The sequence below is a fragment of the Schistocerca serialis genome, chromosome 5 (genome assembly GCF_023864345.2).
Source record: "Schistocerca serialis cubense isolate TAMUIC-IGC-003099 chromosome 5, iqSchSeri2.2, whole genome shotgun sequence".
Lineage (NCBI taxonomy): Eukaryota > Metazoa > Arthropoda > Insecta > Orthoptera > Acrididae > Schistocerca > Schistocerca serialis.
In genome coordinates, this window is record NC_064642.1 from 433,763,690 (window position 1) to 433,835,778 (window position 72,089).

The window sequence follows — 72,089 nt, forward strand, 5'->3', positions numbered from 1 at the left end:
GTATAGCGTTATTCAACACTCCAAATCACTCATTTCCAGTCACACGCTGTCCAGTTGCGTCATCGTTTATACCACCTCAAGCGTGGCTTAGTATAATAGACTATAGTAATGTGTGTCTCGTATGTTGTTCGAACATCGTACCCCTTTCTTTTTAATCCCCTAAGCTCAGTCATTGTGGTAGATCCACTGCTGGAATCACTTTGGAACTAACGAGTGACTCTTTTCGCTGATGTCACGCAATTTTGTACAACCAATGCTCTGCAATGCTCGATTGTGCTTGACCATCAGTCTGCCTGATTAGATCCAGAAAAAGGCCACTGGAACCATGGCCTAAACACTGCTTTCTCCAGTGCAGAATTTTACATTAAGACACAATACCGTACTCAGGAAACCTTATTGTTAACTAATCCTGGTGGCGGAAGCCTATGAAATGATGTCTAGTTGCCAATACCGCATTATTTGTACGGATTCTTTTCATTTGATAGAGTACACGCTAAGATTCAAGTGCGAAGCCTGCGAAACCCATCCATTAGAAATTCCTGGACCCTGATTGGCCGAAAACGTGGCTTTGATTTTCACTAATAATTAACATACTTGTAAACAAAATACTGGAGTCACGAAACATTCAGTATTTTAGCGTAGTCTTATTTGCGTTTTCGGCGAGAGAAGTTGACGTCACGTTTCCTGAACAGCCCCTGTGCAGAAAGTACCGGTCACCTGACCCAAATAGTTTTCTGTTTCATGCCTGTGCCTCAAATAGATTTATATTTCAAATATACCGACTGCTTCAGAGTATTTCTGTTTGAACAATTACTTCGGCTCTTGAAGTCGGAAATACTACTAGGAGCGTGATGAAAGTTGGAAAGATAATACTTTATTATTGCATATACAGGAAACTCAGATAGTGTGATTTGTGTTTTATATTTATTTATCCATCCGAGTCACAAAAACACCAAAACTGTAGTGTCTTTGATGGTGTGAGATTCAGCGGCTGTGGTTGCCCTTAACGTTGCCCAGGGTACTCCCGATCTTTTTGCAGTCTTCGAGGAGGTATCTTCCTTCAACTCCATGAACTGCATTGTAACCCATACAGAGCTATACCCATAGCAAGAACCGTATAGATAGGATGTCATTCAGCATGCTGTTAGTCTTTTTGTTTAAGGCATTTACGTATAGATGATTACAGACACTGACTCATCACTCTGCATGAGGTGCTGGTCGATGAGCGAGCCATCTATTTGATTCCGCAGCAAGTGCTGCATAGAAATGGTCATCTGATAAGTAATATCAGCTACACTGCACGAACATCTCTCTTAGACATTTGAATATAGTACTTTATCAATCTTCAGTGACTGTAGCTGTATTTGTTGAAACAATCAGTAACCAGTAGCACAAAATAAGTTTTATTCGTTTATCGGTTTCAGACATCTTCAGAAGATTAGTGGAGAGCGACCCAAGTAAGATGGTATATCAAGCAAATTACTGTAGTCGTACACTGATCAGCCAGAACATTATGACCACTGACTCACTATCTACATAAACCCGTCCAGGCAATAGCAGCGTCACGTGGCGAGGAATAACTGCATTTAGCATCAGTGAGCGTGCTGTCCGTGTGTAGGACAGGGTAGGCGAGTGACATAGCTGAGTTTCACTCAGGACAGTTTGTGATGTCTCAGAGGCTCATTTCGGAAAGCGATTGAATCGTCGGATGTTCTAAGACTGCTGTGGTGAGTGTCCTCAACAAGGCATGAAACCAAGGTGAAACCACGTCCATATGTCCTGTGTAGGGCCCTACTCCTCCTGCCCCCTCCCCCCCCCCCCCCCCCCCCCGCACTTTCTCGGAATTACAGACGTCGGACGTCGTAGGCTGGGCAGACTGCTAAAACAAGACAGATGGCAAACTGTGCCGGAACTGACATCACACTTTACTGCTGGGCAGAGTAAAAGTATGCCACAACGGACACTCCCAACGATGGGACTCCATAGGCGACGACCCATGCATGGACGGGCCAATCCCACGACATGGACAACAACGACTGAAATGGACACGTGGCCATCGGCAATGGACGTTGGCACAGTGGCAGACCGTTGCATGTACGGATGAATCCCGATACCATGTTCATCGTGCCGATGGGAGGATGCGAATGCGTCGTCGTCCAGGGGAATAGCTCCTTGACACCTGAGCAACAGGTGGAGACAAGCTGGACGCGCCTCCATTACGCTCTGGAGAAGGTTCTCGTGGGCATCCATGGGTCCAGTGGAGCTCGTGTAAGGCAGCATGACGGCCTAGGAGTATCGTACACTGGTTGTAGACCACGTACGCCCCTTCATGATGACCATAGTTCCCATTGGCAGTGGCAGTTTTTAAAAAGGTAATGCGCAATGTCACAAGGCCACGAGTGTGATCGAGTGGTTCGAGGAACACAGTGGCGAGTTCCAATTGATGTGCTGGCCGCCCACCTCGCCAGATCTGAACCCGATCGGACACTTTGGTCGAACGTGCTGTCAGAGCTCGTCTCCCGCCTACCCGGAATTCACGGGATTTAGTTGACTTGCGTGTTCAGACGTTGTGCCAACTCACTCCAGCAATCTACGAAGGCCTCATTGCGTACATGCCACGAGGAGTCACCGCTATTATACTAGCGAAAGGTGGACATAACGGCTATTAGGTGGTTATAATGTCCTGTCTGTACGGATCATAGAGCATATACAAGTATGTTCTATGATGCATGTACAATTATATACATGCACTACAATCCATATGACTACAGTAATATGCTGCATACGACAGCAAAAATTGGACGCTCGCTAGTAATGTGAGAATCTCAATCTCCTTAAAAAGGGCACTAGGTGCCTGAAACTGGTAACGGATTAAAGTTTCTTTTGCTCAACTGGTTGCTCACTTTTTTTCAACAAATGTACTTGAGTATTTATTGTATGGTACGTTACCCTTTATTGGCAATAAGATGTAACTAACAGCTCGGATGTTTGTAGAGTCATGGTGTGCTGCCATATGTTGATCTTAAATAAGGCCTAAAAGCAGTGCAAATGAAGGACACGGTTGCTGCCCGAACGCTCTCGCAGCCCTCATCGAGTTCGTAATTCGTGAGCTGCAGGTACCAGCCTACCCGGTTCCAGCAGCAACGAATTACGGGGGCACAGCGACGTTTGACGCAGTACGAACTCCATCGAACCCTGTTTATGTACCGAGAGAGGAAACTCCGTCAAAGAGCAGCGGCAACGACCGCAGGCTGCAATTCGCTTTGACGCTCCTCACACTTGCCGCTATTTAGCATTTCAAAGAGTGGCCCGTTACGTTCTTGCGGCGGGTTTGATCTCGGTAGCGAATTTGTTCAGCTCTCCACGAAACATGTGACACTTCATGTGAAAAAGGAAAATGAAGAGCGGAATGAGTTCGACAGTATGCATTATGCAAACAACCACTTGGGGCATAACGAACTGTTAACGAGTGGAAATCTAAATTGCGCAAGCATGTCACCAGCGTATCGCTTTCGGCTTCGACAGATATCGTCGAACAGTTTTTGCGATAAAGCAACTCTAGAACTTAATTCAAAATAGTCAAATTTGATAGTCAGTAAAACACAGTTTTCCAGAAGATTAGTACACATAGTTATATTTTATTTGAAGAAGAATCACAGGACCTGCTTGAAGAATAACAAGTACACTACCGTCGAATAAGAGAGAATTCCAGGTCAAAACATGTCTACAGCATGAAACACAGGCCTCAATTTGAGGAAGAAATTTCTGAGAATGTACTTCTGAAATACAGCATTGCATTGTATGGTAGTGAATCATAGATTGTGGGAAAAAGCCGTAAGGGAAGAGAATCGAAGCGTTTTAGATGTAGTGCTATAGAACGATACTGAAAATTATGTGGACCGGTAATGAATGAAGAGGTTCTCCGCCAAAACGGGGAACAAAGGAACATAACACAAAAAACAATGACAAGAAGAAAGAACAGAATGATAAGACATTTATTACACTTGAAAGACCTGTAGAGAATAAAAGCTGTAGAGGAGAACAGATATTGAAATACATCGAACAAATAATTGAGAACATAGGTTTTAAGTTCTGTTTTGAGATGAAGACATCGGTATAGGAGAATAATTCGTTATAGGCCGCCACAAACAATTTATAATTAGTTGTATGATACAAAAAAACTTGTAGCTTTAGAAACATACTGTCTATGTTGTGTAATGGAACTCGGTCTCGTCATCAGCCCAGCTGCCGAACTGCAGCTTATCCAGTTTGTTATTCCAACAGCCTAGTCTGGTAGAGTCGTCTCTGTTACGAGCTTACCTCTTTACCAGAATAATACTAAGGCGCAGTAATACCACAAACGAGCTGCTGTGGAAGCCTTCTGTCAGACTATGTTTAGCGTTCATTATCACACAATCATTTTTTCGTAAAACCGGATATCCAGAAACACTCACAACTTACTGCAATACAGCGCTATGATCGTAAAAAATAGATTTAAACTAGTAAAAAATTTCAGAGGAAAGATAGTCATAAGGCATGAATGTCGAATGTCTTGTATCAACACATGTCGACTTCATATGTACTTATGTACATGCATGCTTCATAGGGTATATCCAATGTTCCGCTGAAATAAATAATGAATTTAATTATACACATCGAAAAAAGGTTTGCATCACCTCGGTTCTGAGAGTTCCGGAAAATGCAGAGAAAATTGGAATGGAGATCAACATAAGCATCATTTCCGCCCTTTTCATTGCTCAGGAAACCACACATTGCATGTTATACCACCATACAGCGAGACCTTCGGAGGTGGTGGTCCAGATTTCTGTACACACTGTTACCTCTAATACCCAGTAGAACGTCCTCTTGCATTGATGCACGCCTGTATTCGACGTGGCATACTATCCACAAGTTCATCAAGACACTGTTGGTCCAGATTGTCCCACTCCTCGACGGCGATTCGGCGTTGATGCCTCAGAGTGGCTGGTGGGGCACTTCGTCCATAAACAGCCCTTTTCAATCTATTACAGGCTTGTTCGATAGGTTTCATGTCTGGAGAACATGCTGGCTACTCTATTCGAGAGATGTCGTTATCCTGAAGGAAGTCATTCACAAGATGTGGACGATGGGGGCGCGAATCGTCGTCCATGAAGACGAATGCCTTGCCAACATTTTGCCGGTATGGTTGCACTGTCCGTCATAGGATGGCATTCACGTATCGTACAGCCGTTACGACGCCTTCCATGACCACCAGTGGCGTACGTCGGCCCCGCATAATGCCGCCCCAAAACATCAGGAAATCTCCACCTTGCTGTACTCACTGGACAGTGTGTCTAAGGCTTGCAGCCTGACCGGGTTGCCTCCAAACACATCTAGGACGATTGTCTGGTTGAAGGTATGTGCGACACTCATCGGTGGAGAGAATGTGATGCTAGTCCTCAGTGGTCCATTCGGCATATTGTTGGGCCCCTCTGTACCGCACTGCATGGTGTGGCTGCAAAGATGGACATCGCCATGGACGTCTGGAGTGAAGTTGCGCATCATGCAGCCTGTAGTACACAGTTTGAGTCGTAACACGACGTCCTGTACGAAAAGTATTATTCAACGTGGTGGCGTTGCTGTCAGGGTTCCTCCAAACCATAATCCGTAGATAGCGGTCATCTACTGCAGTAGCAGCCCTTTATCGGCCTGAGTGAGGCACGTCATCGACAGTTCCTGTCTCTCGCTGTATCTCCTCCATGTCAAGAACATTGCTTTCGTTCACTCCGAGGCGCCTGGACACTCCCCTTGTTGAGAGCCCTTCCTGGCACAAAGTAACAATGCGGACGCGATCGAAATGCGGTATTGACCGTCTAGGCGTGGTTGAACTACAGACGAGGCGTGTAATGCTTTCCTGGTGGAATGACTGGAACTGATCGGCTGTCGGACCCCCTTCGGCTAATAGGCGCTGCTCATGCAGGGTTGTTTACATCTTTGGGCAGGTTTAGTGACATCTCTGAATCGTGAAAGGGAATGTGTCTGTGATACAGTAACCACAGCCATGTCTATCTTGTGGAGGTCTGGGAACCGGGGTGATGCAAAACTTTTTTTGATGTATGTACAGTTGTAAGAAGTAAGCATATGAGTATAGAATGGAATTGTGACTTGGAGTAAATAAAAACCCTATCACACATAATTAAATGAGAATTATATTGTTTATTTTCTCATTTGTTAAAAGTTATTGATCTCTTAGGAAAAAAATATTTATATGTTAAGATCGGAAAAATTATTTACTATCATTGGTGACTAGTATCAGCTAAAACAGTTAGCCCTCTCAGATCATATAAGATAAACGTTGCTGTGTCTAATCACCAGGAACCTAAAGCCATGTGAACAGTGAGTATACAAAGTGAATAATTGGTCTTAACATAAGCAGAATCATTGGAGATATTTGTACCAAAGAACAGGAGTAGCCAATTTAGCCAACTTTTATTCAATGTTTTGCAAACAACCTCATGGTCAACTTTTGACTGTATACTTACTTAATTGTCCAACACATTATTTCAGTTTCAGTCGTGTAGCCATTAGCAGGTGAAAATAATCGTGATTTACCACTGGTCAACATCAAACCTCAGTCCTTATGTAGCTTATGAAGTATATTAAACTTTTATCGATTTGCAGCTCCGGGGCTGAGCTAAACTCGCCGTCCTAATACTTTACATTTTCCTTCCGTACAGCACTTATCAGTTTCTGAATGTTCCGTGGAGATGGCAGCACCTGCTTGAAGATTATTGCCTATTAAGGAGTTACGTTGTCTTCGAGACATAAAAATTATTTTTGTTTGGTTTTAGTGATTTTGGACTAGAATGTGTTTAAAATACACTAATGTACCTTATTTCATCACAAAAATACAGCTGTATTTATTTTGATGCAGCGCAGCATTTGTCAACGACCTATATTTCTACATTCAAGAGACGTTAGTTTCATAATTATTAGGTTTATTTTTGAGTTTTCTGCTGCTGCATGTATTTCAGTTGTTTCCTAACTTGAATAGTATTTCCTTTTGAACTTAGTATAATTTTGATGACTCGCAGTCATTCTTAAAATTTAGTTATCATATTTTGTCGCAGAGCATCACACTGATCACCAATACAAGTATTTAATTCATAGAATCTAAGCTCAGGTTTGAGGACCGTATGTATGCAAGTGTCATATTTATGTTAAATGATTCTTAGGTTTTGACATCTGCTAATGAACAATTATTTCTACATGACAATGGCCACTTGTTCGTATTTGCAAAAGCGGGTTATAACAAAAAACTAATTTCACGGTCAAATGGAGGCCACGATCTTATTTACAAATTTTTCGATGACTTGAATCCCAACTGCGGAAAGTGCCTGTAATTGGCTGGTCTGTTTTGCGCTATATTAAAATCATTCACAGAAAGATAGACGCTGGTACTTTGACTATCGCAGCCACTTGCCGAGAACATGGACATGAAAGTAGTGACTGTTTTGATTACCCATCAAACCGTTCTACTACTTTCCATTTAATTCTCTTCGATTACTACGTAAATGCGTCTAACCGACTATCCATTTCAGGTCACTATTTATCGAGTTTTTCTTACAAATGGTTTGTGTACTGAAGTAAATCATTACAGTGTTTAAAATTTTGTGATACTGTTTTAGTATACAAACACATAATTACTATAATAACGGTTTAAAATGATTTTCATATGTTTGGAATGTCATATTTCCTGTGGAGGTCACTAATGGTCCTTCATACAGTGACATCTATTAACTGTAAGTTATAAATAAAATTATCTTTACAATAACTGTATTAGTACAATGTAATCGTTTGAAAATAAGAAATTATGGATGTTGTTAACATACAAATACACCATCTCTCTTTGAACAAAAACGTAATGCCGCAAGGAAATTCTGCATTACAAATGTAACTTAATTTCGAGCATCCACTGACAGTGAACATTATTATTATTTTACGTTATTTATTTGCATATGTAAGTTTCAGCAGTCATCACGACATAAACAAATACCTTTATAATTTGATGCTGCATTATTTCATCTGGAAGCTTTCTGCACACAGCGGAAAAGGTAACAGTGATGGGAATGGTAATTACAGTAGTCTGAATGATTATTAAAAACGTTATAGACATGTTGCTACATGCACACACATTAATAATACCCGTGCGAGAGGAATTCATACTTAACCAAATATGTGCTTTAATTACCTGGCAATACAATTCACAGTTGCCAGTTGCTGCTGCAGTTAATTTAATTTTAATGCGTAGAGGACTGGCGTTTGATGTACCAGGACATGTAAATTAAACAAGAGTAATATTGTGGGGCAGGAAGAGGGTTGCTGAAACAAAAATGTTTATATTTTAATTTTCTTGTCGACCAACACAAGAAACATTTTTCGTTAGTTATTCGATAATATTCTCTCGTGTTTCTATGTACAATGAAAACGGGTCGTTGTACAAGGAAGATTTTAAGTAAAAGGCTTTTGTATTTTGTTTTAAAAAATGATGGTATTCATTTTATAACACGGAACAGTTTAAATTATTATTCAGGTTTGTAGGAAGTAAGGATTATTGGGTGAGGTTAGGGAAGGTGTTTGTGTACGGTGGTAATCGGCAGAAGCTTTAAAATGTAGAATCAAAAATGAAATGAAATTAGCATTGTTGAGAAAGTAACTCGATTTGAATTTAGTATCCAATTTTTTGATCCACAAAATCGACCTTCAGTGTGAAGTCTTTTATTCCTAGTTTCTTTATGTTTTTCTTCCAGACAAAAAAACTTCGTAACATTTTAATATTCCGGTCGTTCTTGACGAAAACATCTCGGAGAAGGGCAGGCACAATGCATTTTATTATGTGAAAGGTAATAGATATCATGCTGCGTTATACTCATGATGATTTTTCATACATAATCGATTTCTCTACACACTTTCCATCATGAGATGTATCTGGGAAACCAGTCACATCTGTATCAACTCACGAAATACTTTCATGCATGGATATCTGATAAACAGTAATATGAAGCCACACTTTATCACGCAGGACGAACCCTAACACTTGAGGTACTGTTAAACGTTAAGAAATGGGCCCTCATCATAAAATCTGTTTCCAGTATGGCCAGTCTGAACTTTGTTCTCTTTACCAAGAATCATTTATTTTGCTGCTCATTTAGCAGAACTAGTCTACTAATTTCAGGGTGTCGTTTCCTAATATGTTAAAAAAATCATCGTCACCTGAAATATTCCGACCGATCTCTATTATCCTTATTTTAGTTTTGTTGGTGTTCATCTTATGAATTCGTTTCAAGACACCATCCGTTCGAGTCAGATGACCTTTCAAGTCTTACTTCCATCTGCTAAAGAATTAAAGTGTCGCCGTCAGATCTCGACGACTGTAATTCCTTCTACTAGTTTTTATGTAGTGATTCCTGTCCATACAAATTAAATAACATGGAAGATACGCTACAACCCAGTATCACCCTCTTTTCAACTAGTATGTTCTTTTCATGGCCTTCGAATCTTGTAACTGCAGCTATAGAGCTTCGATATCTATATTTTATACTCGATCAAAATCTGTCATTGCTGCCAAAAGCTGTTCATGCAACTACAAATACTATAAACGTAAATATGTCGTGCTTCAGTCTATCCTCTAAGTTAGGTCGCAGGATAATTACTAACTCACGTGCTTCTATATTTTTTCGGAACTCAGACCGACTTCCCCCACCTTGACGTATGTCTGTCGTTCCATTATGCTATAGATAATTCGTGTTAATATTTTGCAACCATTACGTATAAAAGTGATGGCTCGCTAATAATGACATCTGCATCTTTATTGGAATTATTACATTCTTCTTGAGAGTGAGAGTATTTCCCGTGTCTCGTATATGCTACAAACCAGCAGCAACAGCTTTATCCTGGCGGGAGCTCCTAAGGATCTTAATAATTCTGAGATAAAGTCGTGTACCTCGTCTTGTTTCGACTGTACCTTCAAGTGCTGTATCAAATTCTTCTCATAGAATCACATCCTCCTTCTCGTATTAATCCACTTACTATGACGTTTCCATAAGCTGTCGTCAAGTTTCTGTCCTCTATGCAGCTGTTTTACAGTGATCTGCAGGCTTTACCCTTCCGACTAAAATTGTGACTGACGGTTCAACGAGTCGAGTGGTAGCAGCCAGGCGTCATCCAACAGTAGCTGTTTCTCGAGCTCCACGTGCTACCACTGTTGCCTTTTCTGTACGTACGTGAAACGCAGTCGACTGCAAACAGATAGCGCTGTATCCCACCAACACAGTCTGCTGCTCACAAAGTAACTTTAATCGGAGTACTGCGGCCGTTGTCTTTAAGGATTCGGCCTTTATTCCTCTTCAAACTCCTTCACTGCTCAGCGTATCGAACACCCTGCTTGTATCTTCTCCAAGATTCCACTGATGTCTCAAGATGCCTTAACACGAGTTAAACCGTGAAGAATATTCCCGCAGGGTGATCGACACGTGGAGCAGTGAAGAAGTTTGAAGAGGAATATGACGCTGCTCAAAGACTCGTAAAATCTTATTATAAACATTCTACGTATTGTTTATTTCTTTCAACTTTTTCTGCTTTGCTTAGTTCTGGCTTGGCGTCAGAGGTCTTCATGTTCATACACTTGCCTCTCATTTCTTTAATTTAGCTAAAAACGGTATCCATTTTTCCTAAACTCATGTGGGATTCTACAGCTCTACGTTTTTCCCACTCCATTCCGGTCTGCCAATTTGCAATTTCTGAAAGCGTCATTTTTAAGATGATTGTATTTTCTTTTGCGGTCAGTTTGGCCCAATGTAACTGAAACGGGATATTATCCGCCGTCGAATACTTCCTAGAATTCCAGACTGCAATTTCCCACAGCTGTCCAAAAGGCTAACTACCATAGGACTGTATGTTTGTAGCCAAATGAAGGTCGGTGAACGTATGTTGTTTTACGTTTATTCACTGAAATTCTGAACATTATAATACTTAACTAGTGACATACTGAGCGGACATGAGGCCATGTTCATATGTGTGCTAAAGCTGTATCAAACATCCGAATAGCTTGTATAAATTAATCACTGTTCTGTCCATGACAATAGAAATCTAAATTCGGAAGATATACGATGTCATGAGATTTTGGTCACATAAGCCACTAAAATTCCAACTTAAATAGCAATAATTTAAGAATTTCAGCTCCCTTCCTCTCCACTACAGACATGTACTCTTATGACAAATTCTGCTTATTACGCTTTTAAAATAGGAGAAATAGAGGAAAATAGAGAAGGTAGTATATTAAAATTTCATCGCATTTGTCCTTGAAGTATTCTGAAACCTGATGAAGAGCGCGTGAAGTACTATCCGAAACACTGGTTCTTCATTTGACAAATTTTTTTTTATGGAAACTGACTCCAGTTTTGTAAGCAAATGTGCATATTTCGACTGTTCTTTTGTCCAATAACCTGTCCCTTGTCAGCCCTTCATGTAATTTACATCGAGCGTGAAAGTTTTAAAATACACTGCAGGCCATTAAAATTTGCAAATTTCGACAACGGCATGCAACAAACGCGAACTGTGATGAGATCTAAAGTGTGGTAGGATATTTCAGTCATAAGCATTTCAGCTCATCGGCTCGAAGTATATAGGAGCAACGCTAACTATATTCTGTTTATAAGGAATGATTATGTAGCGAGTTTCTCATCTCAGGAATAGCATCTGAGTGTTTGTACTTTGAGAGAGGATCGTGTCATGCTTTGTATACGAAAGTCAAACTTACACCACTTTTTGTCGCATGTCAATAGCTGCAGGTTTTCCGCCTATCGGGACTATATCGTTTACGCGATACTGGTGCTCGCCTTCGTCGGGATCTCATGAGTTTCAAGCGAATATGGACCGCTGGGTTCAGAAGCGCCACGCTCAACGACATACTGGACCTAAAAGACCCCACTCGACTAGCGTCAGAGAGGTCAGAACATTATGACCACCGACTTGCTATCGATATAAACCCATCCACTCGATAGCAGAGTCACCTGGCGAGGAATAGCTGCTACTCAGACACACGTACGTATTATCAGAGAGTGCGCTGTCCGTGTGTAGAATGGAGAAGGCACGTGATCTATCTGTCCCAGGGCAGATTCTGATGGCCAGGAGATTCGGCAGGAGCATTTCGGAGTTCGAGGAGTGCTGTGGTGAGTGTCTTCAGCATGTGGCGAGACCAAGGTGAAATCACTTCCGGATGTCGTGGGGTAGGGTGACCACCCCGGATTACAGATGTCAGACGTCGCAGGCTGGTCATACTGTCAAAACAGGACGCACAAGGAACAGTAGTGGAACTATCATCAGAGCTTAATTCTGGGCAGAGTACAAGTGTCTCTCAACACTCAATGCACCGATGGGACTTCGCAGAGGAGTTCATGCAAGGCACCAAGACGGTCAGGGAGTATCGTCCACTGCTTGCAGACCACCTACATCCCTTCATGAGGACCATGTTTTTCTGACTGCAGTGGAATTTTTCAACAAGATATTGCGCTACGTCACAAGGCAAGTAGAGTGATGGAGTGGTTCGAGGAACAGAGTGGCGAGTTAAATTTATGTGTCGGCCTTCCATCTCGCCAGATCTGAATCTGATCGAACACATCTGGGATGTACTTGAAAGTGGCGTCAGAGCTCATTGCCCCCTCCTCAGAATTTACGGGTTCAAAAATGGTTCAAATGGCTCTAAGCACTATGGGACTTAACATCTGAGGTATCAGTCCCCTAGACGTAGAACTACTTAAACCTAACCAACCTAAGGACATCACACTCATCCATGCCCGAGGCAGGATTCGAACCTGCGAACGTAGCGGTCGCGCGGTTCCAGACTGAAGCACCTAGAACCGCTCGGCCACACCGGCCGGCAGAATTTACGGGAATTAAGTGACGTGTGTGTGCATATGTATTGCCAACTCCCTGTAACGATTTACCAAGGCTCAGTCATCCCATGCCCCGTCGCGTCGGCGCTGTTATCCGTGCCAAAGTTGGACATACCGGCTATTAGGTAGGCGGTTAGCGTAGATTGCTCGGCTGTGCGGGATCACACACGTTGTGTCAGCAAATGAGCTTGTTTGTAATAAGACAAGCAATTGTTGGACAGTGCGACGAGCACCAGAGATTGTCGACAGAGCGACTATCGTTTCGGTTCCCATTGAGTGGAAACAGAGAGAGGTTCGCCGACAGTGGTGCCCCCGACAGTGCTGGAGATAGGAGTGGCACCACCACGTCTTTTCAGATGTGTCTACCGACGTCGGAAGATTGTTAAGGAGACTAACTCCAGTAACGAAAGCCTGTTTCGTCTGGTTGACCGTTCCTAGCCAACTCTTCATGCAATGGCGGCTGTGTTAAGCACACTGCAGATCTTTAAAGCTTTATCATTGCAACGGAGCGTGCACCAAATGTGACTGTCTTGAAGTATAAAGTATCTGCAGCATACAGTGCATTACGACGTATGTAGGGTCGGAGGAGAAAGACGATATTCGTCGTTGTCGCTTGGGGCTAGCACTAGGCATAAAGATACTGGGTGCCAGAGGTGGAAACGAACCCCATGTGCTGCTCACATAGCTGGTATTTTGGGCAACAAGCAATGACATTACTGACGTGCAATTGCTGTGTCCTGTCTTCCGTCCTTGCTTGATGTTATCGTTTGACTGTATAATCCGAGACCTCATGTTGCCTGCGCTGTACTGACCTACCTTGACACAGAGGGTGTTTGTTTCCACAGACAGCTCGTCCGTTAGCTCTCTTATACATCTATGACAGGCATGGGAAACATTTGGTAACCTGCGCTGCTGATTCACATATTTACTGAAGCTCACGGACCGAATCGTCACGTGACGCGACAGCAGCGTTCCTAGGCATGTCAAAGCTATATCATCCATAACGTTAATGTTTAAGGAATAACCGTTATGAACGGCGCCTCTTTCCCTCCACCCCACGCCAGCAAATTATGCCTCGAAGCTCGAGGTTTTGAGAGTACATTTATGTTCACCCCGGCTGCAGATGTGTACATTTATTTACGTCTTGTGAACAACTTTTTTTTTTTTACTTACGACGTTGTGCAGTAGCTGTCTTAAGAACGTGCAATGCAAAGTTCTACAACGTCGTCAGTAAACATACATTGTTCACGATAGTTAAGAAAATCTAAACATCTGACGATGCGGTGCCAAGCATCTCGAAATATCATAATGGGTAGATAGACATTTATAAAAAGAAATGTTTGCAGCTAATTAATTATCAGTTAGCTAGATTTTCGACAATTCCAGTGTTCTAATACATCCACAATGGGGAACAGTTATTCACTAACATCAGTACGACAAGGAATAGAAAAACAAGAAGCGGCAACGACGCAGACAATCACAGCTGACCATCAGGACCAACTTTGAGATTTTTGGCCATAGGCAGGTCACTGGAGATTTAGAAGATCAGTGTGTTAACATCCACAAACAATATTAGCAAGCGTTTTTTAAATATATGTCCAAAAGTACTGTTGATGATTGATCGTGTAGGTATTGGTTGTTTTTGTAACAATAAATAAATTGAGCCATAATATTTTTGTTCGTTTTAAAAAACTAGGAGCCCAAATAGCTTGAACTTAACATACGTATACCTTGACTTGAAGTAAGCACATTGTCTACCACGAATGCCTTATATAAATTTTTGTCTTTCCAAACTGACCCGTTTCAGCAATATTACGCTAAGGGAGAACATGAAGGTAATAAGGGGAGGAATGAACTATAATTGATCTCACATATTACACACATGAATAAAAGTTTTGCATCACCTCGGTTCTCAGATTTCCAGAAGACAGATGTTGACTGTATCACAGACACAGTCCCTTTGACTGTTCAGAGATGTCACTAAACCCGCCCAAAGATGTAAAGGACCTTGAATGAGCAGCGCCTATTGGACGGAGGGGGTCCGACAGCCGATCAGTTACAGTCATTCCATCAGGAAGGAGGAGGAGGAGATTAGTGTTTAACGTCCCGTCGACAACGAGGTCATTAGAGACGGAGCGCAAGCTCGGGTGAGGGAAAGATGGTGAAGGAAATCGGCCGTGCCCTTTCAAAGGAACCATCTCGGCATTTGCCTCAATCGATTTAGGGAAATCACAGAAAACCTAAATCAGGATGGCCAGAGACGGGATTGAATGCGAGTCCAAAGTGCTTACCACTGCGCCACCTCGCTCGGTACCAGGAAGGAGATACACAGCACGTGTTGCCTGTAATTCAACCATGCCTAGACGGTCAATAATGCGGTTCGATCGCGTTCGCATTGAGGAACCCTGATAGCAACGCCATCAGGTTGAATAATGCTGAGTTTCGCATGTGGCTTCAACCACACAATCGTCGGAGACGTGTTTGAAGGTAACCCGGTCAGGCAGACACACTGTCCAGCGAGTGAAGCAAGGTGGAGGTTCCCTGATGTTTTGGGACGGCATTATGTGGGGCCGACGTACATTGCTGGTGGTCATGGAAGGCGCCGTAACGGCTGTACGATAAACCCATAGTGCAACCATATCGGCAGCATATTGGCGAGGCATTCGTCTTCATCGACGACAATGCGCGCCCCAAAAAATGGTTCAAATGGCTCTGAGCACTATGGGACTCAACTGCTGAGGTCATTAGTCCCCTAGAGCTTAGAACTAGTTAAACCTAACTAACCTAAGGACATCACAAACATCCATGCCCGAGGCAGGATTCGAACCTGCGACCGTAGCGGTCTTGCGGTTCCAGACTGCAGCGCCTTTAACCGCACGGCCACTTCGGCCGGCTGCGCGCCCCCATCGTGCACATCTTGTGAATGAATTCCTTCAGGATAGCCACATCGCTCGAATAGAGTAGCCAGCATGTTCTCCAGACATGAAACCTTTCGAACTTGCGAGGGATAGGCTGAAAACAGCTGTTAATGGACGACGTCACCCACCAACAACTCTGAGGGATCTACGCTGAATCGGCGTTGAGAACTGGGGCAATCTGGACCAACAGTATCATCATGAACTTAATGATAGTATTCCACTACGAGTAGAGGCATGCATCAATGCAGGAGGACGTGCTACTGGGTATCAGAGGTACCGGTGTGTACAACAATCTGGACCACATGCTCTGCAGGTCTCGCTGTATGGTGCTACAACATGCAATGTGTGGTATTCATGAGCAATAAAAAGGGCGGAAATGATGTTTCTGCTGATCCGTATTCCAATTTTCTGTACAGATTCCGGAACTCTTGGAACCGAGGTGATGCAAAACTTTTTTCATGTGTGTATATAAAATACAAAATTTCACGGAACTCATTTTAAGGTGCCATGTTATATTCCATGAAGTAAAAGCACAGTAAACACCCCACACACATACATATCTTGATAAAAAAACACACGGTTACTAAGAGGCAGACAGCTGATAACATTCTCGAACCTTCCACGCATCGGCGTGGAACGCGAACCTTCCAACCTTGCCACACAGTATAACGCTACAGTATAACGCTACTGACAGAATGTTAACATAAAGGTGGCTGATCCGTTACAAAGTTATCAATCTAACCCTTGGATGGAGTAATTGTACATGCTAAATGGTCACATGCGTACATGCTAAATGATCACATGCTGTGATTGCAAGCAATAAAGAGCGATGCTGCAGAAATAAAGGTGGATTTTCGAAAATGACAAATACAAGAATTACGAAAACTAACTGACCATACATCTAAAATTAAAAGAAGGCTTATATCTAAATTTTATAACTCTAAGTTCAGCCCGACGTGATTTTTGCGTATGCTAACCTTTTTCATGCGTTATGTTGTGCAGGGCGCCTCCAGACCTGGCCGGCTTAATATTCCCGATCACACCACTGCAATTTTTTGTTTACGTCATGTAGCTTTGTTACTCACAGATATAGGTATTTTTTTTAGTTTTGACTGTTACTGTAATTTCCTCACTGCACAATAAGCAAAAGGTTTGTATGGCTATATTTTTATATGGAACATAAGCCCACGATAATTTTAAATGTATGGTCAGTTGCCCTTCCTAATTGTTATACCGGACATTTTGGATAATCCATCTTTATTTCTGAGGCTGCACTATACATTATTTGTAAGCACAGCATTTGGCTATTTAGCGTGTACTACTTATACCAGCCGCCACGAGATAGGTAACTTTGTAGCGGACCTGCTGTCCTTATGTTAACACTCTGCTGTAGTGTAGTGCTATGCGGGGAGCTTGGGTTATTTTCCACGCTGATACTTGGATGATCCGAGGATGTCATCAACTGTATGTTTTTTTACCAAGATATGTATACATGGCACTTCTATAAACAATTCCGTAAGCTACGTGAAATTTTGTTCTTATATAATAGGTGAAATTAATTGCAGCCCTTCCTCCGTCCCCTTATTATCTTCATGTTCTCCTCTTACATCAGGTGACGTAGCATAGGACTATTGAAATCGGTAGACTGGGAACAATTAAAGTTTCAGTACAGTGATAGCGGCGAACGACGTGCGTGCTTCATTTCCAACCTTGCACTTCGACCGACGGTACAACATGTGTACCTTACAAAATTAACATATATCGGCTGTTACACAGAACCGAAACTGGAAAATTATGGGTACCAGAATGGAGAATATCCTAAAATGCGCCACGAACGAAGTACACTGCACGTACGTCGCTCTGCCACGAATTTCTTCCATATACTCGATTGAAGCTAATCATGGGTCGGTTCCAGCCCACTAGCTGCCTGTTGCCCACAGATTATTTAGGACGTCTGGTCCTGGTGTACCGAGAATCTGGCATGCCACCAGTCGCCAAGCACTAACTTGGATATGGAATTCAAGTAGTATAGAATGATAGAATGACGTACCCATACACTTTGTGATCAAAAGTATCCGAACACCCCAAAAACATACGTTTTTATTATTAGGTACATTATACTGCCACCTACTGCCAGGTATTCCATTTCAGCGACCTCAGTAGTCATTAGATATCGTGAGAGAGCAGAATGGGGCACTCCGCGGAACTGAGTCTTCGAATGTGATCAAGTGATCGGGTATCACTTGTGTCATACGTCTGTACGCGAGATTTCCAAACTCCTAAACACCACTAGGTCCACTGTTTCCAATGTGATAGTGAATCGGAAACGGGAAGGGACACGTACAGCACAAAAGCGGAGAGATTGACCCCATGTGTTGACTGACAGAGGCCGCCGACAGTTGAAGAGGATCGTAATGTGTAAGAGGCAGACATCTATTCAGACCACCACACAGGAATTCCAAACTGTATCAGGATCCACTGCAAGTATTATGACAGGCAGGCGGGAGGTGAGAAAACCTGGGTTTCATGGTCGAGCGGCTGCTCATAAGCCACATATCAAACCGGTAAATGCAAAACGACGCCTCGCTTGGTGCAATGATCGTGAACATTGGACTATTTAATGGTGGGAAAACGTTTTGTGGAGTGACGAATCACGGTACACAATGTGGCGATCCGATGGCACGATGTGGGTATTGCAAATGCCCGGTGAACGTCATCTGCCAGCGTGTGTAGTGCCAATAGCGAATTTCGGAGGCGGTGTTGTCGTGGTGTGGTCGTGTTTTTCATGGAGGGGGCTTGCGCCCCTTGTTGTTTTGTGTGGCACTATCACAGCACAGGCCTACATTGGTGTTTTAAGCACCTTGTTGCTTCCTACTGTTGAAGAGCAATTCGGGAATGGTGACTGCATCTTTCAAAGCGATCGAGCACCTGTTCATGACGCACAGCCTGTGGCGTAATGGTTACACGACAATAACATCCCAGTAATGGACTGGACTTCACAGAGTCCTGACCTGAATCCTACAGAACGCTTTTGCGATGTTTTTGAACGCCGACTTCGTGGCAGGCCTCACCGACCGACATCGATACCGCTCCTTAGTGCAGCATTCCGAGAAGAATGTACTGCCATTCCCCAAGAAACCTTCCAGTACCTGATTGAACATATGCCTGCGAGAGTGGAAGCTATCATCAAAGCTAAGGGTGTGCGAACACCATATTGAAATCCTGCATTACCGATGGAGGGCGCCACGAACTTGTAAGTCATTTTCAGCCAGGTGTCCGGATACTTTTGATCACGTAGTATATCTGTCATTCAAGCTCATTTCCACTCGATGCCCGGCTCTGCTAATATCATTGTTAAAGCCAAAGGTACGAAATTTTTCACCTCTATACTTTAAAATCACCACCAAATTAAACAGTGTTCTAGTTGTGAATAAGCGAAACTACTTACGTCTAGCCATAACTAACGGTTCTTTGATTGCTTTGGGAAAGGACTCAGAAAACTAAAACACATAAAATATTAGTTCAGTTTTCTTTATAAATGAATTAAATATTTATTTAACTTTGATACTCCTCTTTGACACAGGAGCACTGGAAAATATGCAGCTGTCATGCACTAACAAAGCATCAATTGAAGAATTATTTAACAAATTGTTGTCTTAATTTACAATGTTCAACATTAACAACAGCACAAATTCATCTGAAACTTTAATGAATCAGCGGTCCTATATTATTATGCTGATTGCTGTAACTGAGGTCTCGAACTGGGGCAGAGCACTTGCTTACACGACCCTACATTGACCTCAGTGTGAGGGCGCTGATAGCGCTGAGAGGGAAGTGGTGTCTTCTGGAGCGCGTCCCCTACGGCATTGAAGATTGCAGCGAGACATCGCTAATACCAGTGGTATCGATTCACGTCGCCAACTTTGATTTGACTCCTCGATCTCTGGCCGATACCACACTAATTTACTACGCATCCGCTATAAATAAAATATCCCTTCCTGGCGTTGCAGTTTTGATGACCGGCAGTGTAGTATCAGTCATCATTGGCGTGGTTAAGCTATCCTTTGTTGGCGCACATTTACCGCCTGAGCAGAAACCGATCGCTGGCTTGGGATATCGCGGCGCACGCGGAATGGCTTCGCGCCGGCTCAGCTCTGCCCTGCCTTGCCCTCGGGGCGATGCCTAACAAGTGCGACCCGCCGTGAGGACGACCGCGGATCCGGCGGCCGGTCGCGCCCTAATGAGGGCGCCGTTAAAACCCCACCTCTGGCGGGCGGCGCATTCACGGCTCTGAAAAGCCGCCGGATTGGTCTCAGTTTCGTTCATTAAGGTGGCGTGCCGGCGCTCTTGGGCCACATCTTCACACGCAGACTTCGCCGTCCCGTGTGAAATACAGGAGTGACTCTCCTCGGAGCTGAAATGTCTTCGGCCTACTCACTACGCGTAATCCTCTCCATGGATGCCAAGTTGCCGTATCGTCTGGCGTGACAGTGTCTACACTGCGTTTTTCCGACGTTGCTTCACTGCCTACTTGAATAGTTGATAGACCTTATCTTTATTGACTCTCTATGATCTGTTAAGACACCCATGCATACTATAATAATAAAGACGTATGTATAATGCGATTGCATGTCTATGTACACTACTGGCCATTAAAATAACAACACCACGAAGATGACGTGCTACAGACGCGAAATTTAACCGACAGGAAGAAGATGGTGTGATATGCAAATGATTAGCTTTTCAGAATATTCACACAAGGTTGGCGCCGGTGGCGACACCTACAACGTGCTGACATGAGGAAACTTTCTAACCGATTTCTCATACACAAAAAGCAGTTGGCCGGCGTTGCATGGTGAAACGTTGTTGTGATGCCTTGTGCAAGGATGAGAAATGCGTACCATCACGTTCTGATAACGGTCGGATTGTAGCCTATCGCGATTGCGATTTATCGTATCGCGACATTGCTGCTCGCGTTGGTCGAGATCCAATGACTGTTAGCAGAATATGGAATCGGTGAGTTCAGGAGGGTAATACGGAACGCGGTGCCGGATCCCAACGGCCTCGTATCACTAGCAGTCGAGATGACAGGCACCTTATCCGCATGGTTGTAACATCGTGCAGCCACGTCTCGATCCCTGAGTCAACAGATGGGGACGTTTGCAAAACAACAACCATCTGCACTAACAGTTCGACGACGTTTGCAAGAGCATCGACAATCAGCTCGGAGACCATGGCTGCGGTTACCCTTACGCTGCATCACAGACAGGAGCGCCCGCGATGGTGTAATCAACGAGGAACCTGGGTGCACGAATGGCAAAAAGTAATTTTTTTCGCATGAACCCAGGTTCTGTCTACAGCATCATGATGGTCGCATCCCTGTTTGGCGACATCGCGGTGAACGCACATTGGAAGCGTGTATTCGTCATCGCCATACCGTCGTATCACCCGGCGTGGTGGTATGGGGTGCCACTGGTTACACGTCTCAGTCACCTCTTGTTCGCGTTGACGGCACTTTGAACAGTGGACGTTACATTTCAGATGGATAATGAACGACCGCATGTTGCAGGTCCTGTACGGGCCTTTCTGGATACAGAGAATGTTCGACTGCTGCACTGGCCAGCACATTCTCCAGATCTCTCACGGATTTAAAACGTCTGGTCAATGGTGGCCGAGCAACTGGCTCGTCACAATACGCCAGTCACTACTGTTGATGAACTGTGGTATCGTGTTGAAGCTGCATGGGCAGCTGTACCTGTACACGCCATCCAAGCTCTGTTTGACTAAATGCCGAGGCGTATCAAGGCCGTTATTACGGCCAGAGGTGGTTGTTCTGGGTACTGATTTCTCAGGATCTATGCACCCAAACTGCGTGAAAATTTAATCAAATGGTTCAAATGGCTCTGAGCACTATGGGACTTAACATCTGTGGTCATCAGTCCCCTAGAACTTAGAACTACTTAAACCTAACTAACCTAAGGACATCACACACAACCGTGCCCGAGGCAGGATTCGATCCTGCGACCGTAGCAGTCGCGCGGCTCCGGACTGAGCGCCTAGGACCGCTAGACCACCGTGGCCGGCGAAAATGTAATCACATGTCACTTCTAGTATAATATATCTGTCCAATAAGTACTCGTTTATCATCTACATTTCTTCTTGGTGCAGCAGTTTTAATGGCCATTAGTGTATAATAAAGACGTATGTATAATGGGATTGCATGTGTATGTATGTATGTATATTCCACATATCCTCCTAAACCATACGACAGAAACTTGGCACTCATGTACCTTACTGTTAGGTGGAGATCAATGTGGGGGGTAACAACCACTTATTTATGAAAGGGTTGTGCATGGGGGTGAAAATTAAGCGTTCTCCGTGACACGTGAATCGTAATCACATACCTTTACGAAATTTTTTTTCACTAAAATCCCCTGAAAAATGACGAAAGGAAAAATCTTTATCGGTTACTACTTTTCCGCTGTTCGCGCAGTTAAAGCAGCACATGAAGCATGTCTTTCGGAGAAGCAGGTGAGCTTCACAAGCGATGTGCGGTACTGAATGAAAATGCAAAATTACGTACATCTTGCACGACACATAATTCAGGGAATATGGCGTCATAAAGAATGAGATGTGTGAAAAATGGCCGCATCAAGCGTGACCTTTGAATTTATTACTTCTCTGGTACTAACTCTATTCGCAATAAATTTCGCAGCCAGTATCCACATATACCACTGAATGTGCCTACAGTATTATGTCATCCTAGGACAGGACAGGGCATATGACAACCTGAACAGTGAGATGCGTGAAAAACTGCCTCATCGTGCATGACCTTTAAATTTATTACGTAGTTTCTACTAATTCCATTTGCAAAACATTTTTCAGACTGTATCCACATACGCAGCTAACTGAACTACAAAACCATATCACTGTACGAGACGTGGTTCGTGAGATATGACGTCGTAAATACTAAGTACACTGGCAGACGCTGTGTCGTACAGGCATGGACGCATAACTATAAATAAATACCAGGGCATCGTCTAGTTTCTACGCTAGTAAATTAATAACATTAAAAATGCTATACTGTCTCACTAAAGGATCGTATTAAATATATTTTTATGAGGGATACGTATAATCCATGTTTAAATAATAACATTTTGTAGCGTCAGACCTTTTTTACAGTAGAAAGTTAAGGATAAGAATGAATTGTATGTTGCTTTGTGATTAATTACAGATGTACTTTTCAAACGCGGAAATGTACAGGGTGTTTCTAAAATCCTTTTACAAACTTTGTGTACAGTTTTTTTTTTTTACACCAAACAAGGAAAGAATGCCTCGTAAAGATGAGCTACAAAATGCATACCTTAGGAGCCACGAGCGCTTGTTCATCTTCGTCACTGTGAAACATAAGTTTTATATCGAAAAAGTGCTCTTAGCTGTTAAGGTATGCGTTTCAGAGCCCATGTTTACTGGACATTTTGCTGCTGTTTTGGTCCGTACTAACTCCTACCAAAATATGGAAAGCAAAGACCTTGCCGTAAAAGAGGTATGTTTCACAGTATCGAAGATGAGAAATTGCTCACAGCACTTAAGGTACTGTACAGCTCGTATTTACTAGAATTTTTTTCCTGTTTTGGTGTAAGGAACCTTTATCAAAGTTTATAAAATTATTTTTGAAACACCGTGTATAAAGAAATTGATACTTCAGACCTGTACGTTTCTCATTTTTTTTTCACAAGGTCCAGAAAACAGTTCCTCTATTCTTGACGCGCAAATTAACATCTTTGTTTCCATAGAAAATTGATGGATTTCCTTTGCGGCGGCCCTTCTGGCCGAGCGGTTCTAATCGCTTCAGTCCGGAACTGCACTGCTGCTACGGCCGCAGGTTCGAATCCTGCCTCGGGCATGGATGTGCGTGATGTCCTTAGGTTAGTTAGGTTTAAGTAGTTCTAAGTCTAGGGGACTGATGACCTCAGATGTTAGTGCTTAGAGCCATTTGAATTTGAACTTCCTTTGCGATTCACCTCTGCGCCTCTGCCTCTGATACAACTGTCTAGTGTCCTACATTTTTCTGGTAAACAACTAGACTCTGAATGTAGCAGAAAAAGGGGAAATAAATCTGCAGTAGGAATATAGATAAAAGATCAAACATTTCCATTTTAAGATATGCCTGATTCTGCAAATCTATTTGTTGGTGTCATCATCATATCATCAGTAATACTGGAGGAGGCACCGGGCAATTGTAATCCCTCTCTCGATCAGCTCCTCTTGTCAAACGAGCGAATAAAGTGCTCTAATTTCCATATAATGTTGCATAATTCATTTGGTATCAAAGCAACAGTTTTCTTGCGGTTGCCTGAATTGAAAGAAAATTGTGACGTTTAAAAAAATTGCTCACAATTCTTTGCAATACAGGGTGTTTATAAATTATATACACGAAAGTAGCCTTTAATAGTGAAAATGTTTACTAACTTACAGAAATATGTGATAAAGTATTGAATGCTGTGTATCTTCAAGCTTTATTCCCGCCTAACACTGTCAGTTTACAACGTTTTCGATAGGTGACAAGCGCGGAAAAGTTACTTCAACACTCACCTTGGAGTCGTAAAACGGTGCAGAAGGTGCACAATGTTGTTTATGGTTTTATGAATCCAGATCAGCTACTACAGTTGAGAGACAGTTTAGGACTAAAATATCGCAAGGCACTTCGTCGAAGGCAAACTGTTATTAATTGGTACGATCGTTTCACGGAAACTGGATGTGTATCACACAGGACACAGGGTGAGGATTGGCCGGCAGTCCATGGCGCAGCAAATTAACAAGTCCGGCAGTCTTACAGCCGTAGCGCGGACTTCTGTGTATGGGATTACGGGAACCGTCGACGAGATGCGACAACGGTTAACAAAAGCACTGGCCACTGTACAACATAACTTGCTTCGTAGTATTTGGCAGGAAATTCATTACAGGTGGGACATTTGTCGTGCTACAAAAGGTAGTCACTTGAAGATATACAGCATTTTGTGCTGTGTCAAACATTTGTGTAAGTTATTTATCATTTTCACAATTTGTATAACTAATTTGTAAACACCTTGTAATGTCAAAACAAACAATTTTTTATACAGATATACCTCAGCATTCTATGTATGATACAATATATTTGAAACATTCTTGACTTAGCCGTTCCAAGACCAGTAACAATAAATATGAACAGCTGTAACAAATGCATCCAAGCCCTACAGAATTTCCGAGAGGCAAATGCTCAAATACTTCACTCAGTTATCACAGTCGGGCGTCACTTCTGTACTTGTAATCGGGACTGTTTAACACCTGCAACGTGTGGAAATTGCGAGGAAATGCTTCTAGATGTACAGATACGGCAATGTTCTGGAAACATTATGAACCGGTGCAGCTCGCATTTTGCGAAAAAAATAGTTCAAATGGCTCTGAGCACTATGGGACTTAACTTCTGAGGTCATCAATCCCCTAGAACTTAGAACTGGTGAAACCTAACTAAACTAAGAACATCACACACGTCTATGCCCGAGGCAGGATTCGAACCTGCGACCGTAGCGGTCGCGCGGTTCCGGACTGTAGCGCCTAGAGCAGCTCGGCCATCCCGGCCGGCTCGCATGTTGCGGTCGATTCTTATTTTGATATCTTTGGTTTTGTTATATCTTCACGGTCTTGCCTCCATGGCCGGTTTTGGTTTTCAGATCGGCGAGGAATTGAGTGAGGGGCGAGCGCTTGGACGGTGGGCAGTGAGCGTGTCTGTGACAGAGACTGTGTAAAGAGTATACTGTACCAAGTTGGCGGCAGCCGAGCGTCGCACATGGAAGCTTGCTGGCTTTCCGGACCGACTTCCGACTGTTTGGCGTTAATTGGCCGCCTTTTGCTGGAGGACGAGCAGTTGTGCACGATTCGGCAGGGCTGATAAATCAATATAAAGTGGTCGTCTGCTGTTACCAACGGCGGACGTAAAGCTGTAGCGCTGGATGCTGACTGTTTTCGACCACAACAACTCGCTGGTATTGTATTGCTGCTGGCGGCCGTTTGTGGCAGTTCTGACAGTTTGAGATATATTAGAAATCAAGCTCGATAGTTATCGTTTTGCGTTAGGCTTGTCGCTTTGGTGATCCGACACTGGTTCAACCTCTCAATGTTTACGCTGAGTCACTTTTGTAAAATTTGAGTTCCAAGATGTTATCGTTTATCAAACCGTTGTCTGTACCCTGTCTTACTTCAGGGGCATATGTTGTGTTACAGACTAGTCTACTTTAAGTTGAGATGTGATCGAAAATTTGTTTTCATCACTGAGTTGTATGGTTGTTTTTCCTAACTTGTTCCAAAGAGCTTTACATTGTCTCTACTGTTTGAAAGTTATTTGTGCTTATTTATTGTATTCTCGCTGATAGTTTTAGAATAAGTGTAAGCAGGTTATCATTTACTTGTAAGCACAGCAGTTCAAAATAGTTTTCGCCTTATTTGCGGAGACCAATATTTAGACATACGTATATATTTGTAGGTTGCGTTATTACTAGTAAATTCTTGTATGCTACCCCACATGTGTATGCAGGTTCTGGTGTGAAACTTGGTTGTCCTTTCATCCGTGCGGTGAATCATCATTATTACCATCCGTATGGAAACTATCTGGTGATGTGTGTATGCGGTAGAGTTCAACTGTAGTTTGGTTTGTAGCTGCTCTGGCTCGGCATTTGTGTGGATCGTAGTTGAGCTGCCCTTTGTCCCACGCCGGCAGGACCGTTGCGTGGGTGTGGTCTCCAGTGGTAGTTCTGGACGCTGCGGTCCTCTTCCACGCAGGATTGCCGCTGAATGAACCTAGTGGACGCACAGTTAAATGCAGCCTTATTAATTATGTTATTCATTTGTATTGCTTTCTTTTTATAGTCTAAGGTTTTGCTTGAGTATTAACTGCTGTAGCTACCGTAATTTTGTTGTTTTGATGTTCGGCAGGGGCCCGATTTTATGTTTTCAATATGATCTATGGTCTTATCCTGATGGTAAAGATGGCTCCTATCAACAGGAAACGGTTTCCAGTTCCTGGTCCTTGTAAGGATTTGTTTACTGTTTTAATTCAAACTATTGCCTGATTGTTTTTTCCCTTCAATACTTGCCATTGTTAAAACAAGAACTGAACTGCACTTGCATCTTCACTATAGTTACATCATCTTACAATAACTGTGTTCATAAAATGTCATGGTAAATGATATTCACTTAAACCATCTTGTGATTTGATCCATTATAAATGGTTTTTGAAAGCCTGCGACTGTAGATACAATAGGTTTGTTTATAAATAAATAAATCTTCTGCTACCAGTCACGATTTTCTTTATTTTACTATTTGCACGACGCGTTTCGAGAAATAATTCCCATTTTCAAGTGCGTTTTTATGATGTGTGTTAAGCCATTTCTTTTGATGTTGTCAGTGTGTGTGAGTCTGCTTCACTTTGTTGACTTTTACTGTAATACATAAGAAACGCGATTTTTAGTTGGGTGTCAATATTTTCTGTGAGGTTAGTGGTTAAAGTTTGAGAACAATTTGTACTTACAATTTTCTAATGGTCCATTTGTGTAGAGAGTCACACACACTTAACATCACACACAACTTGTACATTTTACACATCGAAAATATCTGATATAAACAAAACAGTTACAAAGATCTTCTGATAGGTAGTTCACAGAGATAACATTATAGGTCTTCCACAGATTATGATATGCTTTTGTACAGAGGTTAATTTATCTTTACAATTTGGCTCATGAATTACTTATACTGATTTTACATTTGTGCTTATTTCTATGTTTTACTATTTTTATTTAAGTATATTATCAAAACATCTGAAGAAATTCACTGATTCATTTTCAAGTTTTTCATTTAATATTTTATCTTCATATTTTCTATAATGTGAATATATCTCCAGTTCTTCAAGCAAATCCATTTTATGTCCTTTATCTAGTCGGTGGAGTACTTTGACATTTTGCTCTATTTTTCCAAATGGGTGTCCTGTATTATGTATGTGTGTTGCTATTGCTGATGTAGTGTGTTTGTTGTGGGTGTATGCTCTAATGTGCTCTGTGTACCTGGTGTTGATATTTCGGCCTGTTTGTCCTATGTGGAACTTGGAGCATTCCTGGCATGTTACCTTGTATATTCCAGAGTCTGAATATGGATCATGATTACACTTTATATTATGTATTAGTTTTTGGTGTAGTTTATTGGATGTAGAAAACCCAATTTTTACTCTGTGATTTTTGAAAATATTTGCAATCTTCTGTGATACATTGCCTATGTATGGAATGCTAGATATATATTTGTTTTTCTCTTTTTCTTCTGTGGTGCAGTTTGTACCTGGGTTTCTCTTCATTTTGTCTAAGATTGTGTCAACCATGGAAGCATCGTAACCATTGGCAACTGCAATCTTCTTCACTGTGTTTATTTCTTGTTGCATATTTTCTTGGTACAATGGTATTTTTGTTGCCCTATGCAGCATTGACCTGTAAGCTGCCTGTTTATGAATATTTGGGTGACATGAGGTTGCAGGGATTGTGGTGTCAGTCATTGTGTTTTTCCTATAAATTTTGAATGTGCATGTGTTGTTGTGTCTTGTAATATTTAGGTCCAGCAAGTTGATACTTTTACTTTGCTCATGTTCCACTGTAAATTTGATTTACTCATTTAGATTATTGAAATGATTAAGAATGTCTGTGATGTCTTTGGTATCTCCTTTCACTAACAGTAGTGTGTCATCTACATATCTCCTATAAAATTCTATTTTCTTTAGGCAGGGTTCTTGGCTGTCAAATAATTTTTGTTCTAAGTGATTTAAGTATATGTCAGCTATGGTACCGGATATACATGATCCCATTGCTAGGCCATCTGGTTGCTTATAAATGTTGTCATTAAAGGTAAAGTAGTTGTAACTTAGGGTTAGCTGAAGGAGTTCCATAAATTCTACAATCTCTGTGTATGAAAGTTTCTTGTGTTGCATAAGGTTCTTTTGTATTACTGTTAGAGCTTCTTGTATGGGTATGTTTGAATAAAGGTTGGTGATGTCAAGTGATATAAACTGTGCATCTTGGGGGAGCTTTCTGGTTCTTAGTTCTTTGGCTAGAATCATGCTGTTTTTTATGGCATATGTTGTTTCATATGTATAATTTTTCACCAGTATGTTATTCAGTTTTTGAGACAGTTTGTATGCTGGGCTGTTTATAGAGTTGACCACAGGACGTATCGGGTATCCATTTTTGTGTATTTTTGGTTGTGCTCTTAGGCGTGGTGCTTTTGGATTCATACATGTAAGGTATTTCTTTTCATTTTCTGTCAACAGGAAATGTGTGTTCTTTAATTGTTCCTTAATTTTACTTTGGAATTGTTTGGTTGGGTCTTTTTCAATGTGCTGAATGTTATTAGCAGCAAAAAATTCATTTGTTTTGTCTATGTATTCTTTTTCTTTCATCACAACTAATGTATTACTTTTGTCTGACTTTACAACTATGGATTGGTTGTTTTCCAGTTTATTGTTTATAGATTTTAAAGCTTTTGTATCATTTATTGTATATTTAGATCTAAACTTATCTTTATTCATTTCTTTCTCAAGAAGCTTGCTTACTTTGTGTCCTATTGCTGCTTTTGTATTTGAATTTAATTTTGCAGCATCTGCTGCACTTTTAGTTGCAGCTATAACCTGTTTCAGTGTATGGTTGTTGAGGTTAGGTTCTACGTTGTATTTTAGTCCTTTTTGGAGTAGATCGTTTTCTCTTTGGTTGAACTTTATGTCAGTGTTGTTTACCACTCTACTGTAAAATGTGTGTTTGTTTTTGTCAGTTATCTCAAGGTTGGATCTCTTGTCTTGTTTGGATGTCAAGGTCTGTAGTTTCTTGTTATGTGTGTTGCAAATCGTCAAGTACTCTTTGTCGACTACTTCCTGGATATGCCTGCAAATTCTGTCATAAACTGTAGGTTCCATGTTGTTTGCTGCTTCTATCTGCATGTTGAGTAGCTTTCTGTTTAGTAAGTCCTTTTTCTTATGTAACTGCCTTATTTCGGTTTTCAGCCAGAGTTTTTCTGCTTTATGTTTTATAAGTTTTGCTATGCTGCTGCTAGAACATATTTTCACTTTTATATATTTCGGAATTATGCCTAGTTGTTGACAGTGCTTGTTGAATCTTATGTGTGCAACTGTTTTTAGTACTTTCATTTTGAGGTTTTTGTATTTATATATAGCTTTCATTGCCTGGCTTGGCACTAATAATCTGATTTGATCCATTATAAATGGTTTTTGAAAGCCTGCGACTGTAGATACAATAGGTTTGTTTATAAATAAATAAATCTTCTGCTACCAGTCACGATTTTCTTTATTTTACTATTTGCACGACGCGTTTCGAGAAATAATTCCCATTTTCAAGTGCATTTTTATGATGTGTGTTAAGCCATTTCTTTTGATGTTGTCAGTGTGTGTGAGTCTGCTTCACTTTGTTGACTTTTACTGTAATACATAAGAAACGCGATTTTTAGTTGGGTGTCAATATTTTCTGTGAGGTTAGTGGTTAAAGTTTGAGAACAATTTGTACTTACAATTTTCTAATGGTCCATTTGTGTAGAGAGTCACACACACTTAACATCACACACAACTTGTACATTTTACACATCGAAAATATCTGATATAAACAAAACAGTTACAAAGATCTTCTGATAGGTAGTTCACAGAGATAACATTATAGGTCTTCCACAGATTATGATATGCTTTTGTACAGAGGTTAATTTATCTTTACAATTTGGCTCATGAATTACTTATACTGATTTTACATTTGTGCTTATTTCTATGTTTTACTATTTTTATTTAAGTATATTATCAAAACATCTGAAGAAATTCACTGATTCATTTTCAAGTTTTTCATTTAATATTTTATCTTCATATTTTCTATAATGTGAATATATCTCCAGTTCTTCAAGCAAATCCATTTTATGTCCTTTATCTAGTCGGTGGAGTACTTTGACATTTTGCTCTATTTTTCCAAATGGGTGTCCTGTATTATGTATGTGTGTTGCTATTGCTGATGTAGTGTGTTTGTTGTGGGTGTATGCTCTAATGTGCTCTGTGTACCTGGTGTTGATATTTCGGCCTGTTTGTCCTATGTAGAACTTGGAGCATTCCTGGCATGTTACCTTGTATATTCCAGAGTCTGAATATGGATCATGATTACACTTTATATTATGTATTAGTTTTTGGTGTAGTTTATTGGATGTAGAAAACCCAATTTTTACTCTGTGATTTTTGAAAATATTTGCAATCTTCTGTGATACATTGCCTATGTATGGAATGCTAGATATATATTTGTTTTTCTCTTTTTCTTCTGTGGTGCAGTTTGTACCTGGGTTTCTCTTCATTTTGTCTAAGATTGTGTCAACCATGGAAGCATTGTAACCATTGGCAACTGCAATCTTCTTCACTGTGTTTATTTCTTGTTGCATATTTTCTTGGTTCAATGGTATTTTTGTTGCCCTATGCAGCATTGACCTGTAAGCTGCCTGTTTATGAATATTTGGGTGACATGAGGTTGCAGGGATTGTGGTGTCAGTCATTGTGTTTTTCCTATAAATTTTGAATGTGCATGTGTTGTTGTGTCTTGTAATATTTGGGTCCAGAAAGTTGATACTTTTATTTTGCTCATGTTTGACTGTAAATTTGATTTTCTCATTTAGATTATTGAAATGATTAAGAATGTCTGTGATGTCTTTGGTATCTCCTTTCACTAACAGTAGTGTGTCATCTACATATCTCCTATAAAATTCTATTTTCTTTAGGCAGGGTTCTTGGCTGTCAAATAATTTTTGTTCTAAGTGATTTAAGTATATGTCAGCTATGGTACCGGATATACATGATCCCATTGCTAGGCCATCTGGTTGCTTATAAATGTTGTCATTAAAGGTAAAGTAGTTGTAACTTAGGGTTAGCTGAAGGAGTTCCATAAATTCTACAATCTCTGTGTATGAAAGTTTCTTGTGTTGCATAAGGTTCTTTTGTATTACTGTTAGAGCTTCTTGTATGGGTATGTTTGAATAAAGGTTGGTGATGTCAAGTGATATAAACTGTGCATCTTGGGGGAGCTTTCTGGTTCTTAGTTCTTTGGCTAGAATCATGCTGTTTTTTATGGCATATGTTGTTTCATATGTATAATTTTTCACCAGTATGTTATTCAGTTTTTGAGACAGTTTGTATGCTGGGCTGTTTATAGAGTTGACCACAGGACGTAACGGGTATCCATTTTTGTGTATTTTTGGTTGTGCTCTTAGGCGTGGTGCTTTTGGATTCATACATGTAAGGTATTTCTTTTCATTTTCTGTCAACAGGAAATGTGTGTTCTTTAATTGTTCCTTAATTTTACTTTGGAATTGTTTGGTTGGGTCTTTTTCAATGTGCTGAATGTTATTAGCAGCAAAAAATTCATTTGTTTTGTCTATGTATTCTTTTTCTTTCATCACAACTAATGTATTACTTTTGTCTGACTTTACAACTATGGATTGGTTGTTTTCCAGTTTATTGTTTATAGATTTTAAAGCTTTTGTATCATTTATTGTATATTTAGATCTAAACTTATCTTTATTCATTTCTTTCTCAAGAAGCTTGCTTACTTTGTGTCCTATTGCTGCTTTTGTATTTGAATTTAATTTTGCAGCATCTGCTGCACTTTTAGTTGCAGCTATAACCTGTTTCAGTGTATGGTTGTTGAGGTTAGGTTCTACGTTGTATTTTAGTCCTTTTTGGAGTAGATCGTTTTCTCTTTGGTTGAACTTTATGTCAGTGTTGTTTACCACTCTACTGTAAAATGTGTGTTTGTTTTTGTCAGTTATCTCAAGGTTGGATCTCTTGTCTTGTTTGGATGTCAAGGTCTGTAGTTTCTTGTTATGTGTGTTGCAAATCGTCAAGTACTCTTTGTCGACTACTTCCTGGATATGCCTGCAAATTCTGTCATAAACTGTAGGTTCCATGTTGTTTGCTGCTTCTATCTGCATGTTGAGTAGCTTTCTGTTTAGTAAGTCCTTTTTCTTATGTAACTGCCTTATTTCGGTTTTCAGCCAGAGTTTTTCTGCTTTATGTTTTATAAGTTTTGCTATGTTGCTGCTAGAACATATTTTCACTTTTATATATTTCGGAATTATGCCTAGTTGTTGACAGTGCTTGTTGAATCTTATGTGTGCAACTGTTTTTAGTACTTTCATTTTGAGGTTTTTGTATTTATATATAGCTTTCATTGCCTGGCTTGGCACTAATAATCTGATTTGATCCATTATAAATGGTTTTTGAAAGCCTGCGACTGTAGATACAATAGGTTTGTTTATAAATAAATAAATCTTCTGCTACCAGTCACGATTTTCTTTATTTTACTATTTGCACGACGCGTTTCGAGAAATAATTCCCATTTTCAAGTGCATTTTTATGATGTGTGTTAAGCCATTTCTTTTGATGTTGTCAGTGTGTGTGAGTCTGCTTCACTTTGTTGACTTTTACTGTAATACATAAGAAACGCGATTTTTAGTTGGGTGTCAATATTTTCTGTGAGGTTAGTGGTTAAAGTTTGAGAACAATTTGTACTTACAATTTTCTAGTGGTCCATTTGTGTAGAGAGTCACACACACTTAACATCACACACAACTTGTACATTTTACACATCGAAAATATCTGATATAAACAAAACAGTTACAAAGATCTTCTGATAGGTAGTTCACAGAGATAACATTATAGGTCTTCCACAGATTATGATATGCTTTTGTACAGAGGTTAATTTATCTTTACAATTTGGCTCATGAATTACTTATACTGATTTTACATTTGTGCTTATTTCTATGTTTTACTATTTTTATTTAAGTATATTATCAAAACATCTGAAGAAATTCACTGATTCATTTTCAAGTTTTTCATTTAATATTTTATCTTCATATTTTCTATAATGTGAATATATCTCCAGTTCTTCAAGCAAATCCATTTTATGTCCTTTATCTAGTCGGTGGAGTACTTTGACATTTTGCTCTATTTTTCCAAATGGGTGTCCTGTATTATGTATGTGTGTTGCTATTGCTGATGTAGTGTGTTTGTTGTGGGTGTATGCTCTAATGTGCTCTGTGTACCTGGTGTTGATATTTCGGCCTGTTTGTCCTATGTAGAACTTGGAGCATTCCTGGCATGTTACCTTGTATATTCCAGAGTCTGAATATGGATCATGATTACACTTTATATTATGTATTAGTTTTTGGTGTAGTTTATTGGATGTAGAAAACCCAATTTTTACTCTGTGATTTTTGAAAATATTTGCAATCTTCTGTGATACATTGCCTATGTATGGAATGCTAGATATATATTTGTTTTTCTCTTTTTCTTCTGTGGTGCAGTTTGTACCTGGGTTTCTCTTCATTTTGTCTAAGATTGTGTCAACCATGGAAGCATTGTAACCATTGGCAACTGCAATCTTCTTCACTGTGTTTATTTCTTGTTGCATATTTTCTTGGTTCAATGGTATTTTTGTTGCCCTATGCAGCATTGACCTGTAAGCTGCCTGTTTATGAATATTTGGGTGACATGAGGTTGCAGGGATTGTGGTGTCAGTCATTGTGTTTTTCCTATAAATTTTGAATGTGCATGTGTTGTTGTGTCTTGTAATATTTAGGTCCAGAAAGTTGATACTTTTATTTTGCTCATGTTCCACTGTAAATTTGATTTTCTCATTTAGATTATTGAAATGATTAAGAATGTCTGTGATGTCTTTGGTATCTCCTTTCACTAACAGTAGTGTGTCATCTACATATCTCCTATAAAATTCTATTTTCTTTAGGCAGGGTTCTTGGCTGTCAAATAATTTTTGTTCTAAGTGATTTAAGTATATGTCAGCTATGGTACCGGATATACATGATCCCATTGCTAGGCCATCTGGTTGCTTATAAATGTTGTCATTAAAGGTAAAGTAGTTGTAACTTAGGGTTAGCTGAAGGAGTTCCATAAATTCTACAATCTCTGTGTATGAAAGTTTCTTGTGTTGCATAAGGTTCTTTTGTATTACTGTTAGAGCTTCTTGTATGGGTATGTTTGAATAAAGGTTGGTGATGTCAAGTGATATAAACTGTGCATCTTGGGGGAGCTTTCTGGTTCTTAGTTCTTTGGCTAGAATCATGCTGTTTTTTATGGCATATGTTGTTTCATATGTATAATTTTTCACCAGTATGTTATTCAGTTTTTGAGACAGTTTGTATGCTGGGCTGTTTATAGAGTTGACCACAGGACGTATCGGGTATCCATTTTTGTGTATTTTTGGTTGTGCTCTTAGGCGTGGTGCTTTTGGATTCATACATGTAAGGTATTTCTTTTCATTTTCTGTCAACAGGAAATGTGTATTCTTTAATTGTTCCTTAATTTTACTTTGGAATTGTTTGGCTGGGTCTTTTTCAATGTGCTGAATGTTATTAGCAGCAAAAAATTCATTTGTTTTGTCTATGTATTCTTTTTCTTTCATCACAACTAATGTATTACTTTTGTCTGACTTTACAACTATGGACTGGTTGTTTTCCAGTTTATTGTTTATAGATTTTAAAGCTTTTGTATCATTTATTGTATATTTAGATCTAAACTTATCTTTATTCATTTCTTTCTCAAGAAGCTTGCTTACTTTGTGTCCTATTGCTGCTTTTGTATTTGAATTTAATTTTGCAGCATCTGCTGCACTTTTAGTTGCAGCTATAACCTGTTTCAGTGTATGGTTGTTGAGGTTAGGTTCTACGTTGTATTTTAGTCCTTTTTGGAGTAGATCGTTTTCTCTTTGGTTGAACTTTATGTCAGTGTTGTTTACCACTCTACTGTAAAATGTGTGTTTGTTTTTGTCAGTTATCTCAAGGTTGGATCTCTTGTCTTGTTTGGATGTCAAGGTCTGTAGTTTCTTGTTATGTGTGTTGCAAATCGTCAAGTACTCTTTGTCGACTACTTCCTGGATATGCCTGCAAATTCTGTCATAAACTGTAGGTTCCATGTTGTTTGCTGCTTCTATCTGCATGTTGAGTAGCTTTCTGTTTAGTAAGTCCTTTTTCTTATGTAACTGCCTTATTTCGGTTTTCAGCCAGAGTTTTTCTGCTTTATGTTTTATAAGTTTTGCTATGCTGCTGCTAGAACATATTTTCACTTTTATATATTTCGGAATTATGCCTAGTTGTTGACAGTGCTTGTTGAATCTTATGTGTGCAACTGTTTTTAGTACTTTCATTTTGAGGTTTTTGTATTTATATATAGCTTTCATTGCCTGGCTTGGCACTAATAATCTGATTTGATCCATTATAAATGGTTTTTGAAAGCCTGCGACTGTAGATACAATAGGTTTGTTTATAAATAAATAAATCTTCAGCTACCAGTCACGATTTCCTTTATTTTACTATTTGCACGACGCGTTTCGAGAAATAATTCCCATTTTCAAGTGCGTTTTTATGATGTGTGTTAAGCCATTTCTTTTGATGTTGTCAGTGTGTGTGAGTCTGCTTCACTTTGTTGACTTTTACTGTAATACATAAGAAACGCGATTTTTAGTTGGGTGTCAATATTTTCTGTGAGGTTAGTGGTTAAAGTTTGAGAACAATTTGTACTTACAATTTTCTAATGGTCCATTTGTGTAGAGAGTCACACACACTTAACATCACACACAACTTGTACATTTTACACATCGAAAATATCTGATATAAACAAAACAGTTACAAAGATCTTCTGATAGGTAGTTCACAGAGATAACATTATAGGTCTTCCACAGATTATGATATGCTTTTGTACAGAGGTTAATTTATCTTTACAATTTGGCTCATGAATTACTTATACTGATTTTACATTTGTGCTTATTTCTATGTTTTACTATTTTTATTTAAGTATATTATCAAAACATCTGAAGAAATTCACTGATTCATTTTCAAGTTTTTCATTTAATATTTTATCTTCATATTTTCTATAATGTGAATATATCTCCAGTTCTTCAAGCAAATCCATTTTATGTCCTTTATCTAGTCGGTGGAGTACTTTGACATTTTGCTCTATTTTTCCAAATGGGTGTCCTGTATTATGTATGTGTGTTGCTATTGCTGATGTAGTGTGTTTGTTGTGGGTGTATGCTCTAATGTGCTCTGTGTACCTGGTGTTGATATTTCGGCCTGTTTGTCCTATGTAGAACTTGGAGCATTCCTGGCATGTTACCTTGTATATTCCAGAGTCTGAATATGGATCATGATTACACTTTATATTATGTATTAGTTTTTGGTGTAGTTTATTGGATGTAGAAAACCCAATTTTTACTCTGTGATTTTTGAAAATATTTGCAATCTTCTGTGATACATTGCCTATGTATGGAATGCTAGATATATATTTGTTTTTCTCTTTTTCTTCTGTGGTGCAGTTTGTACCTGGGTTTCTCTTCATTTTGTCTAAGATTGTGTCAACCATGGAAGCATTGTAACCATTGGCAACTGCAATCTTCTTCACTGTGTTTATTTCTTGTTGCATATTTTCTTGGTTCAATGGTATTTTTGTTGCCCTATGCAGCATTGACCTGTAAGCTGCCTGTTTATGAATATTTGGGTGACATGAGGTTGCAGGGATTGTGGTGTCAGTCATTGTGTTTTTCCTATAAATTTTGAATGTGCATGTGTTGTTGTGTCTTGTAATATTTAGGTCCAGAAAGTTGATACTTTTATTTTGCTCATGTTCCACTGTAAATTTGATTTTCTCATTTAGATTATTGAAATGATTAAGAATGTCTGTGATGTCTTTGGTATCTCCTTTCACTAACAGTAGTGTGTCATCTACATATCTCCTATAAAATTCTATTTTCTTTAGGCAGGGTTCTTGGCTGTCAAATAATTTTTGTTCTAAGTGATTTAAGTATATGTCAGCTATGGTACCGGATATACATGATCCCATTGCTAGGCCATCTGGTTGCTTATAAATGTTGTCATTAAAGGTAAAGTAGTTGTAACTTAGGGTTAGCTGAAGGAGTTCCATAAATTCTACAATCTCTGTGTATGAAAGTTTCTTGTGTTGCATAAGGTTCTTTTGTATTACTGTTAGAGCTTCTTGTATGGGTATGTTTGAATAAAGGTTGGTGATGTCAAGTGATATAAACTGTGCATCTTGGGGGAGCTTTCTGGTTCTTAGTTCTTTGGCTAGAATCATGCTGTTTTTTATGGCATATGTTGTTTCATATGTATAATTTTTCACCAGTATGTTATTCAGTTTTTGAGACAGTTTGTATGCTGGGCTGTTTATAGAGTTGACCACAGGACGTATCGGGTATCCATTTTTGTGTATTTTTGGTTGTGCTCTTAGGCGTGGTGCTTTTGGATTCATACATGTAAGGTATTTCTTTTCATTTTCTGTCAACAGGAAATGTGTGTTCTTTAATTGTTCCTTAATTTTACTTTGGAATTGTTTGGCTGGGTCTTTTTCAATGTGCTGAATGTTATTAGCAGCAAAAAATTCATTTGTTTTGTCTATGTATTCTTTTTCTTTCATCACAACTAATGTATTACTTTTGTCTGACTTTACAACTATGGATTGGTTGTTTTCCAGTTTATTGTTTATAGATTTTAAAGCTTTTGTATCATTTATTGTATATTTAGATCTAAACTTATCTTTATTCATTTCTTTCTCAAGAAGCTTGCTTACTTTGTGTCCTATTGCTGCTTTTGTATTTGAATTTAATTTTGCAGCATCTGCTGCACTTTTAGTTGCAGCTATAACCTGTTTCAGTGTATGGTTGTTGAGGTTAGGTTCTACGTTGTATTTTAGTCCTTTTTGGAGTAGATCGTTTTCTCTTTGGTTGAACTTTATGTCAGTGTTGTTTACCACTCTACTGTAAAATGTGTGTTTGTTTTTGTCAGTTATCTCAAGGTTGGATCTCTTGTCTTGTTTGGATGTCAAGGTCTGTAGTTTCTTGTTATGTGTGTTGCAAATCGTCAAGTACTCTTTGTCGACTACTTCCTGGATATGCCTGCAAATTCTGTCATAAACTGTAGGTTCCATGTTGTTTGCTGCTTCTATCTGCATGTTGAGTAGCTTTCTGTTTAGTAAGTCCTTTTTCTTATGTAACTGCCTTATTTCGGTTTTCAGCCAGAGTTTTTCTGCTTTATGTTTTATAAGTTTTGCTATGTTGCTGCTAGAACATATTTTCACTTTTATATATTTCGGAATTATGCCTAGTTGTTGACAGTGCTTGTTGAATCTTATGTGTGCAACTGTTTTTAGTACTTTCATTTTGAGGTTTTTGTATTTATATATAGCTTTCATTGCCTGGCTTGGCACTAATAATCTGATTTGATCCATTATAAATGGTTTTTGAAAGCCTGCGACTGTAGATACAATAGGTTTGTTTATAAATAAATAAATCTTCAGCTACCAGTCACGATTTTCTTTATTTTACTATTTGCACGACGCGTTTCGAGAAATAATTCCCATTTTCAAGTGCGTTTTTATGATGTGTGTTAAGCCATTTCTTTTGATGTTGTCAGTGTGTGTGAGTCTGCTTCACTTTGTTGACTTTTACTGTAATACATAAGAAACGCGATTTTTAGTTGGGTGTCAATATTTTCTGTGAGGTTAGTGGTTAAAGTTTGAGAACAATTTGTACTTACAATTTTCTAATGGTCCATTTGTGTAGAGAGTCACACACACTTAACATCACACACAACTTGTACATTTTACACATCGAAAATATCTGATATAAACAAAACAGTTACAAAGATCTTCTGATAGGTAGTTCACAGAGATAACATTATAGGTCTTCCACAGATTATGATATGCTTTTGTACAGAGGTTAATTTATCTTTACAATTTGGCTCATGAATTACTTATACTGATTTTACATTTGTGCTTATTTCTATGTTTTACTATTTTTATTTAAGTATATTAACAAAACATCTGAAGAAATTCACTGATTCATTTTCAAGTTTTTCATTTAATATTTTATCTTCATATTTTCTATAATGTGAATATATCTCCAGTTCTTCAAGCAAATCCATTTTATGTCCTTTATCTAGTCGGTGGAGTACTTTGACATTTTGCTCTATTTTTCCAAATGGGTGTCCTGTATTATGTATGTGTGTTGCTATTGCTGATGTAGTGTGTTTGTTGTGGGTGTATGCTCTAATGTGCTCTGTGTACCTGGTGTTGATATTTCGGCCTGTTTGTCCTATGTAGAACTTGGAGCATTCCTGGCATGTTACCTTGTATATTCCAGAGTCTGAATATGGATCATGATTACACTTTATATTATGTATTAGTTTTTGGTGTAGTTTATTGGATGTAGAAAACCCAATTTTTACTCTGTGATTTTTGAAAATATTTGCAATCTTCTGTGATACATTGCCTATGTATGGAATGCTAGATATATATTTGTTTTTCTCTTTTTCTTCTGTGGTGCAGTTTGTACCTGGGTTTCTCTTCATTTTGTCTAAGATTGTGTCAACCATGGAAGCATTGTAACCATTGGCAACTGCAATCTTCTTCACTGTGTTTATTTCTTGTTGCATATTTTCTTGGTTCAATGGTATTTTTGTTGCCCTATGCAGCATTGACCTGTAAGCTGCCTGTTTATGAATATTTGGGTGACATGAGGTTGCAGGGATTGTGGTGTCAGTCATTGTGTTTTTCCTATAAATTTTGAATGTGCATGTGTTGTTGTGTCTTGTAATATTTAGGTCCAGCAAGTGGATACTTTTATTTTGCTCATGTTCCACTGTAAATTTGATTTACTCATTTAGATTATTGAAATGATTAAGAATGTCTGTGATGTCTTTGGTATCTCCTTTCACTAACAGTAGTGTGTCATCTACATATCTCCTATAAAATTCTATTTTCTTTAGGCAGGGTTCTTGGCTGTCAAATAATTTTTGTTCTAAGTGATTTAAGTATATGTCAGCTATGGTACCGGATATACATGATCCCATTGCTAGGCCATCTGCTTGCTTATAAATGTTGTCATTAAAGGTAAAGTAGTTGTAACTTAGGGTTAGCTGAAGGAGTTCCATAAATTCTACAATCTCTGTGTATGAAAGTTTCTTGTGTTGCATAAGGTTCTTTTGTATTACTGTTAGAGCTTCTTGTATGGGTATGTTTGAATAAAGGTTGGTGATGTCAAGTGATATAAACTGTGCATCTTGGGGGAGCTTTCTGGTTCTTAGTTCATTGGCTAGAATCATGCTGTTTTTTATGGCATATGTTGTTTCATATGTATAATTTTTCACCAGTATGTTATTCAGTTTTTGAGACAGTTTGTATGCTGGGCTGTTTATAGAGTTGACCACAGGACGTATCGGGTATCCATTTTTGTGTATTTTTGGTTGTGCTCTTAGGCGTGGTGCTTTTGGATTCATACATGTAAGGTATTTCTTTTCATTTTCTGTCAACAGGAAATGTGTGTTCTTTAATTATTCCTTAATTTTACTTTGGAATTGTTTGGCTGGGTCTTTTTCAATGTGCTGAATGTTATTAGCAGCAAAAAATTCATTTGTTTTGTCTATGTATTCTTTTTCTTTCATCACAACTAATGTATTACTTTTGTCTGACTTTACAACTATGGATTGGTTGTTTTCCAGTTTATTGTTTATAGATTTTAAAGCTTTTGTATCATTTATTGTATATTTAGATCTAAACTTATCTTTATTCATTTCTTTCTCAAGAAGCTTGCTTACTTTGTGTCCTATTGCTGCTTTTGTATTTGAATTTAATTTTGCAGCATCTGCTGCACTTTTAGTTGCAGCTATAACCTGTTTCAGTGTATGGTTGTTGAGGTTAGGTTCTACGTTGTATTTTAGTCCTTTTTGGAGTAGATCGTTTTCTCTTTGGTTGAACTTTATGTCAGTGTTGTTTACCACTCTACTGTAAAATGTGTGTTTGTTTTTGTCAGTTATCTCAAGGTTGGATCTCTTGTCTTGTTTGGATGTCAAGGTCTGTAGTTTCTTGTTATGTGTGTTGCAAATCGTCAAGTACTCTTTGTCGACTACTTCCTGGATATGCCTGCAAATTCTGTCATAAACTGTAGGTTCCTGTTGTTTGCTGCTTCTATCTGCATGTTGAGTAGCTTTCTGTTTAGTAAGTCCTTTTTCTTATGTAACTGCCTTATTTCGGTTTTCAGCCAGAGTTTTTCTGCTTTATGTTTTATAAGTTTTGCTATGTTGCTGCTAGAACATATTTTCACTTTTATATATTTCGGAATTATGCCTAGTTGTTGACAGTGCTTGTTGAATCTTATGTGTGCAACTGTTTTTAGTACTTTTATTTTGAGGTTTTTGTATTTATATATAGCTTTCATTGCCTGGCTTGGCACTAATAATCTGATTTGATCCATTATAAATGGTTTTTGAAAGCCTGCGACTGTAGATACAATAGGTTTGTTTATAAATAAATAAATCTTCTGCTACCAGTCACGATTTTCTTTATTTTACTATTTGCACGACGCGTTTCGAGAAATAATTCCCATTTTCAAGTGCGTTTTTATGATGTGTGTTAAGCCATTTCTTTTGATGTTGTCAGTGTGTGTGAGTCTGCTTCACTTTGTTGACTTTTACTGTAATACATAAGAAACGCGATTTTTAGTTGGGTGTCAATATTTTCTGTGAGGTTAGTGGTTAAAGTTTGAGAACAATTTGTACTTACAATTTTCTAATGGTCCATTTGTGTAGAGAGTCACACACACTTAACATCACACACAACTTGTACATTTTACACATCGAAAATATCTGATATAAACAAAACAGTTACAAAGATCTTCTGATAGGTAGTTCACAGAGATAACATTATAGGTCTTCCACAGATTATGATATGCTTTTGTACAGAGGTTAATTTATCTTTACAATTTGGCTCATGAATTACTTATACTGATTTTACATTTGTGCTTATTTCTATGTTTTACTATTTTTATTTAAGTATATTATCAAAACATCTGAAGAAATTCACTGATTCATTTTCAAGTTTTTCATTTAATATTTTATCTTCATATTTTCTAAAATGTGAATATATATCCCGTTCTTCAAGCAAATCCATTTTATGTCCTTTATCTAGTCGGTGGAGTACTTTGACATTTTGCTCTATTTTTCCAAATGGGTGTCCTGTATTATGTATGTGTGTTGCTATTGCTGATGTAGTGTGTTTGTTGTGGGTGTATGCTCTAATGTGCTCTGTGTACCTGGTGTTGATATTTCGGCCTGTTTGTCCTATGTAGAACTTGGAGCATTCCTGGCATGTTACCTTGTATATTCCAGAGTCTGAATATGGATCATGATTACACTTTATATTATGTATTAGTTTTTGGTGTAGTTTATTGGATGTAGAAAACCCAATTTTTACTCTGTGATTTTTGAAAATATTTGCAATCTTCTGTGATACATTGCCTATGTATGGAATGCTAGATATATATTTGTTTTTCTCTTTTTCTTCTGTGGTGCAGTTTGTACCTGGGTTTCTCTTCATTTTGTCTAAGATTGTGTCAACCATGGAAGCATTGTAACCATTGGCAACTGCAATCTTCTTCACTGTGTTTATTTCTTGTTGCATATTTTCTTGGTTCAATGGTATTTTTGTTGCCCTATGCAGCATTGACCTGTAAGCTGCCTGTTTATGAATATTTGGGTGACATGAGGTTGCAGGGATTGTGGTGTCAGTCATTGTGTTTTTCCTATAAATTTTGAATGTGCATGTGTTGTTGTGTCTTGTAATATTTAGGTCCAGAAAGTTGATACTTTTATTTTGCTCATGTTCCACTGTAAATTTGATTTTCTCATTTAGATTATTGAAATGATTAAGAATGTCTGTGATGTCTTTGGTATCTCCTTTCACTAACAGTAGTGTGTCATCTACATATCTCCTATAAAATTCTATTTTCTTTAGGCAGGGTTCTTGGCAGTCAAATAATTTTTGTTCTAAGTGATTTAAGTATATGTCAGCTATGGTACCGGATCTACATGATCCCATTGCTAGGCCATCTGGTTGCTTATAAATGTTGTCATTAAAGGTAAAGTAGTTGTAACTTAGGGTTAGCTGAAGGAGTTCCATAAATTCTACAATCTCTGTGTATGAAAGTTTCTTGTGTTGCATAAGGTTCTTTTGTATTACTGTTAGAGCTTCTTGTATGGGTATGTTTGAATAAAGGTTGGTGATGTCAAGTGATATAAACTGTGCATCTTGGGGGAGCTTTCTGGTTCTTAGTTCTTTGGCTAGAATCATGCTGTTTTTTATGGCATATGTTGTTTCATATGTATAATTTTTCACCAGTATGTTATTCAGTTTTTGAGACAGTTTGTATGCTGGGCTGTTTATAGAGTTGACCACAGGACGTATCGGGTATCCATTTTTGTGTATTTTTGGTTGTGCTCTTAGGCGTGGTGCTTTTGGATTCATACATGTAAGGTATTTCTTTTCATTTTCTGTCAACAGGAAATGTGTGTTTTTTAATTGTTCCTTAATTTTACTTTGGAATTGTTTGGTTGGGTCTTTTTCAATGTGCTGAATGTTATTAGCAGCAAAAAATTCATTTGTTTTGTCTATGTATTCTTTTTCTTTCATCACAACTAATGTATTACTTTTGTCTGACTTTACAACTATGGATTGGTTGTTTTCCAGTTTATTGTTTATAGATTTTAAAGCTTTTGTATCATTTATTGTATATTTAGATCTAAACTTATCTTTATTCATTTCTTTCTCAAGAAGCTTGCTTACTTTGTGTCCTATTGCTGCTTTTGTATTTGAATTTAATTTTGCAGCATCTGCTGCACTTTTAGTTGCAGCTATAACCTGTTTCAGTGTATGGTTGTTGAGGTTAGGTTCTACGTTGTATTTTAGTCCTTTTTGGAGTAGATCGTTTTCTCTTTGGTTGAACTTTATGTCAGTGTTGTTTACCACTCTACTGTAAAATGTGTGTTTGTTTTTGTCAGTTATCTCAAGGTTGGATCTCTTGTCTTGTTTGGATGTCAAGGTCTGTAGTTTCTTGTTATGTGTGTTGCAAATCGTCAAGTACTCTTTGTCGACTACTTCCTGGATATGCCTGCAAATTCTGTCATAAACTGTAGGTTCCATGTTGTTTGCTGCTTCTATCTGCATGTTGAGTAGCTTTCTGTTTAGTAAGTCCTTTTTCTTATGTAACTGCCTTATTTCGGTTTTCAGCCAGAGTTTTTCTGCTTTATGTTTTATAAGTTTTGCTATGTTGCTGCTAGAACATATTTTCACTTTTATATATTTCGGAATTATGCCTAGTTGTTGACAGTGCTTGTTGAATCTTATGTGTGCAACTGTTTTTAGTACTTTCATTTTGAGGTTTTTGTATTTATATATCGCTTTCATTGCCTGGCTTGGCACTAATAATCTGATTTGATCCATTATAAATGGTTTTTGAAAGCCTGCGACTGTAGATACAATAGGTTTGTTTATAAATAAATAAATCTTCTGCTACCAGTCACGATTTTCTTTATTTTACTATTTGCATGACGCGTTTCGAGAAATATTTCCCATTTTCAAGTGCGTTTTTATGATGTGTGTTAAGCCATTTCTTTTGATGTTGTCAGTGTGTGTGAGTCTGCTTCACTTTGTTGACTTTTACTGTAATACATAAGAAACGCGATTTTTAGTTGGGTGTCAATATTTTCTGTGAGGTTAGTGGTTAAAGTTTGAGAACAATTTGTACTTACAATTTTCTAATGGTCCATTTGTGTAGAGAGTCACACACACTTAACATCACACACAACTTGTACATTTTACACATCGAAAATATCTGATATAAACAAAACAGTTACAAAGATCTTCTGATAGGTAGTTCACAGAGATAACATTATAGGTCTTCCACAGATTATGATATGCTTTTGTACAGAGGTTAATTTATCTTTACAATTTGGCTCATGAATTACTTATACTGATTTTACATTTGTGCTTATTTCTATGTTTTACTATTTTTATTTAAGTATATTAACAAAACATCTGAAGAAATTCACTGATTCATTTTCAAGTTTTTCATTTAATATTTTATCTTCATATTTTCTATAATGTGAATATATCTCCAGTTCTTCAAGCAAATCCATTTTATGTCCTTTATCTAGTCGGTGGAGTACTTTGACATTTTGCTCTATTTTTCCAAATGGGTGTCCTGTATTATGTATGTGTGTTGCTATTGCTGATGTAGTGTGTTTGTTGTGGGTGTATGCTCTAATGTGCTCTGTGTACCTGGTGTTGATATTTCGGCCTGTTTGTCCTATGTAGAACTTGGAGCATTCCTGGCATGTTACCTTGTATATTCCAGAGTCTGAATATGGATCATGATTACACTTTATATTATGTATTAGTTTTTGGTGTAGTTTATTGGATGTAGAAAACCCAATTTTTACTCTGTGATTTTTGAAAATATTTGCAATCTTCTGTGATACATTGTCTATGTATGGAATGCTAGATATATATTTGTTTTTCTCTTTTTCTTCTGTGGTGCAGTTTGTACCTGGGTTTCTCTTCATTTTGTCTAAGATTGTGTCAACCATGGAAGCATTGTAACCATTGGCAACTGCAATCTTCTTCACTGTGTTTATTTCTTGTTGCATATTTTCTTGGTACAATGGTATTTTTGTTGCCCTATGCAGCATTGACCTGTAAGCTGCCTGTTTATGAATATTTGGGTGACATGAGGTTGCAGGGATTGTGGTGTCAGTCATTGTGTTTTTCCTATAAATTTTGAATGTGCATGTGTTGTTGTGTCTTGTAATATTTAGGTCCAGCAAGTGGATACTTTTATTTTGCTCATGTTCCACTGTAAATTTGATTTACTCATTTAGATTATTGAAATGATTAAGAATGTCTGTGATGTCTTTGGTATCTCCTTTCACTAACAGTAGTGTGTCATCTACATATCTCCTATAAAATTCTATTTTCTTTAGGCAGGGTTCTTGGCTGTCAAATAATTTTTGTTCTAAGTGATTTAAGTATATGTCAGCTATGGTACCGGATATACATGATCCCATTGCTAGGCCATCTGCTTGCTTATAAATGTTGTCATTAAAGGTAAAGTAGTTGTAACTTAGGGTTAGCTGAAGGAGTTCCATAAATTCTACAATCTCTGTGTATGAAAGTTTCTTGTGTTGCATAAGGTTCTTTTGTATTACTGTTAGAGCTTCTTGTATGGGTATGTTTGAATAAAGGTTGGTGATGTCAAGTGATATAAACTGTGCATCTTGGGGGAGCTTTCTGGTTCTTAGTTCTTTGGCTAGAATCATGCTGTTTTTTATGGCATATGTTGTTTCATATGTATAATTTTTCACCAGTATGTTATTCAGTTTTTGAGACAGTTTGTATGCTGGGCTGTTTATAGAGTTGACCACAGGACGTATCGGGTATCCATTTTTGTGTATTTTTGGTGGTGCTCTTAGGCATGGTGCTTTTGGATTCATACATGTAAGGTATTTCTTTTCATTTTCTGTCAACAGGAAATGTGTGTTCTTTAATTGTTCCTTAATTTTACTTTGGAATTGTTTGGTTGGGTCTTTTTCAATGTGCTGAATGTTATTAGCAGCAAAAAATTCATTTGTTTTGTCTATGTATTCTTTTTCTTTCATCACAACTAATGTATTACTTTTGTCTGACTTTACAACTATGGATTGGTTGTTTTCCAGTTTATTGTTTATAGATTTTAAAGCTTTTGTATCATTTATTGTATATTTAGATCTAAACTTATCTTTATTCATTTCTTTCTCAAGAAGCTTGCTTACTTTGTGTCCTATTGCTGCTTTTGTATTTGAATTTAATTTTGCAGCATCTGCTGCACTTTTAGTTGCAGCTATAACCTGTTTCAGTGTATGGTTGTTGAGGTTAGGTTCTACATTGTATTTTAGTCCTTTTTGGAGTAGATCGTTTTCTCTTTGGTTGAACTTTATGTCAGTGTTGTTTACCACTCTACTGTGAAATGTGTGTTTGTTTTTGTCAGTTATCTCAAGGTTGGATCTCTTGTCTTGTTTGGATGTCAACCCTAAGTTACAACTACTTTACCTTTAATGACAACATTTATAAGCAACCAGATGGCCTAGCAATGGGATCATGTATATCCGGTACCATAGCTGACATATACTTAAATCACTTAGATCAAAAATTATTTGACAGCCAAGAACCCTGCCTAAATAAAATAGAATTTTATAGGAGATATGTAGATGACACACTACTGTTAGTGAAAGGAGATACCAAAGACATCACAGACATTCTTAATCATTTCAATAATCTAAATGAGAAAATCAAATTTACAGTGGAACATGAGCAAAATAAAAGTATCAACTTTCTGGACCTAAATATTACAAGACACAACAACACATGCACATTCAAAATTTATAGGAAAAACACAATGACTGACACCACAATCCCTGCAACCTCATGTCACCCAAATATTCATAAACAGGCAGCTTACAGGTCAATGCTGCATAGGGCAACAAAAATACCATTGAACCAAGAAAATATGCAACAAGAAATAAACACAGTGAAGAAGATTGCAGTTGCCAATGGTTACAATGCTTCCATGGTTGACACAATCTTAGACAAAATGAAGAGAAACCCAGGTACAAACTGCACCACAGAAGAAAAAGAGAAAAACAAATATATATCTAGCATTCCATACATAGGCAATGTATCACAGAAGATTGCAAATATTTTCAAAAATCACAGAGTAAAAATTGGGTTTTCTACATCCAATAAACTACACCAAAAACTAATACATAATATAAAGTGTAATCATGATCCATATTCAGACTCTGGAATATACAAGGTAACATGCCAGGAATGCTCCATGTTCCACATAGGACAAACAGGCCGAAATATCAACACCAGGTACACAGAGCACATTAGAGCATACACCCACAACAAACAAACTACATCAGCAATAGCAACACACATACATAATACAGGACACCCATTTGGAAAAATAGAGCAAAATGTCAAAGTACTCCACCGACTAGATAAAGGACATAAAATGGATTTGCTTGAAGAACTGGAGATATATTCACATTATAGAAAATATGAAGATAAAATATTAAATGAAAAACTTGAAAATGAATCAGTGAATTTCTTCAGATGTTTTGATAATATACTTAAATAAAAATAGTAAAACATAGAAATAAGCACAAATGTAAAATCAGTATAAGTAATTCATGAGCCAAATTGTAAAGATAAATTAACCTCTGTACAAAAGCATATCATAATCTGTGGAAGACCTATAATGTTATCTCTGTGAACTACCTATCAGAAGATCTTCGTACCTGTTTTGTTTATATCAGATATTTTCGATGTGTAAAATGTACAAGTTGTGTGTGATGTTAAATGTGTGTGACTCTCTACACACAAATGGACCATTAGAAAATTGTAAGTACAAATTGTTCTCAAACTTTAACCACTAACCTCACAGAAAATATTGACACCCAACTAAAAATCGCGTTTCTTATGTATTACAGTAAAAGTCAACAAAGGGGAGCAGACTCACACACACTGACAACATCAAAAGAAATGGCTTAACACACATCATAAAAACGCACTTGAAAATGGGAATTATTTCTCGAAACGCGTCGTGCAAATAGTAAAATAAAGAAAATCGTGACTGGTAGCAGAAGATTTATTTATTTATAAACAAACCTATTGTATCTACAGTCGCAGGCTTTCAAAAACCATTTATAATGGATCAAATCAGATTATTAGTGCCAAGCCAGGCAATGAAAGCTATATATAAATACAAAAACCTCAAAATGAAAGTACTAAAAACAGTTGCACACATAAGATTCAACAAGCACTGTCAACAACTAGGCATAATTCCGAAATATATAAAAGTGAAAATATGTTCTAGCAGCAACATAGCAAAACTTATAAAACATAAAGCAGAAAAACTCTGGCTGAAAACCGAAATAAGGCAGTTACATAAGAAAAAGGACTTACTAAACAGAAAGCTACTCAACATGCAGATAGAAGCAGCAAACAACATGGAACCTACAGTTTATGACAGAATTTGCAGGCATATCCAGGAAGTAGTCGACAAAGAGTACTTGACGATTTGCAACACACATAACAAGAAACTACAGACCTTGACATCCAAACTAGACAAGAGATCCAACCTTGAGATAACTGACAAAAACAAACACACATTTTACAGTAGAGTGGTAAACAACACTGACATAAAGTTCAACCAAAGAGAAAACGATCTACTCCAAAAAGGACTAAAATACAACGTAGAACCTAACCTCAACAACCATACACTGAAACAGGTTATAGCTGCAACTAAAAGTGCAGCAGATGCTGCAAAATTAAATTCAAATACAAAAGCAGCAATAGGACACAAGGTAAGCAAGCTTCTTGAGAAAGAAATGAATAAAGATAAGTTTAGATCTAAATATACAATAAATGATACAAAAGCTTTAAAATCTATAGACAATAAACTGGAAAACAACCAATCCATAGTTGTAAAGTCAGACAAAAGTAATACATTAGTTGTGATGAAAGAAAAAGAATACATAGACAAAACAAATGAATTTTTTGCTGCTAATAACATTCAGCACATTGAAAAAGACCCAACCAAACAATTCCAAAGTAAAATTAAGAAACAATTAAAGAACACACATTTCCTGTTGACAGAAAATGAAAAGAAATACCTTACATGTATGAATCCAAAAGCACCACGCCTAAGAGCACAACCAAAAATACACAAAAATGGATACCCGATACGTCCTGTGGTCAACTCTATAAACAGCCCAGCATACAAACTGTCTCAAAAACTGAATAACATACTGGTGAAAAATTATACATATGAAACAACATATGCCATAAAAAACAGCATGATTCTAGCCAAAGAACTAAGAACCAGAAAGCTCCCCCAAGATGCACAGTTTATATCACTTGACATCACCAACCTTTATTCAAACATACCCATACAAGAAGCTCTAACAGTAATACAAAAGAACCTTATGCAACACAAGAAACTTTCATACACAGAGATTGTAGAATTTATGGAACTCCTTCAGCTAACCCTAAGTTACAACTACTTTACCTTTAATGACAACATTTATAAGCAACCAGATGGCCTAGCAATGGGATCATGTATATCCGGTACCATAGCTGACATATACTTAAATCACTTAGAACAAAAATTATTTGACAGCCAAGAACCCTGCCTAAAGAAAATAGAATTTTATAGGAGATATGTAGATGACACACTACTGTTAGTGAAAGGAGATACCAAAGACATCACAGACATTCTTAATCATTTCAATAATCTAAATGAGAAAATCAAATTTACAGTGGAACATGAGCAAAATAAAAGTATCAACTTTCTGGACCTAAATATTACAAGACACAACAACACATGCACATTCAAAATTTATAGGAAAAACACAATGACTGACACCACAATCCCTGCAACCTCATGTCACCCAAATATTCATAAACAGGCAGCTTACAGGTCAATGCTGCATAGGGCAACAAAAATACCATTGAACCAAGAAAATATGCAACAAGAAATAAACACAGTGAAGAAGATTGCAGTTGCCAATGGTTACAATGCTTCCATGGTTGACACAATCTTAGACAAAATGAAGAGAAACCCAGGTACAAACTGCACCACAGAAGAAAAAGAGAAAAACAAATATATATCTAGCATTCCATACATAGGCAATGTATCACAGAAGACTGCAAATATTTTCAAAAATCACAGAGTAAAAATTGGGTTTTCTACATCCAATAAACTACACCAAAAACTAATACATAATATAAAGTGTAATCATGATCCATATTCAGACTCTGGAATATACAAGGTAACATGCCAGGAATGCTCCAAGTTCTACATAGGACAAACAGGCCGAAATATCAACACCAGGTACACAGAGCACATTAGAGCATACACCCACAACAAACACACTACATCAGCAATAGCAACACACATACATAATACAGGACACCCATTTGGAAAAATAGAGCAAAATGTCAAAGTACTCCACCGACTAGATAAAGGACATAAAATGGATTTGCTTGAAGAACTGGAGATATATTCACATTATAGAAAATATGAAGATAAAATATTAAATGAAAAACTTGAAAATGAATCAGTGAATTTCTTCAGATGTTTTGATAATATACTTAAATAAAAATAGTAAAACATAGAAATAAGCACAAATGTAAAATCAGTATAAGTAATTCATGAGCCAAATTGTAAAGATAAATTAACCTCTGTACAAAAGCATATCATAATCTGTGGAAGACCTATAATGTTATCTCTGTGAACTACCTATCAGAAGATCTTTGTAACTGTTTTGTTTATATCAGATATTTTCGATGTGTAAAATGTACAAGTTGTGTGTGATGTTAAGTGTGTGTGACTCTCTACACAAATGGACCATTAGAAAATTGTAAGTACAAATTGTTCTCAAACTTTAACCACTAACCTCACAGAAAATATTGACACCCAACTAAAAATCGCGTTTCTTATGTATTACAGTAAAAGTCAACAAAGTGAAGCAGACTCACACACACTGACAACATCAAAAGAAATGGCTTAACACACATCATAAAAACGCACTTGAAAATGGGAATTATTTCTCGAAACGCATCGTGCAAATAGTAAAATAAAGAAAATCGTGACTGGTAGCTGAAGATTTATTTATTTATAAACAAACCTATTGTATCTACAGTCGCAGGCTTTCAAAAACCATTTATAATGGATCAAATCAGATTATTAGTGCCAAGCCAGGCAATGAAAGCTATATATAAATACAAAAACCTCAAAATGAAAGTACTAAAAACAGTTGCACACATAAGATTCAACAAGCACTGTCAACAACTAGGCATAATTCCGAAATATATAAAAGTGAAAATATGTTCTAGCAGCAACATAGCAAAACTTATAAAACATAAAGCAGAAAAACTCTGGCTGAAAACCGAAATAAGGCAGTTACATAAGAAAAAGGACTTACTAAACAGAAAGCTACTCAACATGCAGATAGAAGCAGCAAACAACATGGAACCTACAGTTTATGACAGAATTTGCAGGCATATCCAGGAAGTAGTCGACAAAGAGTACTTGACGATTTGCAACACACATAACAAGAAACTACAGACCTTGACATCCAAACAAGACAAGAGATCCAACCTTGAGATAACTGACAAAAACAAACACACATTTTACAGTAGAGTGGTAAACAACACTGACATAAAGTTCAACCAAAGAGAAAACGATCTACTCCAAAAAGGACTAAAATACAACGTAGAACCTAACCTCAACAACCATACACTGAAACAGGTTATAGCTGCAACTAAAAGTGCAGCAGATGCTGCAAAATTAAATTCAAATACAAAAGCAGCAATAGGACACAAGGTAAGCAAGCTTCTTGAGAAAGAAATGAATAAAGATAAGTTTAGATCTAAATATACAATAAATGATACAAAAGCTTTAAAATCTATAAACAATAAACTGGAAAACAACCAATCCATAGTTGTAAAGTCAGACAAAAGTAATACATTAGTTGTGATGAAAGAAAAAGAATACATAGACAAAACAAATGAATTTTTTGCTGCTAATAACATTCAGCACATTGAAAAAGACCCAACCAAACAATTCCAAAGTAAAATTAAGAAACAATTAAAGAACACACATTTCCTGTTGACAGAAAATGAAAAGAAATACCTTACATGTATGAATCCAAAAGCACCACGCCTAAGAGCACAACCAAAAATACACAAAAATGGATACCCGATACGTCCTGTGGTCAACTCTATAAACAGCCCAGCATACAAACTGTCTCAAAAACTGAATAACATACTGGTGAAAAATTATACATATGAAACAACATGTGCCATAAAAAACAGCATGATTCTAGCCAAAGAACTAAGAACCAGAAAGCTCCCCCAAGATGCACAGTTTATATCACTTGACATCACCAACCTTTATTCAAACATACCCATACAAGAAGCTCTAACAGTAATACAAAAGAACCTTATGCAACACAAGAAACTTTCATACACAGAGATTGTAGAATTTATGGAACTCCTTCAGCTAACCCTAAGTTACAACTACTTTACCTTTAATGACAACATTTATAAGCAAGCAGATGGCCTAGCAATGGGATCATGTATATCCGGTACCATAGCTGACATATACTTAAATCACTTAGAACAAAAATTATTTGACAGCCAAGAACCCTGCCTAAAGAAAATAGAATTTTATAGGAGATATGTAGATGACACACTACTGTTAGTGAAAGGAGATACCAAAGACATCACAGACATTCTTAATCATTTCAATAATCTAAATGAGAAAATCAAATTTACAGTGGAACATGAGCAAAATAAAAGTATCAACTTTCTGGACCTAAATATTACAAGACACAACAACACATGCACATTCAAAATTTATAGGAAAAACACAATGACTGACACCACAATCCCTGCAACCTCATGTCACCCAAATATTTATAAACAGGCAGCTTACAGGTCAATGCTGCATAGGGCAACAAAAATACCATTGAACCAAGAAAATATGCAACAAGAAATAAACACAGTGAAGAAGATTGCAGTTGCCAATGGTTACAATGCTTCCATGGTTGACACAATCTTAGACAAAATGAAGAGAAACCCAGGTACAAACTGCACCACAGAAGAAAAAGAGAAAAACAAATATATATCTAGCATTCCATACATAGGCAATGTATCACAGAAGATTGCAAATATTTTCAAAAATCACAGAGTAAAAATTGGGTTTTCTACATCCAATAAACTACACCAAAAACTAATACATAATATAAAGTGTAATCATGATCCATATTCAGACTCTGGAATATACAAGGTAACATGCCAGGAATGCTCCAAGTTCTACATAGGACAAACAGGCCGAAATATCAACACCAGGTACACAGAGCACATTAGAGCATACACCCACAACAAACACACTACATCAGCAATAGCAACACACATACATAATACAGGACACCCATTTGGAAAAATAGAGCAAAATGTCAAAGTACTCCACCGACTAGATAAAGGACATAAAATGGATTTGCTTGAAGAACTGGAGATATAGTCACATTATAGAAAATATGAAGATAAAATATTAAATGAAAAACTTGAAAATGAATCAGTGAATTTCTTCAGATGTTTTGATAATATACTTAAATAAAAATAGTAAAACATAGAAATAAGCACAAATGTAAAATCAGTATAAGTAATTCATGAGCCAAATTGTAAAGATAAATTAACCTCTGTACAAAAGCATATCATAATCTGTGGAAGACCTATAATGTTATCTCTGTGAACTACCTATCAGAAGATCTTTGTAACTGTTTTGTTTATATCAGATATTTTCGATGTGTAAAATGTACAAGTTGTGTGTGATGTTAAGTGTGTGTGACTCTCTACACAAATGGACCATTAGAAAATTGTAAGTACAAATTGTTCTCAAACTTTAACCACTAACCTCACAGAAAATATTGACACCCAACTAAAAATCGCGTTTCTTATGTATTACAGTAAAAGTCAACAAAGTGAAGCAGACTCACACACACTGACAACATCAAAAGAAATGGCTTAACACACATCATAAAAACGCACTTGAAAATGGGAATTATTTCTCGAAACGCGTCGTGCAAATAGTAAAATAAAGAAAATCGTGACTGGTAGCAGAAGATTTATTTATTTATAAACAAACCTATTATATTAAACCATCTTGGCCCGCCTTTCCGTAATTCTTGCTTCTCACGCACATCCATTGCTGATTACTGGTGAGGTGTTAATAGCTATTAAAGGTTGTGTGTTTTAGTTTGCATACCTCTCTAGGAAAGCGGTACCATAACGGTTTCACGTTACACAGTTGTTGAACATTTCCATGGAGGCTTAAGAACTGATGAATCACGAAGGCTGTCTTCTCGTTGATGCCTGATGGTAAAGTACAGGATATTGTTATTATACTGTGTTCACCTACAGTTAAATGTATGCTCTGCGAATCACTGTTCTGTGCATAGCACAACAGGAAGCAGGGTAAATCGTTTTTATTTAGAAATCTACTAATTTGCAGATTCGTCAGCTAACCTTCGGATAGTAAAATATCGTGAGAAGTGAGAGTGTCAAAACTGATAAGGAACTCTGGAAATTATAGGCTATGTTTATAATACTATGCTCCCTGGTTGCTTGCTTGAGGGATATATTGCATCAATTGTCGGAAGGATTCAGGCCGGAGGAGAGACCATTGTGGTCTGGGGAATGTTTTTCGTAGCATTCTGGAAGGTACAATGGATGAACACAAGAACACATCTACGATTGGGAACCATGTCTACCAGCACATGCAGTTTATTTTCATCCACCCGACGGTATTTACCAGCAGAACAATGCAACGAGTCACACAGCTCACAGTGCACGTGCGTTGTTCGAAGACCCCCCCCCCCCCCCTGCCCCGAATTTTAACCCGATCCAGAATCTGTGGGATCACGTCAAACATGCTATTCGCAGCATTAATCCTCAACCGAGAAACCTAGCGCAGCTGTACGTGGCACTGGAGTCCGCATGGCTCCACATAACTGTCGGTACCTTCCAGAACCTCACTGGCTCCCTTCCTGCACGTCTGGCAGCGGTTCGCGCTGCAAAAGGTGGTTATTCAGACTTTTGACAGGTGTTGGCAGCAATGTGACAGGACAGTGTAGGTCCCATGTGAACACCTATCTGCCAAATACGATTGTAAGCAGACACATGGCTCCAATCATGCAGAGTGTATCAACAGTTAGCAAGACAGCCTCCGGATTTATTTACAGTCGACGCCCAGAAGAGCTCAAACGAACATGTTACTAGATACGTTAGTCATCGTTCACTGAATTCTAGGACCGGTGTTCAGAGTTACAAGTGAACTTTTTACAAAATTGTCATGCACAGGGGACCAACGATAGCTGAACAGAAACTTTCAACGTGACAGAAGTTCAACCCTTCTGCAAATGGCTGCAGATTTTAATGCTGTGCCATCAAGTATCAGCGTGCGAGCCATTCAAGGAAGCGTCACAGAGATGGGCTTTTTAGCCGAAGGCCCACTCGTGTATCCTTGATGACTGCATGACTCAAAGATTTACGCGTCGCCTTGTCCCGTCTTTCAATGTGTCAAATAATGCGTTATCAGAATGATGGGTGTCCTGCGCGTAATGTTAGTTGTTGCGAAATGACAACTTGAGGTACAGTTAGTGGTAACACACTTGTTTTCACGTTTCTACCGCCCACTGTGGCCGAGCGGTTCTAGACGCTTCAAAAATGGTTCAAATGGCTCTGAGCACTATGGGACTCAACATCAGAGGTCATAAGTCCCCTAGAACTTAGAACTACTTAAACCTAACTAACCTGAGGACATCAAACACATTCATGCCCGAGGCAGGATTCGAACCTGCGACCGTAGCGGTCGCGCGGCTCCAGACTGAAGTGCCTAGAACCGCTCGGCCACACCGGCCGGCCTAGACGCTTCAGTTCAGAACGGTGCTGCTGCTATTGTCGCAGGTACGAATCCTGCCTCGAGCATGGATGTGTGTGATGTTCTTAGGTTAGTTAGGTTTAAGTAGTTCTAAGTCTAGGGGACTGATGACCTCAGATGTTAAGTCCCATAGTGCTTAGAGCCATTTGATTTTTTTCACGTTTCTAAACCTCATAAGTTCTGAAATATGTGGCTTGTAAAGTATAGCAACGGCGTCACAGTTTGTGACGTAATGCATCGTATGTAGTACTGTGGTCAGAGCAGGAGTTGCCTGAACTGGCCGTAAACATACCAGTACACCAATCTAGTCTGCTGCACTGGTCTCATTTAGTGTAACGTAATTCACATACGTTGCCACATTAAAAATCGTTTTCTCGTGGCTTGTTACATTTGCCGTCATCTAGTCTATATACCGGCCCTCAGTAATGAAGAAAAACTAGATATTATTTTAATTTATGGCGAATGTCACAGAAATGCAACTGCAGCTGCGGCATTGTATGCTGAACGCATGCAGATAGGCATTGTCCGTCACGTCGAACCATTGGCAACATCTGCAAGACACTCACGTAAACAGGAAGCTGGGCTCCCACGAAACGTCGACGTACAACGCCAGGGACTGGCAATTACGGCAAGAAAAAAAGGAATAAAAGTGAGATAGTGTTAATACTTTCATCCTTCTTTACCTCCTCTGCATTACTGCAGATGACGTGTCACTGAGCACATTTGTACTGTGCATGCAGTACACGTGAGGTGCCTAGTTGTTTCCACTGCCCTGTGTGGAATACATAAGTTCTTGTACACTTCACTAACCTGCTGTCTTCATGATGATGATGTCCCCAGCGCAGAAAACAGCACGCAGGTCGTGGAATCCTTTTCTTGAGGCTGAAATTAACTTCCTAAGGAACTGCTGCTACGAATAAACTATAGCTCATTTGGGATGCCACTCGCGTTTTTATTGATATAGACACGAGAAACTATTCTTGATCACAACGTATTGAACATATAGTTCCACAGTCATTATATATGGCTAAAATAATATGAAATACATCCTGCCACAGACAAAATGTCTGTCTACTGGAACCGTTAGAACTGGAGAATAAAACTACATGAATCAAATACTACTATTACAGACAACACGTCTGTACCTAGCGACGGTCGTAACTGTAGTAAATAAAATGGCATGAAACAAATACTGCTATAACAAACAACATGCCTGTCTACTGGAACGGTCAGAACTGGAGAGCCGGACTGCCCGAGACACTTCGCGCGCCAAGCCAGCAAGGAGTGACTCGAACGTCACCGAAGTGCATCGGCAGTAATATCGTCAGTCTTGTTTTAGTAATACTTTGATTTTAACAATTTTGAAATGACGGATTGATAGCTGGCTGTTGAGCGATGTTTATTTAAAAAATGAACTAATTTGGATGACAGGTTTAATTAATAATAGCAACTAAAGTTTAACGTTTTGGCGCCCTACCGCCGAACACAGCAGGCAATCACAGAGCAGCAGCATCATGCAGGCGGTCCTTCTCACGGGAATGGCACCGAATCTAACATCTGTCACCGGTACCTCATCCCACATTGTGTCATCTCTATGCTTCTTGCATCTCCTCTGCCCTGGGAATAGCTTCTTGGAGCCTAATATGATGGCTGAATAAGCCAGAAATATTACACAATGGAAACGGAATTACTGTTCAGGCTGCTATAGCGCACAATCCTCAGGTGAGTGTGAGAGAAAGTGCACGAGGTGTAGCTATAATACACAGTAGTGTGTGTAGAATCTAGTATCGGCATCGGTTTCATCAGTTCCGTATCTCTCTGCACCAAAAACTGTAAGGGAATGACTTTGAATCCCACATTGCATTCTGTCGTTTAGCCCTTCAGCAGTTGCAAGGTAATCCTGTATTCCTGAGCAATACGTTGTTTACGGACGAGGCTTCATTTACAAATCATGGTAATGTGAATCGGCGGAACATGCACTACTGGTCCGTGTGAAATCTCCACTGGATTTACCAAGCTGCTCATCAACGACAGTGGAGTGTCAATGTTTGGTGTGGTATCATTGCTAACTGTATTGTAGGTCGCTATTTTTACCTTGGAACATTGAATCGACAGCGATATGCATCATTTCTCAATACACACTAGCGCTCCTCATGGAGGATCTAGGATTGGAAACTCGTCTATCAGTGTAGTTCCAACATGATGGATGTCCCCTACACAATGCCAAAGTTGCCAGAGACGTTCTAAATGCGACATTTCCAAATAGATGGATAGTGTGGGGAGGTACTGTGCGATGGCGAGGACGGTCCTCCGACTTGACGCCATTAGACTTCTTTCTCTGGGGCGCAGTAAGAGACAGAGTGTATCAAGAACCCTCAACGACAGTAGAGGGTATGCAACATCGTATTACTGCGGCGTGTGCGGCAATATCTTTAGAAACTCTACAATCTGTGCAACACTCTCTCGTTACCAGTCGGAAAACGTGTATTGGAGCAGACAGAGGGCACTTCTAACATTTCTAACGAATCCAAACTGATCTTCCCCGAGGTCGGCTTCTACCAGTTTTTCCATTCGTCTGTAAAGAATTCGCGTTAGTATTTTGCAGCTGTGACTTATTAAACTGATAGTTCGGTAATTTTCACATCTGTCAACACCTGCTTTCTTTGGGATTGGAATTATTATGTTCTTCTTGAAGTCTGAGGGTATTTCGCCTGTCTCATACATCTTGCTCGCCTGATGGTAGAGTGTCGTCAGGACTGGCTCTCCTAAGGCCGTCAGTAGTTGTAATAGAATGTTGTCTACTCCTGGGGCCTTGTTTCGACTCAGGTCTTTCACTGTCAGACTCTTCACGCAGTATCGTATCTCCCATTTCATCTTCATCTACATCCTCTTCCATTTCCATAATATTGTCCTCAAGTACATCGCCCTTGTATAGACCCTCTATATACTCCTTCCACCTTTCTGCTTTCCCCTCTTTGCTTAGAACTGTGTTTCCATCTGAGCTCTTGATGTTCATACAGTAGGTTCTCTTTTCTCCAAAGGTCTCTTTAATTTTCGTGTAAGCAGTATCTATTTTACCCCTAGTGAGATAAGCCTTTACATCCTTACATTTGTCCTTTAGCCATCCCTGCTTAGCCATTTTACACGTCCTGTCGATCTCATTTTTTAGACGTTTGTATTCCTTTTTGCCAGCTTCATTCATTGCATTTTTATATTTTCTCCTTTCATCAATTAAATTCAATATTTCTTCTGTTACCCAAGGATTTCTAGTAGCTCTCGTCTTTTTACCCACTTGATCCTCTGCTGCCTTCATTACTTCATCCCTCAGAACTACCCATTCGTCTTCTACTGTATTTCTTTTCCCATTCCTGTCAATTGTTCCCTTATGCTGTCCCTGAAACTCTGTACAACCTCTGGTTTAGTCAGTTTATCCAGCTCCCATCTCCTTAAATTCCCACCTTTTTGCAATTTCTTCAGTTTTAATGTACAGTTCATAACCAATAGATTGTGGTCAGAGTCCACATCTGCCCCTGGGAATGTCCTACAATTTAAAACCTGGTTCCTAAATCTCTGTCTTACTATTATATAATCTATCTGATACCTTTTAGTATCTCCAGGATTCTTCCATGTATATGTATAGTTTTGTTAAGTAACAAATTAATACATATTGTGAATTTTCTTCCCTCTTCTCGCATTCTCCTTGTTGACAACAAACATGTCTGATAGTTGAACGTACACGGACGTCTATCACACTTTTGCGTTGAAGAAACCTTCATTATAAAAATGTGCGAACTCTACCCAGTTGGACTGAGCAGCAGCAGTTAAGAAATATGACATCAGTTGGCACCAAAACCATGACATGGTAAGTTATAAAGTGCTATTTCGTATTGTATTACCGTTTAATAACTGATAATGCTAGAGAAATTGCCTCCAAAGTGTGACATGTAATACAGAGTTCGAAATTAAAAAACAATTTAGATAAATGTTTTGAAGGATTTAGAAAATATTCTTTTGTATACGTTCGCAGTGATTACGCGGAGGAAGACAATAATTACAAAAATCCAAATTGTTCAGTATTTTTATTGTGTACCACGAAAACATCATTAGAATGGCGTTATTGGTCTTGTTATATGACCTCCGCCTTTCATGGAAGAACAGAGTAAATGCAAAATAATACTTACAGAACACCTAACAAAATTTATTAAAGGGAAGTGAGATTTATGAGGTTGAAGAGAGGGACAGAAAGAAACCTGGAAAGACAAAGATGGAAAGGCAGATGCAAACACGATGAGATTACCTTACGCGAAACATAGAATACTGTAATTTGTAAAGGTAACGCCGGTAGAGGGTCACTACACTTTCTGGCCGAGAATGTGCTAATATCAACATTAGTATTTTCTTATCTATGGTGTCCCAAGAACTGAGACAATACGATCCGCTCCCACCCTCCCTTGCCCCCGCCCCCCATGATGCATCTCCACCTGGCAAGAAATGTTGCATGCACATTGCACGCATGTTGTAGTGAAGCACCTCCCTCCTAACACCCCTCGGCCCGAGTGCACCAGCACGCCAGCCAATGGCGTGCACTTTCCATGCATACTGTTATATGCTGTCCAGCATGAAGGCTAGTACTGGAGGAATTGTTGCATTCGTGCAGGCGCACCAGTATGTACTGCAGAGTACTCATGATCCGATGCATCTCCGCCTGTGATGCATCTCCGCCTGTGCTTACATGTGTTGTGGTGGAAGTGGAAGAACAGGGAAGGTAGACCTTCCTTATTGGATGTTCACCATCAGTAAAACGGTCAGTGAGAGCTTACTATAAACTGAAAAAAAAACACGTGGAATAGTGAAGGTGAACCATCACTGTTCTCGGCTAGGGAAAGTGTACAATAGCGTATTGTCCACTAGTGAAGGAGACCATCACTGCTCCCGGGTTATTAACGGTGCATTCAACAATGCTAGCACGCATCGGCATGAATGTAATTGTCGTCAGCTCGTTGTGTTATACAGCAGTGAAGTTATGGTAGACAGTAGTGCAGTTGCGGTTTACAGTAGTGCAGCTGTGGTTGAATCAGTGAAGTTCTACTAACACCTTAGAGTGGAACGGTGATATCTCAGTTATAATTCTATCTTTACGTACAGAGGAACGTACTAGTCACTTATCAGCAAGGCTGAATCACTAAAATCTGAACGGCAACGACTGCAATTTGTTGGCGAGGTATGAAGTGCTGGAAGTGAATAGAGTGATGAGTGTCCGCGGTGGACGCGACCACGTGGTGAAACGCTTGAAGTCGAAGGTTCTGTAATATAACATACAGAGATGCCCAAATTCATCTTTGTTTGTGTGAGCCATTTTTACAGAAGCAAAAAGTCAGAAAAAAGGAATAGTAGCGAAGCCAATGCTGTTCAAGGAGCTAAATTCCAGATGTCAAGTTGATCTCATCGACTTCCAATAGCAACCAGATGAAGATTACAAATTAGTAATGGTTTATCAGGACCAGTTCACTAAATTCGTTATTCTCGGGACACTGAAGTTCAAAACAGCTGAAAGGGTCTGCGATAACATTATTGACATTTTTACGTTGTTAGGCGCTCCCTCAGTATTACAGTCTGACAATGGTAGGGAGTTCGTTAGCAAACTGATGACCAGCTTAACTGAACTACGACCCAAATTTAAGATTGTCCACGGTAAACCCAATCATAGTCACAGCCAAGGTAGCGTAGAGCGAGCAAATCAAAACATGGAAAATAAGCTAATGGATGCACGAGCACGACACTGGGGAGTGGAGCCGTGCATTAAGATTTGAGCAGTTAATGAATAGCGCTGTACAATTTGGAATTAAAAGATATTCGTGCGTAGCGATGGTTGGCTGCCCTCCTAAACATGGTTTGTCTTCAACAGGTTTACCTCCTGAAGCGTTGATGAACGTTCACCCTGAGGATGACCTTGAAACTACAATTAATCAAAGGAGTGTTATCAGTGAGACAGCGCCTGAAACGTTGCAGGATAATGATCACAGTAAATCTCCATTGCAAGAGGATAACATGCTGACAGGAACAGGGGCTGAGAAAAGAGAGAAAGAAAGTATTCCTGATAATAATGACTATTGCGTGACTGATTAAGACGAGTCAACTCGCGCTGTTAAATAACACAGAACTGAAGCGTGAAAGTGATTAGAAGAATAAATGCAAAGAATGCGGCAGAGAACAAGCGCAAAGAATGCGGCAGCGTTCAGATCACTGATTTCCAAGAGCGGAAAAGGGCTGTACTGTGGAGTTCCTGTTCCCGACTACGATAGAGGAAGAGAAGACGCTAGGTCGATCTTGGGTGTCGTTCTCGAGACAACAGCCGATGGCTTCTACCGATTCGGGACGAGACATGGTGTGCTGAGCCAACTATAATTATGAAGGGACGATACGATATGCCACTGCGGGTACAACTACGACATTTGGTTTCGGGTCCCAGTTCAGTACTTGCCCTCTAAGAAGAATCTCAGAGGGGGAAGCTCCAGTGGAGAAAACTGTTGCGCTGAGTGCAATTGCGACGTCTCAGTCGATGGGAAGCGCTCAGGGATTCTGAGCAATACACCTCTTTGTCAACACCTCAAAATACACTACTGGCCAGTAAAATTGCTACACCTCGAAGATGACTCGCTACAGACGCGAAATTTAACCGATGGGAAGAAGATGCTGTGATATGCAAATGAGCAGCTTTTCAGAGCATTCACACAAGGTTGGCGCCGGTGGCGACACCTACAACGTGCTGACATGAGGAAAGTTTCCAACCGATTTCTCATACACAAACGGCAGTTGACCGACGTTGCCTAGTGAAACGTTGTTGTGCCGCCTCGTGTAAGGAGCAGAAATGGGTACCATCACGTTTCCGACTTTGATAAAGGTCGGATTATAGCCTATCGCGATTGCGGTTTATCGTATCGCGACATTGCTGCTCGCATTGGTCGAGATCCAATGACTGTTAGCTGAATATGGAATCGGTGGATTCAGGATGGTAATACGGAACGCCGTGCTGGATCCCAACGGCCTCGTACCACTAGCAGTCGAGATGACGGGCATCTTATCCGCATGGCTGTCACGGATCGTGCAGCCACGTCTCAATCCCCGAGTCAACAGATGGGGACGTTTGCAAGATAACAACCATCTGCACGAACAGTTCGACGACGCTTCCAGCAGCATGGACTACCAGCTCGGAAACCATGGCTGCGGTTACCCTTGACGCTGCATCACAGACAGAAGCGCCTGCGATGGTGTACTCAACGACGAATCTGGGTGCACGAATGGCAAAACGGCATTTTTCGGATGAATCCAGGTTCTGTTTACAGCATCATGATGGTCGCAACTGTGTTTGGCGACATAGTGGTGAACGCACATTGGAAACGTGTATTCGTCATAGCCATACTTGCGTATCACCCGGCGTGAAGGTATGGGGTGCCATTGGTTGCACGTCTCGGTCACCTCTTGTTCGCATTGACGGCAATTTGAATAGTGGACGTTACATTTCAGATGTGTTACGATCCGTGGCTCTACCCTTCATTCGATCCCTGCGAAACCTAACATTTCAGCAGGATATTGCACGACCGAATGTTGTAGGTCCTGTACGGGCCTTTCTGGATACAGAAAATGTTCGACTGCTGCCCTGGCCAGCACATTCTCCAGATCTCTCACCAATTGAAAACGTCTGGTCAATGGTTGCCGAGCAACTGGCTCGTCACCATACGCCAGTCACTACTCTTGATGAATTGTGGTATCGTGTTGAAGCTGCTTGGGCAGCTGTACCTGTACACACCATCCAAGCTCTGTTTGACTCAATGCCGAGGCGTATCAAAGCCCTTATTACGGCCAGAGGTAGTTGTTCTGGGTACTGATATCTCAGGATCTATGCACCGAAACAGCTTGAAAATGTAATCACATGTCAGTTCCCGTATAATATATTAGTCGAATGAATACTCGTTTATCTACTGTATTTCATCTTTGTGTAGCAATTTTAATGGACAGTAGTGTATTTATTTTGGACGTGAGTGACAGTCGATGTGCCGAGGCACTTGCTGCGAAACACATTATAGATTCAAATGTTACATTCACAATTTCTGCAGTGGTAGTGTGTATTGAGATGATTTTAGCGTGGCGAGTTTGTGTATTAGTCTTGTTGCTTTTTCCGTTGTAGGTCTTATGTGTTCGTTGAATGTCAGTCGTTCGTACAGATGTATCCCTAGGTATCTTGTTGCTATTTTTCCCTGTGTATGCTAGTGCTTTTCAGCCTAATGGTGGGGTTTCTCCGCAAGGTCCCTTTACCACTAAATATGCTGTGTTGTTTGCCGCAATTGGGAGCTTTTTATGGCTGTAGCAGTCATTTTTATAAGACGTTGCGTAACTTTATTTTCGAGCTGCACTCTCGAGTTTGGATTTATTAGTAACAACAAGTCTTCACCATAAGCTACTATAACCTTCGCCCTATCATCTTCGTCCAGATTGTTTAAGAGCGGTTCTGAGACAATGTTCCACAAAATTGGCCCACGGATTGAGTCTTGTAGGCATCCTTTTGCTATTTTCTTAGTAACCTTTTGTGTTCGTGCTTGCAATTGCAACACTCTACGCTTACATTAGACGAGTACGGTATTGTTTAAGAATGGTGGCGTCTGCATAAAAAAATGGTTCAAATGGCTCTGAGCACTATGGGACTTAACATCTGTGGTCATCAGTCCCCTAGGACTTAGAACTATTTAAACCTAACTAACCTAAGGACATCACACACATCCATGCCCGAGGCAGGATTCGAACCTGCGACCGTAGCAGTCGCGCGGTTCCGGATTGAGCGCCTAGAACCGCTAGACCACCGCGGCCGGCGCGTCAGCATCTCTCATAGCGTTGCGAACAAAGCAGGCCACCAGTGCTTATGGAAGGCACCTGCTATATCTATTGGTATTGCTACTGCGCATTTTTCTTGTGTTTCTTGTATTTTTTCGAGTGCGCGGTTAACTGGATCGTCTACTGAGCTTTTGGGTTTAAAACCGTACTGATGGGGACTAATGCCGAAGGGCGTCCTGTGTGACAGTATTCGATTACACAGCAGCCTCTCCTGCAGCTTAGCCAGAGTGTTCAAGAGACAGTTGGGCCTGTAAGACTTTGGGTCTGTTGGGTCTCGATCCTCTGATTTTTTTAATGGTTACAACTTTCGCTGCCTTCCCCATGACAGGGACCCTGTCTTGCAGCAGTGCTTCATTCACTAAATCTGTTAGAAAAAAAAAGATTTGTGCAACAGTATTATTTATTGTGTCTGAGTGTATACCTTATGGACCGGGAGGCTTCTTATTCTTTAATTGTTGTATTGCTGACCCTACCTCTCCTCGGGCAAATGGGACAGTAATGGAGCCATTTGTGTAGGTGTCATCCATTTGTCTTGGTAAGTCTGTGTGATGTTGATAGTCATTCGCATTTTCTTCATCAGGGAGAAGCTTGTTCAGCAGGTACTGTGCTGAACATCTCTAGCCCCTTGTAGCAGTGACGTCTGTGCGCGAAAGAGCTGACAGTACAGTCGGCATCTTTACCTTTCCTGTCACAAGTCTAAATAGTTCCCTCCATGTATTGATTTATACTTGAATTTTGCTAGAATTGTTCCAGTGGTACTCTCTGGTCTTGTACGATTTGTTTTTATAGTTTTTCCTTGTATCACGGTGTAGTTGCAATCTTACCTCGCTCTCTTGTGCTGTTTTTGCTATTTGGTGAGGTTTCCCTTTGTCTCTAGTCTCTTTCCGTAGTTTTGTTACCTCTGTGGACCAGGGGTGCTTCTGTTTCGGTGCACGGTCGGTCTTTGGGATAGATACTTTTTGAAGCAGGTCCGTCACAATGTGAGTTTTATAGTCTACACTACCAATGACAGTATGGAGGGGCAATTCTTCAACCACGTTCCTTAATTTCAGCCTTGTTTTCAAGAAAGCGATGTTTTTGTTGATTTGAAGTTTGGATGTTCGTGATTGTGTGGATGAGTATGGTGTTATGGTCGCCATGTGTGGCATTTTCTAGTACTTCCCATTTGTTGACGCATACTATAGACTTCGCATTTGCTATTGAGATCTGAATATTGTTAGTTCCTCTTGTATTGTTGCAATATGTAGGTTTTTGTCCTGCGCTGTTTTGAACGAAGAGGCTGAATTCATTTATTGTGTCAGTTAGGGTTTTTACGCTACTGACTGCTCTTTTTGCGTGCCATAAAGTCGACCATGCATTGATGTCAATAAGTATGAGTAATCTTTGTCCTTATATTTCTCATTTGGTCAGCAAAAGACAGTGTCTCATGCTGAATACTGTGCTTACATATGTGTGGTAATCCAAGATTCTCGTCCATGCGTAATTTCGGCTGTGGCTCCAATCTTTAGAACAATTATGCAATACTTTTGTGACTGTGTAGTTCATATTTGCTATTACAATTGCAGCCTTGGCATTCATGATGAACGAAATTGTTATGAGTCGTTCGGGAAGACCTGGAAGACTCCCTTCACCCATGTATGGCTCTTGCAGACTGATTATATCTGCGTGTGCTTCGTTCAAAAGTTTACACTGTCCCAGTCGAACCGAAGTACTTCTATTGCTGTTTAGTTATAAGATCTTCATAGCGGGGTATTAAAATGAGAGGTTTGGAGTTCTGAATTTTACACGAGAGAACAAATAGGCTCCTGTGAAGGCGCCGACCTTGGATTTGACAGTTATGGCCTGCGCTGCGAAGTGGTTTCTGAGAGTGGGCGTGATATTCTGGAACACACACCAGAGACTTGGAGGTTATTTGTCCAGTTCGACACTAATGAAGGCGATCTGGTCTCTTGCAGTCTTAAGGAATCGAAGGAAAGCAGCCATCCTGTCCTAGTTAAGTAACTTCCGTGTATGTCCTTACCTCTAGCTCTTTCCACTCCAATCTCCCTCCCCCTGCCCCCCCCCCCCCCACATGGTGGGGTCTGTACAACCACCACTCATAATTAACAGCAGCTGTTTAAAGGTCATCAAGTTAAATCAGTGAATTTTGTTAACCGTAGCTGCCTGTTCAGTGACTGCCGATTGCTTGAAAGTTCTGTATTTTGCTGTTTATTGAAAGACAGTGGATTCACGATTAGTGGAAGCTGTTTATAAGTCATTTGTTTAAAATCTGATCAATGGACTTTGGCTAACTGTAGCGCTTATTCAATGACTGTTAATTGTAAAATTGTCTACTGAATGGCAGTGAATTCGTAATTAATGGCATCTGTTGAAAAGTCATTTGCTTATAATCTGATCAGTGAATTTCGGCAAAATGTAGCTACTTATTTAGTGACAGTAAATTGTTTTTTCCTTAATTCTGAGTTTTGCTGTTTAGGCAATGACAGTAGATTCATAATTAATAACAGTTGTTTAAAAATCATTTGCGTAAAATCTCATCAGGAACTGTAGTTAACTATTCAGTGATAGTTACTTTTTAAAATTCTATACGTTTGCTGTCTGTTGACTGACAGTGGATTCATAATTAAAGCAAGCTGTTTAATCGTAATGTAGTTAAAAATATCTCCGTGAATTTTGCTAACTGTAGTGAACTGTTTTTAAATTCTGTACTTCTGGTGTACAGTTAATGGCTGTTGGTTCATAATTTGTGGCAGCTGTTTAAAAGTCATTTTCCCGAAGGCTAAACTACGCTGTTGATTGTTTTTAAAACTCGACTGACTTCCGTAACTGCAAGTTATGTATTAAAGATGATGAACAGTGAAGCAGTTAAGTGGGGACCCCAGTCCCTCTGTTAGGATGACCTGATCCAAAATCTACTGACCTGAATTTCTAGTTATCAACGGTATTATAAATGATACGTGTGCATGGAAAGAGGAAAGAATAATTTGACAAGTCCACTTCTTGTACACATCTATCAGAGAAATGTACTCACAGCTATCAACATCAAGAGTTTAGGACAGGAGCTATATTGAAACTTGGTGGCAGATTAAAACTGTGTGCCCGACCGAGACTCGAACTCGGGACCTTTGCCTTTCGCGGGCAAGTGCTCTACCAACTGAGCTACCGAAGCACGACTCACGCCCGGTATCACAGCCTTACTTCTGCCAGTACCTCGTCTCCTACCTTCCAAACTTCACAGAAGCTCTTCTGCGAACCTAGCAGAGCTAGCACTCCTGAAAGAAAGGATATGCGGTGACATGGCTTAACAGGAGAGCTTCTGTAAAGTTTGGAAGGTAGGAGACGAGGTACTGGCAGAAGTAAAGCTGTGATACCGGGCGTGAGTCGTGCTTGGGTAGCTCAGTTGGTAGAGCACTTGCCCACGAAACGCAAAGGTTCCGAGTTCGAGTCTCGGTCGGGCACATAGTTTTAATCTGCCAGGAAGTTTCATATCAGCGCACACTCCGCTGCAGAGTGAAAATATCATTCTAGGAGCTATATTGTTCAACAAATAACGACTATGCAGCAGAATGGTAAGATGATGGATTATGTGATTCGGTTCACTAAAAGACCACGCTGCATGTGTTCGAATTGCTTACCATTTTAAAAATGGGTATCAAGAGTCTCACACCAGCCAAGAAGTGGAAGCAACTGCAGTAGCTATTCATCATCTATAATTGTTATTATGTTTGTATGACGTTGTATTTGAGGCCATTTTTTACTATCACAGCGCTAGTGGAGGTGTTCACAGCAGGTTTTAAACATTCATGCATAGGATTCTCTCAGTGCATTTGCGTCTTGACAACGACGACGCTTGTTGAGGATGTCAGTTGCAAGTATTTGAAAAAAAAAAAAACAAACAAACAAACCTGGGCTCAAGCATTCTCACATCGCACTACTAAGCATTTAGTTTTGTGTATTTCCCTATTTTTCCACAGCAAGTGATGGGAGCACTGACAACGATGTGCAGGCGCGTTCTGTTTGCAGTGTTGAGGATATAACTGAAGCATTTTGCTGTTGGTATGATATTTTAAAAATTGTAATGAGAATATTTTCATCACTTATGTAATAAGTATTTATTGCTTAAATAAGTTTATGTAATTTTATGGGAAGTACTAGTGTTCACAGCCATCATGAGGAATGTTGCAAATAAATATGTACCACAGACTAGCAGTTTTTTTAAACTTTGAATGTAAGACTCAGCTCTGAAGCGCTTGTGCAGCCCTGCAGTGCGATGTTCAGCGTGTCTTCACTGCAGCCACGACTTCATCATGCCGCCTGGAATACGTTCCTAAAAGTTTCAACCACATGAGCACAGACACAGTTATCTGTAAATTTAGTATCAAAGGCAACAATGGAAGTACTAACCAAGCTAAAAACATACTACATGTAACAGCTATAATTATTGGTCGGCAAATGAAGTAAATAATGATGTAATGTTGTTCAGTACACTTCCTCAGTCATCAATAGAAATATACAGAATTTCTAAAACAATTAAGTCACTCAGTAAGCAGCTACAGTTAGTCAATATTCATTGATGAGATTTTAAGCAAATGACATATAAATAGCTGATATTATGAACCCATTGTCGTTCAGTAGGCAACAAAATACAGAATTTTTTAAAAAAGTAACAGTCACTGAATAAGCAGCTAATTATACCAATTACACGCTATATATTTACAGCTATCAATAAATAGTTCACCCACTTGGGAGAGAACCATCAAAGGGTATGGATGTCAAGACGTATATCAAGACACCTTGCTATGACGCAGTGTAAGTATTAACATCGATGTCGATGAACAGGGAAAGAAAAGCAAATATGTTCAACTAATAATGTGTGTTTCCTTGCGAGTGAGGCGAGGTCGTTCCAGCAACAGCGAACTGACATCGAAATAATGCTGTTCAATCAAACCTGCTATTTGAACTCCAGTGAGTTATACCCAGCGGTATTTGAATACTCTCGATTCAATGATATCAAAGTAATATTATCCGTGGAATAATGGTGTCGACTGTCCAGTATATCTATGCAGGTATCTGCCTTGTTTCACAGAAAAGTGCGCCCTCCGTTGGTGATACTGGATGATCATACAGTCTCAGTCGGAGGCTTCCCTGGAACAGTAAAAATTTTTAATAATGGAGAATGCAAACTCTCCGCCCAGCGGATGAAACCAAAGCTCAGCTCTAAGATGCATGCTGTGCATCGATGGAGGTGGAAATACATGATTCAACTTTATCATATACAAACACAGAACTATGATCTCATGTAAGTTTGCTTCTATTCCCATCTAAATGCTAAAATTTATAATGTTTAAGAGTCATCTGTGTGTCATTTTATTTCCCTATACAGATCTGTATATCCTAAGGTAAACGAATGATTACCGTTACGACTGAGTGGACAAAACATATCTCAAAGGTCTTGCAGGGGTGACTGGTCCTTCAATGATGATCTTGGAAGCCAGAAGAAGACGACGTATCAACCCTTATTTCCAATAAGCCACGTAATTTTATTATTAGGTCATCAGGTTATGGGAAGACTAATCTTGTTCTAACACTGTTCATACACCCTGAGGGAGATCACTTCAGGCATGTACGTATTTTATCAAAAGCTCTGCTCCAGCTAAAATATCAGCTGTTGCAGGAGATTTTGCACTGTATTGAGCGAGAAACGTGTCAGATGCTCAGTGAAAGCAGTGATGTTCCAAAGTCTGAAAAAGTCAGACATTGGGCTCAGATTTGAAGACGTCGCCGTGTAAACTTAAAATGAGCGTCGGAGATATTACGGCTTTAGCTGCCATATAAAAGTCAATATACTTTAG